Below are 71257 nucleotides of genomic sequence, written 5' to 3'. Positions count from 1 at the left end.
ACACACCAGGACAGGACCACGCTTCCCACGGCAGGCAGCAGCAGCCTGCAGCAACAAGGCCACATTCATCCCCTGATCCTCAGACAAACACCAAGCGCACATGGCAGACAGAGTTCCCTTTCTGCCGCAGCAACATGCCAACGGTGGGCAACTGGCAAAGAGGGGAGCAGCAGAAGCGAAGCTCTTTTCTTCCCAAAAATGTCTAAAATGGCCTCACAAACCAAAATTATACAATAATTATCCTCTGCCTCGAGCTGAACACAAAAAGGTTATTCACTACAAAGCCCTAGCAACCATCTTACCCTTAAAGAAAAGGAAAGCAGACTGCCAAAGCAGTAATGAAATGACACACAACTGTTAATTTCACGTCTGTTTCTCAGAAGTCTGTAATAATAACCAGTAATTCCTTATAAAGCATCCATTCTTGTTCCTTAATTTCCACCTAGGGATATTAAAAGGCTTAACCATTCCCTAGCTGTATCTTGCAGGAGATAACATCCACTTTATTCCTAAAATAAATACACATAATTCTTTTTTAAGGAAAATCGCCAACTTTATAGACAATCTACAGAAGTGCTGTGATGACTCCGAAGGGATCAGCAGGACTGGTAATGATGTCTGGGCACACAAATGAATCTCTCTAGTGGCTCCACCTGACTTGAGTTCCTTGGCCTCAGCACAGAGCTTTGGAAGGTCACCTTGTGTACTCAGAACCGTTCTGAACAGAAACAAATGAGAATTGCCCCAAAGTAGACAAAGTGGGGTCGTTTTGTTCTGCACTTAGCTGAAAGTGCTCAGTTTCATCACACCACTTGTGTGTCTTTACAGAGGACACCAAGCAGACAGAGATCTGAAAACAAAGGCAGGCAGGATCAGGAATTGTTCCTCTAATTGCACTGAAACATTGTGATACTGCATAAGAAAAAGGAACTGTTCCAGAAGCAGAGGTGCCCCACAGCTCCTGCCATCAGCCCCCTGGGAGGAGAACTGCCTCAGAACGTGGATCCTGCGGGCTGGCTCAGGCCTGACATCCACAGGCCTGCGGGTCCCACCCAGCCACCAGCTGCTTGTATCTACACAGGAATAAAACGGGTTACAAAGCTGCTTGTGGAGTCTAACAAACAAGTGCATCCACATACGGTTCTTGCTGGATGAGGCCAGACACAAGCACACAAACATGGCTCTGTCTGACCAGGCAGACCCTTCAGCCAGCAGCCACAAGTACCCCCACTGCTCAGAGCGCATCCACACAAAGCATCCTGCACCCTGGGCACTGCTGCAACCCTCAATTGCAAACGCTGCTTCTTTAGCACAAAGGCAGAGATCTCCATCTTCAGATCTGCAGGGCCTCACAGGACTCGGTCAGAATAGTGCCTGCAAAGCTCAGCTCCTACCTGAATTCCACGTGCAAGGCACTGCCAGTGCACTAGAGCCTGGATCTCAGGTGCAGCAAGCCAAACTTGCCTCTGCAGTTACTCTGACCCACGCTGCTGGGCCAAGCATCAGCTGGTGAGCCTGCCTTGGTCCCCAGTGCCAGCTCTGGGCTGTACATGTCAAAGCTCAACCTGCACACAATACCAGAAGCACTTCCCATTACTGAATGCTGTAATAAGGAGCTCAATGAGTGTTTTGTAGAGCACTGAGCGACCTGGGGCTGTTCAGCCTTGAGAAAAGAAGACTGAGAGGGAATCTGATTAATGTTTATAAATATCTTAGGTGTGGGAAACAGGAGGACATGGCCAACCTCTTTTCAGCGGTCTGTGGGGACGGGACAAGGGGACATGGGCACAAACTGAAGCACAGCAAGCTCCACACACAATATGTGAAAGAACTTCCTTGCATTGAGGTGACAGAGCACTGCAATGGGCTGCACAGGGAAGTGGGGGGCCTCCCTCTCTGGAGATATTCCAGACCCATCTGCACACCGACCTGCTGCAGGGAGCTGCTGAGCAGGGGGTTGGGCTCCGTGAGCTCCAGAGGTCCCTTCCAACCCCTGCAGTTCTGTGACTGTGATTTTATTTTTACTCAAATGTGAAAGAGTTGCAGTAAAAAAAAATGTGGGTGGGCTATGCATGCACACGTGACATTGCTCCTACTGCACTAATGAACTACTGCGTGTATTAAAATTAATTTCATTCTGCCTATGATATATCTGGTTTGATTCTCAAAGCGGGAAAATTCAGACGTGCAATTTGTTGAAACAGAATCCAGAACTTCAGAGATTCGCTTCAAACCAATCAGGCATTTGTTTTACTTACATAGCACCCTTCAGAAGAGTGATCTGAAGGCCCTCTCTACAAGGGAAAAACACCTCAACACAATCCCAGGAGGGCCACTGCTGCTGACTGTGCCTTAAGATTGCATTTGTATGGCAAAAAGGTTCCTAAATCAGTGCCCGTTTTTCAATCAGTTTTGCTTTATATGCCAAAGGCCCCAGTCATGGGAAGCAGGTGTTTCTTTGAGAGCTCGTTCACACGGCGTGCCTGTTGGCCACGGCCCAGCACGCTTCAGGACAGAAACACCGCTCCCGTGCTGCAGGCAGGCTCCTCTGTTATCCTATCTCTGCATTTCAGGAAAGTGGAAAGTGGAAGTGGCAGTGGAAAGGAAATCGGTTTAACCTTTGTTTGCATTGTGCACGCACCCGTTCAGCTCAGGTCTGAGTACCTACGTAAGGCGGCCTCAGCACCGAGGCCCACACGGAGCTGTATGTAAAATACCTGCACAACTGTATGTAAAATACCTGCACAACTCTATGTAAAATACCTGCACAACTCTATGTAAAATACCTGCACATCGGACTGAAAAGCCAAGCAGGGCTCTGAAGCAGCGCCTCAGGAAATGCAGCTCTCTGCTGACTTGTGCCAGCAAGCCCTGGATGTTCCATTATTTATATACAGCTTCAGAGGAGCAGAGCAGCGCGCACTAGATAAAAATGTGCTGCAGAAATAAGAGTCAGACCCCAAAAGGTACAGTCAACAAACCCAAAGGAGCACATAAATCCATACAATACGTATGCAGGAGGATATCAGGCATTCTGAATTGGAAAGTGGCTAGAAGTACATTCACTTTTTTTTCAAGAATTGTTTCTAGAAAACAACAGCAACTCTGCTTGGACAGCTACTCCAAGTCCAAGGAAAGGCTCAGAACAAAGAGAGAGGCACAAAGCCAGCACAATGACAGTGTGAGCATGGGGAGGACTGGGAACCTGGGGAAGCTGAAGGAGGTCTGATGGCACACAGGGACAGAACATGCATCAGCACCTCAGGGAAGCTGCAGTGGATCAGGAATCTGATGGCAAAGCAACACAAAATACACTCCACAGGACATGCCCAGGCGGAGCGGGCCCTGGCATGGCTGGTGGATGCTCTGCTTTCAATTTTGAACTACAGACATACCCAGCAGTGACTCTAGAGTTTAAAGCTGTGCCTTAAAGTGGTACTTGAAAACTAAAGCAGTAGCACAAACCTTTAATTTATGCAGTATTCAGGATTCACATCCCATTTTTTTGTGTTCCATGTGGTTTTGTCTCCTCTCTGTGTAGTTTTCATTAGGAAGTGCTTGCATTTGGTTCAAGATACAATTTAGCCTTTGCCTTCCTATTCTTCACTACTTAAAGACATTTCCCAACACTGAACCTGGACGGAGAAGAAGATCCTTAACAGATACAATGCAACATGTAGATTTATTCTGCTACAGGCTGTGTTTCCATGTTCTAAATAAAAGCCTGTGTGCTGTTCAGACAGACCTGATTAAAGGAAGCCTGATGTGCACAAGCATGACGCACTCAGTACACTCACCAGCCTGATGGTGTCCCTCCCCCAGAACGAGTGGGAGACATGCACGACTGATGACCATACCCAAAGTGCTGCTCATTCCAAGCACCCCATTGCAGACGAAGGCCCTGGTCCAGCTTTACTGCCACTGCCTCAAGGTGCTAACCTCACACCTCCACTCTGCACAACACCTTTGTTACACTGTGATCCTCCAGCAGCTTGCTTCTGCGCGAAGCATGCAGTTCTGCTGGAACTGAAGAAAACCCAATCTAGCAATAGCAGCGCCTACAGAAGGACAAAGACACAGCAGAACTGCAGAGCACATTATGTGTACAGTACTTATGTTTATACAACAATGCGTGTACTTAAGGGGTGAAAAGCAGGATGAGTTATGCAGTTTAACTCTCCGGTCCCTTGCTCATATTGCCCAGTGTTAGGTGCACAGCAGTCCTAAGGGCTCCACAATACCTTTGCTCACTGGTTCCATACTCTGAAACCATGTGCTGTACTGGAGGGAAAATGAAAGGATGGGCAACTTTTAGCAGTGATATGGAAGACACAACAAGCAGAGCTCGGAGGGCAGGCAGCACTAGGACCCACAACTGCAGCACACGTGGATCAGAAGCAACACCTCCCACCTTTTGCCAATGAATCCTAATGTAACAGCAGCAGGGACACTGCTCTCCATAGACACCGTGACACCACCTGTAAGGTGACTGGTCTAATCCCTCCAGAAAAGGACGTCTCCAAGCTGGTATTAAGTTTCTGCCGAAATATTTACCACCTAGTTTGGGAAAGAAAACATATACATATGGTTCTGAGCCATTTTTCTCCCCTAGGAAAATGAGCCAATTCCTATGTTACAACATGTTTCCCATGGAGTTACTGTTACTGCACCTACTTCTTGGAAACAGAAGTACGGAGGTACAAAGCTAGAGGAGGTAGAAGCCAAGAAGCAGCCCTCCTCCTCCTCCTCCTCCTCCTCCATTCTACAGCAGGAGTTCCTCCTGACATTTCTGTGGGAATGATGCTCAGCAAGCCAGATTGGGAACATGCCAGGTCAGGGGATGGGAAAATCTGCTGCATGGTTTCACCTTCACTTACCAGGTTGCCAAAATGGCAGTCAATTGGCCAGGTAGATGTTAAAGCTCATTCAGGGAGCAACATTCCCTTCCACCTGTCAAGGAAGGTGACCAGGAACCTGAGAGGAGGTACAGAAAACCCTGTGTGTGTGCAGGGCTCCTTGTCTCAAACTGGAAGTCTGTGCTCTGTAGGCTGAACGTTCCTCCTGCACTTCAGTTTTACCACTGCACTGTTTATATGTCACCTCTGGCTGCTTTAAGGTATGCTGTTAAACAAAGATATATTTGGGAAATACATCCTTTTTCTAGGAAAGCTCAGCCGCCGATTACCAAAAGAAGGGGAAGCAGAGGAATGAAAATCAAGGGGCTCAGTCAGCTCAGCAGTACCTATTTTCTCACATCCAGAGGAAAATCAGACTTCCTTCCACCCACCAACGAGCAACTTGTGCCTATTTACGTACATAAAAACATATACTGGTACATCTAGGAGACCAGTGATTGCAATGGCCCCTCTGCTTGTGAAAACATTGCATACAAGATGTTCAGTCAGCATGAAAACATGTTGGGAATCCCTTTCAGAGGCCTTTAAACATAACGTGTAAAACACACTCCTCAATCCTGATACCTGCTGGGGTTTGGCATGTCTGAAAACACCAACAGTGAGTGTGGGGATGCAAATCAACGCACTGGAGCTGGAGAACACAATGCGTGTCCCTCCTGTTAACAAAGTTACTGCAGAGCCTGTAAGTGGCCAAAACCAGAACGTGACCGACTCAGCCCATCACCAACGGACGCAGCCCCTGAAAGTCCCCGTTCGTTGTTTTTGGAGGATATTTTCTCCACACGCTGACTGATGAGCCATTAAAATTCCTGAGGCCATACCAAAAAGAAGCTCTGCCAAAAGCTTCCCAATTAACTAGCAATTAATAAACAAGCTTTAAAGCACGAGGTTGCTCATGCCATCCCACAGAAAATATTCCTTGCCTGCTATTTCTCACCGGAGACATTTTCTGACAGAACATTCTATCTCTGCCAGGGATTGCAAAGCAGAAGGCTGCAATTCTCCAGAAGAATGAAGTCTATACTTGCTCACTCTCAAAATAATCAGGCTGATTCAACTTTAATCTTGAAGTCTGTTTGCTGGCCCAGCTGACAACAGATGTAGTAACAGAAATGACACCGTTAGCGGTACAGAGTCGTGCAGCAATCGGAATGGGGTAACAACAGCACTCAAACACACACTGGGAATGTGCAATTTCTAACAAGAGGCCTTTGGAAAAAGAGAAGGTTCACTTCGGCCTTGCACCACCAACACCCTGCGGTGCTCCGGCCGCGCCCGCAGGGCAGTGAAGTCCTGACTCCCGCAGCAGCATTTCTCTGCATCGATGATTCTGCTCACGGCCTTTGAAGAAATGCTACTTCAGAGCTGACCTCTACGAGGACAAGTGAGACTGTAAGCAGCACACACAGTTCTGCCTTCCTCTTTCCCAGTTATAATAGCTGCTTACAGAGGGCTGACCAGGGATATTCTTTCTTTAACCAGAGGACAGACTGAAGGTCTGAGCTGGATTCCTCATCTGCTGCGGGGTTTGCACAAATGTGGGCTGTGGGGTGCTCAGGGCCAACCCATCTTTACAAAACAGACATTAACCTGCACAGCAAACCCCAGCACAAAGGCTAAAACAGAAAACCCCATCAAAAAGGGGCAAATGCAACTCCACATTCCTCAGAGGACAAAGGATTGTTGTGGTTTCTGAAGTAAAATATAGCTTATAACAAACAGCACCAAATTATATGCTTTGTCTGGCAAAAATAGTTGCAGACCGGAGGCAATTACTAGCCCATATCTAGGAGCCCGACAATGTGGGAGCTCCTCCAGCTGTATGTACATTGACATGTACACACTGTAAATGTATTTCTTTAATTCTAAACACTGTGCCTTGTATTATCATCATTACTTATGCTTTAAAATCAACTTACTGATTCTGTGCTTTCTTCTTTTCTGAACGCTAAGCGCGGTGCAATGAAAGTCCCAGTAAGTAGTTTTGCCTTAGCTAGCAGAATCTGATTGTAAAATGTCTTACAACAAAGTGCTGCTGCTCAATTTTGCATTCATCTTCACCATTTCTGAACTCACTCTATGCTCATCTGTATTTGCATTTCAGATTTCATGCAAGAGGATCCATCTTTAGAACACAGCAAACAAGTCCTGATCCTCTAAGAATAAAATCAATTCCCAGATGGTGGGAACAAAAAAGGAAAAAGAAACCAGCTCTTCACACGAAGGTCTTGCTCTGAAAAGATTCCCCCCAGGCAGCATGGAGGCCTGCAAAAACAGTGATAATCTGTCTTTCCCAAAACCACTGCTCCCAGCTTTGTTCCAGCTCGGACAACGTAACTTAGGAAAAAGAAAACTGTAGAACCAATCTGAATTGGAATGGAAGCCTTCAGTGAGCCAGGTGAGGTTTGCTGCCATTCTGGGACATTTCAGACTGCTTTGCTGACTCTTTACAAGCAGAAGCTGCAGCTGTTTGAGAGGTGCTGCTGATTGCCTTGAGCAAGGCCATGGCTCTCACAGCAGCCATCCTAGGACACATTCAATACATGTCATTCCACAGGGACTGACCGGGCTGGGACCTTCCCATTTCCATAGCTCTCAGCTGGATTTTGCAGTTTTCATTCCTAAAATAACCTGCACTAAAGGAGAAATGCAGACTTTGAGAATCATTTGATACCGCTCGCTCAGGGGCATGCTGGAAATACGTCGCCACACAAGAATTCTAAAAGCATATTAGAGAAGCAGAGGTTCCCTCTCAGGGCATATTCCTGATTACATGCACTGCGGGACGGTCATTTCTATCTCTGACTTGTATGTACAACACAGTCGCGGTTCTCTTCCTGACGCTGAGCTATCATGAATCACACTCACACAAAAAGCAAGAAAAAGTTATAATGCAGAACACAGAGTGACATGTAAATCCAGAGATTCATGGGTGGGATAAAGCAAGCTGGAACAGCAACCTCAGGCATGCTGTTTATATAAGGAAAACGCAGCTTTCAATCACGTGGGTAACACCAGTTGGCTTTCATCTGTTAGCTCTTAGTCTTTGTCATCTGCCCAGCACAACTGCTACATTAGCAGGGAAGTCAGCAGTGAGAAATCACTCCTGAAGCAACACAGACAGTGAGGGGAAGGGGGAAGGGGGGGTCAAAAAGGAAGAAAGCAAACTAGCTGGAGATTCAATTAAAAAAGAAAGAAAGCAAGAAAGCCACACAAAGTGAATGAACCTTAAATGGACAGTTCTACAGCTTTGATGGATCTGAGTCTGAGATCACTTAAACCATCCCTAAAGCCAGCCTGATTTCAGTGGGAAAAGGAGCACGGGCCATTTTTCAGCACCGTAACATATTAAGACATCGTTCATACGCACACCCCGAGCAGATGTTGCTCCCAGATCCGATCCCTGCTGCCTGTGCACTATAGATTATGGGCCAGATTTACAACCGTATTTGGGGACTTAAGCACATTACTACACGTCACGTGGCATCTGCAGAAACACCAAACAAGGTTACACCTCTGATGTAGGTTATGTTCCAATAGCTGGTGGAGATTCTCATCAAGTTGTGTCTTTAGCTTCTTCCGGGCAACGACTGCTTCACTTTCATACACTTTAAGAATCCATGTGCACCATGGGCACCAAAATAAAGATCTCAGTGAGAGAAACATCTATAGCTACGCTGGAAGATGTTCGTGTTCCTCTCAAACCTGATACTCTCAGGCAATGTTCCCTGTCTTTCTAATTAATGGTTTCCAACATTCTTTTTTTTCCTGTTGCAATAAGAGATTGCATGAACAGCTAGAAAGTCATTAGAATAAGCCTCGCAGCCTGACCTCAACAAACAAGGAAATTCCAAATTACAGGAGACCACTGAGCTCTGGAAACCTGACAATATTAAGAACAGTGAGGGTGAACTAAGGGCAGAGTCAAGGCTGTAAGTACAAACTCTTCCTATTAGCATCTGTTTTGTCCTCTTGCTTTTTTTGTCCCCATCAGCATGAGGAAAGAAATGTTCGTATGTGAGAGTGACAGAGCAATGCGTTGTGTGCACGCCGTGACGTGCAGAAGGGCACTGCAGGAACACTGTTGTCATTAGAAATCAAACCTGCTGAAATACTGACAGAGCTCCTTTCTGTGTAGCAACAGAATGAACCTGAGCTTGGCAACACGCACAGTTGTTTCGCTGCTTATAGCCCACAGACCTGATGCTGCACTTTATCAATGAACTTGATGAGGGGACTGAGGGCACCCTTAGTAAGTTTGCAGACGACACCAAGTTGGGAAGGAATTATGATCTGACAGAGGGAAGTAAGGCACTTCAGAGGGACTCGGACAGCTGGATCGAGGGGCCAAGGTAAACTGTGTGAGTTTCAACAGGGCCAAGTGTCAGGTCCTGCATTTTGGTCACAACAACCCCAGGTTACACTACAGACATGAGGAGTGGCTGGAAAGCTGCCTGATAGAAAGGGATGTTGGTGTGCTGATGGACAGTTAGCTGCACATGAGCCAGCAGTGTGCCCAGGTGGCCAAGAAGGCCGATGGCATCCTGGCCTGACCAGGAATGGTGTGGTGAGCAGGACTAGGGAAGTCATCCTGCCCCTGTACTCAGCACTGGTGAGGCCTCACCTTGAGTACTGCATTCAGTTTGGGGCACCTCAGTACAGGAAGGACACTGAGCTGTGGAGCAGGTCCAAAGAAGGGCAGCAAGGCTGGGGAAGGGCTTGGAGAATATGGCCTATGAGGAGTGACTGCAGGAACTGGGGCTGCGTGGTCTGGGGAAGAGGAGGTGCGGGGAGACCTCCGTGCTCTCTTCAAACACCTGAAAGGTGATGGCAGTGAGAGCGGGGTTGGCCTCTTCTCACTGGTGACAGTGACAGGACCAGGGGACGTGGCCTCAAGTTGCACCAGGGGAGGTTTAGGTTGGATATCAGGAAAAACTTGACAGAAAGGGTCGTTAAGCACTGTAACAGGCTCCGCAGGGAGGTGGTGTTTAAAATCCGTTTGGATGTGGTGCTCAGGGCCACGAGGTAGCGGTGGGTTGTTAAGAGTTGGGGCGGTGCGGTTTGGCTGAGGTCGGACTCGATGACTTTGAGGGTCTTTTCCAACCTGAGCAGCCGCCCATCTCCTCAGGGCAGTGTGGAGGACCCAGAGGGGCTCTCCATTCACCGCACGAAGCACCGCCATCTCCTCAGCACCGCTCCCGCCCCGCCCGGCAGCACCGCCGCTCTCCCCTCTCCACCCCCCGCCTCCCTCCCCTCAGCGCCGGGGCGGCCCCGCCGCGCTCCCCGCTCCCCCCCCGCCCCGGCTCTCCCCGCACTCACCCCCACAGTCGCGTTCCTCCCCGAGAAATGGCCTCCGCAGGTAGCTCCTCCCCGGCGCTGCCACACGGAGCGCGGCGGCCGCCTCCTCCTCCTCCCCTCCTTCCCTTCTCTTGCCCCCCCCTCCGGGGGCGGCCTCAGGTGCCTCGCACGTAAGGAATGGAGAAACAGCTCAAGGAACATGGAGATGTGGCACTGAGGGACGTGGACTGTGGGGTCGGACTGGGGGATCTGAGCGGTCTTCTCCAACCTTCACGCTTCTTTGATCACCAGAGCTCCCTCCCAGTGTAGCCCAGAAGCTGGGTGAAGTAGACAGTGCCTTTAAGCCGATAACTGCTCGGAACCGATGGTGAACTCACTGCCCAGCGAGCTCTTCCCCTGCCCTCTCATCCTCGCCCTCAGGTCATTGTGGTTGCTCCAAAACCCGCTTGCCAGCTCTGCCAGCAGCAGATCTTGTTCTGCTTTTGTCAGTACTGTTGCAAAGCCGTTCCCCATCAGGTGCTTTTTAAAGGTGTGTGTAGATACACACGGCGATCAAGTCACCCCTTAACCTTCTTTTCAATTAAGCTGAGTAAGTTAAGCTCCTTAAACCTTACATCATTAATGCTTGTTTTCCAGGAGCTGGATCATTTCTGTGGCCCTTCTTTGAACCTGCCTTAGCATTTCCACATCCTCCTCTACGCAAAGAGTTGAAAAGCGTAGTGTCTTCTCACTTCTCTCTCCATTTCTATGCAGCAATAGAGAAGGGGACACTGCTCCGTACCCATTCTCAGGCATTCAAGGACCATCACAAACTTGTTTTTGGGGGAGGAAGGTATTACAGAGAATGTATTATATGGAATATTATATTCCCACAAAACACTTTTTTCTAGCCTTGTTGTCCATAAATTAAAATCATTAAGCTGTGCTTTAGTGTTTTGGAGCAACTGTCATAATTATGAACACTTCTTGGATTTCAGATAGTCCACGGTATCACCTTTAAAGGGAGAAAAAATGGGAAGGGTGTGTGTTTTCCAAACACTGTTCTGCCATGACTCGCAGCATGCAGACTGCAGAAGGCTCTCAGTGATGCAACAAGGCTGAACTTGGCCCTCGGGGAATGACTTTAGCAGTTGGCTTAGGCTATCTGATATGGAAAATATTCTCAAGTGTTGGCATGTCACAGTTCTTCAAATATGAAGTCACTGAAAATGCCTACGTAAACAGAGCGTCTGAAAGAGAGAATCACAGCTTCTGGCTCCAGAGTCTCTTCCCTTTCTTAAATAATCACTGAGCCTCCAGTGTCCCATTTTCCCCTCTTCTCCCCCTCCCGCCCCTTCCCAAGCTTTACTCTTTGCAAACAAAGCCTACTTCTGTTTTACAGTTGGAAATGCCATCAGGGACCAGTGCCTGTGCTGAGTACCTCTCTGAACACGTTTCTTATCCAGATGTGGAAGGTAATGAGCTGCAGAAATAGAATTAGGTATTCTCAGCATAGGGTCTAAATGGCGTATTTACAATTAGCCAGCATGACTTTCCTTTTGTGAAAACAGGTCTTTCCCTTTTCAATTCTGAAAAAGTCATTACTAATTTATATATATATCAATATGAATCCTGCTGAAAACACAACTCTTTCTTCTCAGCTATTGAAGATGTATGACATAAGTAGCATCAGTGGAATTCTGCCTGTATTATCTTCCTGTTGTGTTACAAAAGGTAAAGCATGAGGTCACCCTTCACATCTCACTTCACATTGCTTTCATTTCCTGAGATTGCCAACAAGCAATCCATTTATGCCATGCAGAGAGAGCTGTTTCTTTTGTCTGCTGCGGTTTGGCTGACGTAGTATCGGTGTTACATTGGGCTTCCACGTGGGTGACATTGCCTTCTATTGCTTGAGAACGTTGAAAATACGAATGTGCATTTTTATGTGCAGTTTTAAAAGCAAAACTCGTGGCACTTGAGATACTGTCAGACTGCACGTGAGTGTTGCATACGGTGGAAGAGTGCGCTGAGCTTTCCACAGGGAAGAAGCTGCAGGAATGTCATTAATGAGACAGAATCAAGGTTTTGGGGGTTTTAGATCACATTTGCTCTCTCTTTGAACATCAGTAACTATTTGCCATAACAATCCCTTTCTGACATTATTTTTTTAGTTACTGGCAAGTCCATATGATATTTCGAATACCAAACTCTTTTTTATCTCTGATTTGCATGGCTGTTCATTTCTCTTTCTTCTCTGACATATGCTAAGTCATTAAGGCAGCGGAAGTAGTTCACGATGACAGCTAACTAACACCATCTCTCTCGATTCCTTTTATCATTGGTGATATGGATTTCTGAAATACATTCTCAGAACATCTCTCACACCTAAGAAACTTTGATTTTGACATCCTTTCAGATACCTTGGATTCTTTCAGAAGAACGTTGTCATGGTACTCTCTTAGAGCTGGCCTTGTGCTCCATGGCTTATGTGTTTTACTCTTAGCACTTGTGATTCATCTCCTAATTCTCTGTGCATACAGCTTGCATTCTCTCCTCTAATGGAACACATTTGTTTTTACAGGCCAGCCAGATCACCAGAAATCTGTGTGCTGTTCCTTGGCTCATGCCACCATGGCTTTATCTCATTGCCTCTCCTTTGTTTGTTAGCTGAACACAAGTGATGCAGCTTCAGGATACGTTCATATGGTAACATGATGTAGTGAGGAGCAAACAAATCCTCAGGTGTGCAGGGAGCAAAGCAGGCATAGGTGAGTTCCAAATACTTACAGCAGCACTAAGGTGATGAGACTTTTCAAAGGGAGAGATCATGTTTGGGTACTGACAACTTTAAAATCCACAAATTTAATCAGATATCATGCAATCTGTACAGACAAAGTCATTATATGAAGCCATGGAGTTGACAGAGTATTTCTGCATGGCTCAAACAACTGTCCAGAAGCAATCTGGTGGGTACTTTCTCTCTCTCCTCTCCCACACTGTTCCCCGCAGGTAGGACCATGGTTTTGTTCTGCATACACTGGGTCTCCCAGTCACTGTACTCACCTTGTGGTGTCACCCTTACATGTTAAGACAAGATCTGGCTTTCAGTGAGAGCTGGCACAGAGCACGTTCCTTTCACAATGGGAATTAAACCAAACTACAGAAATCTTTATGTTGGCAGAACTATACGTATTTTTAAAACAATACTCGTGTCCAGTCTCAGCTGACAAATACCAGGATGTGTTTGTCACGAAAGAGGAACTGAGGAAGGAAGGAATGAAGAGGAATGAATGAAGAAAGGAATGAAGAGGAAAGTGGGGTTATCCCATAAAGCCAGAAAACAGTTCTAAAGCAAGTGATGTGCATGGATCTGTTCTCCTCCCTTGCTCCCTGCATTACTGTGGTGAGGCTGAGGGCTTCTGCTATGTACTAATCCCAGCATGCTTCGATTATTTTATTAATGACTTGATGAACCATCATGGGCTCCAGAGAAGAGTACTATTTTTGCCTATAGTACCCTGGATTCTGACAATATCTGAAAATTACTGAATTTTCTTGTGTTTATATTCCTAGTTTCCTGTCTATGAATCTAGTGCTCTGCTGGATCCCAGTGCCACTCATTTCTTGCTAAGAAACAGTGTGAGCTTATTTAAGGCAGTCGTCAATTTTGCAACTACCGCTTTTGCACTCAGTCAGACAAATCTTTAATTGTCACCTGTTGCAAGACATGTTTGAACAGAAGCTCTCTAAGAGAAAAAAAAAAAATACCCACATCCTTGATTTGTGTGCAGCTTTTGGTTACCTGCTGTGAGATACAGAGCACAGAACTAGCAGAAGTCCATCAGCAGGGCTGGATATTTGCGGGAGATGCCATGCAAGATGGACTGAGAGTCTCAGACTGCTCAGACACACCAGAAAGCAATACAGAGAGCCAAGAGGTGCCTGCATCATGTGTTTTAGGTTATTTCTAAACAAGGAAGCATTTATTCCATTATCTTATAGCATTCATGAGGAAAAAAAAAGTCATACAACAACATTTCCATCAGCATCTTTGTTCTGCCTTTATCTTCTGTGGGGGTTAATATTTTAATACTTTAATATATGTATTTCAAATGTATCCTTAATTATTTATAGTTACATTTGCTCACCACACGGGCACACGTGGGTTTTCTGCTCCCAGCCTTGGAATATTGCTCCATTTCAGTAGCACTTACAAGCTTTTATAAGGATTAGGCCCCAGTAGCCCACTTGCTGTTTAAATACAGTGAAAGACTGTGACTGCTCCTAATTGCTTACTAAGCAACGATAGCTATTCAGGAGAGCATCTGGAGCCTCTTCTGCTCCGTGCATCATCAAAATAATTCGCAGCTAAATTCCAAATGCTAGTCTTCATTACTAGTAATTATGTAACAGGCAGAGATCACATAATGCATTTTGGAGCCAAGCTGAAATCTGTGAAGATGGCAGTTATATCATCTGTTGATTTGCAGATCGGGCCACTTTGATACAGAGTCACTGAAGGTAAATTTAGAGCTCTGCGAAGCTGTTCACACAGTCACTCCTTCGACTTGGAACAACACAACGGACTTTTAAACTAACTAAAATGGGACAACTAAAGCAACAAGGAATCCTCCAGAAAGACTGCTAGGACATGACATGGCTATCCTGAGATAAATCTATCTGTTTGCAGCTGCTGTCCAGTCCTCAATAATTTAAAAGCCTAAAGGGGAGGAGGGAACACTGAGCGGGGTAGGAGCTTTTGTTAGAAACAGCACTGTGTGCAATCTGTCTCCAGTGTGTAAATTAAGGCCGTTTCTTTGGCAGGCAAGCCTACTCGCTCATGCAGGTGCAAACTGTCGTATTTATGGGCAAGGCTGTGAAGCTACTACTTCCATTTTTGAGCTGGTATACCTGTTAGCACCAACTTCATGTCAGCTGTTGGCTGTGTACAAACACCTGACCTGCAGTGCTTGCAGCCAGGCTCCAACTGCACCATATCTGCCAGAGGAGTAAACACGGGGTGCAGGAATTAGCACCCCCTGAACACTTTGGATCGAATGTAAGCATTTCCCTTCACTTCAGAAAACGCTTCGCTCTGATGAGGCTAGACCTCTCACTAAGTGCCACACAGGCAAACTTTGTAATGCACTTTTGATTAGAGACATAGAGAGAAAAACACTTTTTCTTTTGGTCGTTTCTCTTAGGATAGTCCCATGAGTCCTGCTCATGATCCAGAGGCTCATAAAATAAATATGCATCACACAAACATAGGTCTGTAAGACCCAGACGATGATTATCCGTTTTCTAAGTTGAACTGTGATTTTTGATGGAAACTGTGGCTTTTAACTTGTGGAATAGGTTTTTCTAGGCCCTTGCTTTAGATTCTGGTATGCAGCAGTTCAGCTTTACCGGCCACTCGGACGGCTTTATTCACAGTACAGTGCATAGCAGCAAGGCACTGCTGCCTTTACCCCCTCTATTTCACTGGGCCAAACACTCAAGGAGTATAGGGACTGCTAGATGATGCTGGTATTGGCCAGGGGTTCCTTTAATTGTGTGAGAAGGCTTGAGCAGGCCAAGATGATATCTACAGCCATTCCACTTGCCCAATCTAACAAAGACAGCATTAAAACAGGAAAGTCAAATGAAAAATACACAGCTGTGCAATTAGACTGATCATCAAGACAACTGTGCAGTTGCACGGCAAGACTACTTGCGCTGATGGCAGCTTTCCTGCACTCTTTTGGAATAACTGGAAAACAAAAGACAGCAATTTTTGTTGTCTGTGATGGGTTTTCCTCACAAGTAAGGAAAGGGGAATAGAAAGCTCTATGAGAAGGGTCAGCTTCCCCATTTTAGAGACTTTTATCTTAGCAATGAGCATTCTTGAACACAACGCTAAGTTCCAATAAATGATTGCAGTGTTTTCTGTTTATATTTACCAAGATTACTGCATTACCAGGTCAGATAGTTATTCCCATTAGTGGTGAGCTTAGTCACTTAATGGATTAACTCTTATCATGTGATTTACCTCATAAGGAATACAAGTGCTGAACAGTCAGACATGAGATCATCTCATCCAGGTGCACAACATAGAAAAATCTCTTTCGTTGCAGGCAGATAATGTGTTTTGCTCCTGAGGCAAGTCTGAAACTACAGAACAGAACAGAGAACAAGCTACAGAGAAACAAAAACTCTACGCAAGGATAAAACAGAGTGGGAAAACCCAAAGTCCTGTGTTTGCTACAGGCAGCTCTGGCCATCCAGCACGCCACTCAGACTGAATTGTGCTCTAACAGAACCAACAGAGCAAAGGATTCCATCTTACAGAACCTGCCTTAAAAATCCAAAGAACCACAAACGTGAGAACTAATTTAAGAAGAAATATTGAAACTAACATCTACATTTTTCATCTATTTCTGCACACACTGCATCTTTCAGTTCCTCAGAGGACTCAGGTTTTTGTGTCTGACAAAGCTGTGCTTCCACAACACAGTGAGGAAACATCACTCACCTGAAACCCCGAATGCTGAATAAAACAAGGAGACACACCAGACATGGTGTAAAAATACTTGTGTTACATCTGGATTAGCATCATTGAGTCCAAGGGATGGGCTGTGATGATGCAGTTGTGATGCAGAGCTCCCCAGATTATCTTTGTTATCCACTCTGTAGTTGTTCAGCATCATTTGACCGGAACTGAAGTTCCTGATAGCTTCAGAATGGGGTGAGTCTTACTAGGACAGAGGGAGTGGCCTCAAGTTGTGCCAGGGGAGATTCAGGTTGGACATTAGGAAATACTTCTCCAAAAGAGGGGTCAGGCACTGGAATGGGCTGCACAGGGAGGTGGGGGAGTCACCAACCCCGGAGGTGTTCAAGAGACACTGTGTTGAGGGACATGGTGAAGTGAGAACTACTGGTGATAGACTGATGGTTGGAATGAATGATCTCGAAGGTCTTTTCCAACCTTGGTGATTCTATGATCTATATAAGTTTGAAAATGTTTTTGCTTGAAATTATTCTTAGAGTAAGGCACAGATAACTCAGGTATTCTTCTATTTGTGTGGTTTTAGTAAAGTTCAGTCATCCACAGGCACCAGTTGCAACACTACTGGAAACCCGACTCTGGAGTACCCTACCTGTTCATCCATGATACAGCAGCTGGGACAAATGTCAATGGACATGAAGGAAAACACTTCTCCCTAAGCCAGAACTCCCACTTGTTGTGTCCACCTGTAGAAGGATCAGCTAGAGCATGCCATGTCTGATCACCAGACTCACCAGATACCCTCTTTCCTAAGGCCATTGTAAAAACACAACCCACTGCTGCCATCGTCACGCCATTTCCTGGATATCTTTAATCTGCTGAGATCTGGATATCTGTGCTTATTGCTATTCATAGTTGTTGTGGTTTTGTGTTTTTTGATGCCGGTATTCCACATCAGAGCATCATGCAGCAGTTAAGGAGTTAATGCTGGGGGAGCAGCAGAGGGGAGGGGCGGAGCTCCGCACCGGATGCAGGCGGCGCTCGGTCTGGGCGCGTTGCTCTGGGCTGCCGTGGAGGCTCAGCACGTGTGCTTCCCCTGCGGGTCCTCCTTAGCGTAAGCTCATAGCTTTTGGTTTGAAACTTTTTCTCTCTCTTCCAATTGTTCAATTTTATTAGATTTAGTAAAAGTTACCGTTCCTTCTCAGATCGTGCCGTTGTTTTCTTGTAGACCCATCTCTTCCCGCCGTTTCCCCCTCCCCCTCCCGGAGCGCGGCTCTGCTCGGGCGGCCGCGCGGCCACTGACGCAGTTTCTTTTTCTCTCCCCTCTCCCTTCTCGGTTTCCTTTGGGTCACTGTCACGGACAACACCGTGACAATTATTGGTGGAGAATGCGGGCAGTGCAGTATTGGCTCTCCATTGTAAATCTGGTGCAGAGTGGACTAAGGTTTTTCATGTACCTTACAGCATGCTGGCGTCTTTTTAAGCTCCTCGCGTTCAGCACCGGAGTAGTGTGGATATACAGCTACTTTAGTGTGCTGAGGGGGTTACATGCCTCCTACCTAAACACCCTGGCTAACGTGACAGATTATGTGGCATTTGGAACGGTTTCCAATTACTCTTTTCAGGTCTTTACCTATATTCAGGATGTCAGCCCGGCAGTTGTGGCAACTGTGTTATCTGTTTTTCTGCATGCACTCTCTGCAATAGTAATTTACATCATGTGGAGGGAGCGTTCCTCAAAACCAGAGAGTGTTGAATGGCAGGGAAGGTGGAAAAAATTAGGAAAGAAATTAGAAGCGTGGGGACCCCCGGTGTTATGCAATTTTGATCTTGAGCACCTGTGGGACCCTGAGAAATTCAGTGAGTGTTTAGGTAAGGAGTCATGGGACTCAGGACGATCTGAGAAGGAATGTATTGTTTGGGGTCTGGCTTGTGCTTATCGAGCTATAATTGATATTTTGGAGAGAAATGGTTTCCAAACCAAGGTCCAAAGCAAAAATGAGAACCTTGAAGTTAGACCTGACCAATCACAGGAAGCACCGGTATCAGTGTCGGTTGCCCCTGTGGAAGGCCAGAAATGGACACGGCCATCTTCGCGCCTAGAACGGAAAGAAGAAGAAGCAGAGAAAAAAAAGGAAGATCCAGGCGAGGGGCCCTCCTCAGCACCACCACCACCACCACCACCTAAAAAGGCCACTAAGAAAAGTGAGAGACATGGAGAAGACAGCGATGATGATGGAGTCACTGTTACCACTACTCGTCGGCCCCTAAAGATGACTGAAATACAAGGTTCAAGAAAGGAGTTTGTACGGCGCTCGGGTGAATCTATTGTCACCTGGTTGCTGCGGTGTTGGGACAGCGGTGCCAGCAGCGTGTCCCTAGATGGCAGTGAAGCCCGCCAACTGGCAAGCATTGCCCGAGACCCAGCTATCGACAGAGGAATTGGCAGATGTCTGAATGGAGTCGCTACCCTCTGGGAACGAGTACTAGTGGCTGTAAAGGATAGATACCCTTACAAAGATGATCTGGAGCCTAAGGTGGAAAGATGGAACACCGTGGAGAAAGGCATCCAATTTTTGAGAGAAACAGCCATAGTAGAGATGCTGTATGATCCCAATTTTGTCCCTAACAATCCACACCAGGACCGTGATCCTGATAGAGTAAGGTGCACACCTGATGTATATCGCAAGCTCTCAAAAACAGCACCAGAGAGGTACGCAAGTACACTGGTAGCAATGTTCCATAGATTCGAGGGTCAAGACAGGAGACTCCCAGTTTATGAATTGACTATTACACTCCAAAACTTTGAACAGCAGTTTCCACCATCACGTGCTTCCATTGCAGCTATAGTAGCAGAAGAAGTAGGTGAGATTAAGGAGACACAGAAAACTATACTGGACGAACTGTCATTACTGATGAATAGGGATGAACCTGTGTCAGTATTGGAAACACCTGATGAAGACGAGCATGACCCAAAGAATCTGATGAAGCAATTGATCAAACTGTTGAAAGTCTCGGCCACGAAAGGCAACCGCCCCTCTGCACGAGCAAATGACGGCAGTAACATCATGTCACGTGTGGCCATGTGGAGCTTCTTACGAGAAAACGGAGAGGACATGAGGAAGTGGCATAAAAAACCCACTCCTGTACTGCGAGCACGGGTGAGAGAACTACAGCAGAGATCAGCCACCAATGAAATTGCTCCCGTCACTGCAGGTAACCAATAGAGGGGCCCTGCCCTCAGCCAGGGGAGGGAAAGGGATAACAGAGTGTATTGGACTGTGTGGATTAGATGGCCTGGCACATTAGAGCCACAAAGATATAAGGCACTGGTGGACACTGGTGCACAGTGCACTCTGATGCCCTCGAGTTATAAAGGGACAGAGTTGATTCATATTTCTGGAGTGACTGGGGGTTCTCAGGAACTGTCTGTGTTGGAGGCAGAAATAAGCCTCACCGGTAAAACCTGGCAGAAGCATCCCATAGTGACTGGACAGGGGGCTCCATGCATACTCGGTATTGACTATCTCAGAAGGGGACATTTCAAGGATCCCAAGGGGTACCGATGGGCTTTTGGAATAGCTGCTGTAGATGCAGACAACATTCAGCAGCTGTCTGTTTTACCTGGCCTGTCAGAAGATCCGTCTGTTGTGGGGGTACTGAAAGTGAAAGAGCAGCAGGTACCTATCGCTACAAAAACAGTGCACAGACGGCAGTACCGCACCAACAGGGATTCCTTGCTCCCCATTCATAACTTGATCCGTCAGCTAGAGAGCCAGGGAGTGATCAGCAAGACTCACTCACCTTTTAACAGCCCCATATGGCCGGTGCGTAAAGCCAGTGGAGAATGGAGGCTGACGGTAGATTACCGTGGCCTGAATGAAGTCACACCCCCACTGAGTGCTGCTGTGCCAGATATGTTGGAGCTGCAGTATGAACTGGAGTCAAAAGCAGCCAAGTGGTATGCCACTATAGACATTGCCAATGCATTCTTTTCTATTCCTTTGGCCACAGAGTGCAGACCACAGTTTGCTTTCACCTGGAGGGGCGTTCAGTACACCTGGAACCGTTTGCCCCAGGGGTGGAAGCACAGCCCAACCATCTGCCATGGGCTGATTCAAACCACACTGGAACAGGGTGGGGCACCTGAGCACCTCCAGTATATTGATGACATTGTTGTGTGGGGTGATACAGCAGAGGAAGTTTTTAAAAAGGGAGAGCAAATAATCCGAATTCTTCTGGGTGCTGGTTTTGCTATTAAACGGAACAAAGTGAAGGGACCTGCCCAAGAAATTCAATTCCTTGGAGTAAAATGGCAAGATGGACGTCGTCACATTCCAGGAGATGTGATTGACAAAATCACCAGTATGTCACCACCCACCAGCAAGAAAGAGACACAGTCTTTTCTGGGTGTAGTAGGTTTTTGGAGGATGCACATCCCAAACTACAGCCTCATAGTAAGCCCCCTCTATCAAGTGACTCGGAAAAAGAATAATTTTGCATGGGGTCCTGAACAGCAGCAGGCCTTTGAGCAAATCAAGCAGGAGATAGCCCGTGCTGTGGCCCTGGGGCCAGTTCGGTTGGGACAGGATGTGAAAAACATCCTCTACACTGCTGCTGGAGAGAAAGGTCCCACTTGGAGTCTGTGGCAAAGAGCCTCTGGGGAGACCCGAGGCCGACCCCTTGGATTTTGGAGCAGAGCGTACAGGGGTTCAGAGGAGTGCTACACTCCAACTGAGAAGGAGATTTTGGCCGCATACGAGGGGGTTCGGGCTGCCTCTGAAGTAATTGGTACTGAGACACAGCTCCTCCTGGCACCTCGACTGCCAGTGCTGAATTGGATGTTCAAAGGAAAGGTTCCCCCCACCCATCATGCTACCGATGCCACCTGGAGTAAGTGGATTGCACTGATTACACAACGAGCTCGGATGGGGAACCTCAACCGTCCAGGAATCCTGGAGGTGATCATGGACTGGCCTGAAGGCAAGAAATTTGGAACATCCCCATCAGAGGAGATACCACGTGCTAAAGAGGCCCCACCATATAACGAACTACTAGAGAATGAAAAGACGTATGCCCTCTTCACTGATGGATCGTGTCGTATCGTTGGGAAGCATCGCAGATGGAAGGCTGCTGTGTGGAGCCCCACACGACGAGTTGCAGAGGCCACCGAAGGAGAAGGAGAGTCAAGCCAATTTGCGGAGGTAAAGGCTGTCCAGCTGGCCTTAGATGTGGCTGAACGGGAGAGGTGGCCCATGCTATATCTTTATACTGACTCTTGGATGGTGGCAAATGCTTTATGGGGGTGGTTGCAGCAGTGGGAACAGGACAACTGGCAACGGAAGGGTAAACCTATTTGGGCTGCTGAACTGTGGAAAGACATTGCTGCCCGAACAAAAAGGTTGGGTGTAAAGGTGCGCCATGTAGATGCTCATGTGCCCAAGAATAGAGCTACTGAAGAGCAGAAAAATAACCATCAGGTAGATCGAGCTGCCAGAATTGAGGTGTCTCAGATCGATTTGGACTGGCAGAACAAAGGAGAGCTGTTTTTAGCTCGGTGGGCCCATGAGACCTCTGGCCATCAAGGAAGGGATGCGACCTATAAGTGGGCTAGAGACCGAGGGGTGGACTTAACTATGGATGCCGTTGCACAGGTTATCCATGACTGTGACACATGTGCCATAATTAAACAGGCCAAGAGGATGAAACCCCTCTGGCAGGAAGGGCGATGGGAAAAGTATAAATATGGGGAGGCGTGGCAGGTTGATTATATCACCTTGCCACGAACTCGCGATGGTAAGCGTTACGTGCTCACCATGGTGGAGGCGACCACTGGGTGGCTTGAGACATACGCAGTACCCCATGCTACCGCCCGAAACACCATCTTAGGGCTCGAGAGACAAGTCCTATGGAGACATGGCACTCCAGAGAGAATTGAGTCCGATAATGGGACTCATTTCAAAAATTCTCTTGTGGATATCTGGGCCAAAGAACACGGCATTGAATGGATTTACCATATCCCCTACCATGCACCAGCTGCTGGTAAGATCGAGCGCTACAACGGGTTGTTAAAAACCATGTTGAGAGCAATGGGTGGCGGGACATTCAAGCACTGGGAGAAGCATCTAGCAGAAGCCACCTGGCTGGTCAACACTAGGGGATCAGTCAACCGAGAGGGTCCTACACAGTCCAGCTCCCTACAGACCATAGAGGGAGATAAGGTCCCTGTGGTACATGTGAGGAGCATGTTGGGAAAAGCGGTGTGGGTCCTTCCAGCCTCTGGAAAGGGCAAACCCCTCCGTGGAACCATTTTTGCGCAGGGACCTGGGTGCACCTGGTGGGTAATGGATAAAAATGGGGACGTCCAGTGTGTCCCACAAGGGAATTTGATGCTGGGGGAATGCAGTCTGTAATTAAGTGTGTATGTATGTATATATATATATGTTTCTATGTAACTATGTTTCTATGTAACTTATGTTATTACTGTTTGGTTACGTATAGATGTGTGTTAAGCATGATGTGATGATGTGGAATAAGGGGTGGAATGTTGTGGTTTTGTGTTTTTTGATGCCGGTATTCCACATCAGAGCATCATGCAGCAGTTAAGGAGTTAATGCTGGGGGAGCAGCAGAGGGGAGGGGCGGAGCTCCGCACCGGATGCAGGCGGCGCTCGGTCTGGGCGCGTTGCTCTGGGCTGCCGTGGAGGCTCAGCACGTGTGCTTCCCCTGCGGGTCCTCCTTAGCGTAAGCTCATAGCTTTTGGTTTGAAACTTTTTCTCTCTCTTCCAATTGTTCAATTTTATTAGATTTAGTAAAAGTTACCGTTCCTTCTCAGATCGTGCCGTTGTTTTCTTGTAGACCCATCTCTTCCCGCCGTTTCCCCCTCCCCCTCCCGGAGCGCGGCTCTGCTCGGGCGGCCGCGCGGCCACTGACGCAGTTTCTTTTTCTCTCCCCTCTCCCTTCTCGGTTTCCTTTGGGTCACTGTCACGGACAACACCGTGACAATAGTCTGTTTTCCATTTGCTGTCATCTCCATAAGGAGATTCTCAGAGTTGAAATGTATTAAACATGAAAATTTGGTGCTGTGTCTCTCATCAGAGTAGGATATTTCTCAAAACAGACGTGGCTCATCACAGAGGTTAATCTGTTTTCCAAAACACTGTTTGGTGGTTTCGCTGAACTCTTGTCTAAATCCAGAATACCCCCAAAATTGTGTTACATTTTAGACATTAGAAAAACAGTTGAAGTATATTAACATAAGGAGTTGGGTTTTTTGTTTGATTTGTTGGGGAAATCACCACTTTATTTATTGATTTACCAGCTAGCAATCTAAAAGCCAAGGAATTGTAAATCCTCCAGCCAAGTTCCCAGAAAAGTTAAATACTGGCTATGCCCAGATGTATCTCAAGCACTAAGGACAGTTTGATTTCTCATTTGTGATGAAACCCCTCTCAAGAGCAACAAACATCACATATTCCCCCAGCCCGCATGTCTGGATAATGGAGTTTCGGGGTGAAATTTCAATGAGCCAGAAACAGGGAGGAAATCTCCGTTCCAGCCTGCTTCACTGGGGGCTGCAGTGACCACCAATCCCTGAACGACTTTTTCAGCCCCCAGCAGTAGAATTCCAGTTCTCCTAAAGCACAAATGAGCAGTCTAAGTGCTAAACTAATTAGCAAAAAGTTGGGATGTTGCCTCCATGCTTCCTGTGTTGCAGGGTAATGCGTGGACATAGTTCTCAGGGAGGGCTGAAGGGTGTGAGTCGGTGTTTCAGATATGGAAAAATTCTGTCTTCTGCAGTGTGAAATCAAGTCTACAGAGTAAACATTCTCTTGTGGGATCGAGTCCGTTCTCAAATCAGGTCATTACATGTAGGTCAGAGCCATTCCCTAACATGCACACTATTGGCAAATGCAGAGGATATTACTTTAACTTGGCTGCACTCTGACTTTCCCATTCTACAAAGCGAAGTGATCTTCCTAGAACTTGGCAACCATTAGAACAGGCACAGGGTGAATGTTTTGGCTGGACGTGCATGCCTCTCCCATATGCTTCCTCCTCTAAGTAACATTACTTTTGCAATAGTTGCATTCAGGTTTTGATGCTTATACCTAATACTAGTTTGAATGCAGTGCTCAGTTACCAACCTCACTTCTGTTTTGGTTCTTATGCTGCCATCATCAGTGTACTGTGTGAACAAATTAAACTATAATTTATGGCTTTCCCTCCCTCATATTTCCAGTGAGAGAATTACACATGGCAATGCTTTGATTTTACTGTTTTTGTTCCCTTCTCCCCAAAAGCTGTAGTGCTACATCCTCGTGGTAGAGAAGCTCAAGTCAAAAAAGTGTATCCAAGTGTTGGAGAGGAGGTCAGCAAAGGGTTTGTCCTGGGCTCTAGCTTTCTGGAAGTTCATTCTACCATCTCAGATGTTTCTCTGGCTAACATCTCCATCAGGCAGTAATGCAGTTCGATAGATTTATAGAGCAAGAGTTGAAGCCAAGGACCTGACATCCTCATTATACACATTTTAGGAGGTTCCACTTCTGCCTATTGCTTGGCTGGTCACGTGGATGAACGCTAATTACCAGCTGGAGCCTGTCTTCCAGTTAAACTTCATCTGAAAGGAATGTTAGTATGTGCTCTCCCAGTCTGCTCCACAGCAAGTGGAGACTACAGAGCTGTTACAAAAGTTGAACCCCACGCCTGAACAAAATGCATCTGCAGATGCACCCTGCCTTCTCAGTGGCATAAGATGCACTTGATAGGACTTGTTTTGTTGGTTTGCTTTTGTGTATCACAGAAATGAGACAACTATTCAATCAAGACTTTTTCTTGCCACTGGCCAGTCTCCTAATTTAGTCTAATTTAGAGCCCTGGGTGTCTCCCAGGTGAAGAGGTGTTGCCATTATTCATCCAGATACAGGGCAGACTGAGGCCCTCTGCCCATACTTTGCATCACGTTGAGGAAAACACTGTTCACAATGCAAACTGTTTGCTAAACCCCAATCATCTGTTCCTACAGCTCAATTGGAAATCTTTTTCTCAGCCCTGATCACACTGCATACAAGAAAGGGATACATAGCAACTTTGTTCTCATGCTGAAAATTGAGATATTTAATGCACGTAGAATATAATTCTACAATTTTAATAAAATACAAATTCCATAAAGAGGTCACTAATCTCTACAAAACCTCTTTTTCATCCAGGAAGAGAGATTCTCAAGGAAGAGGTAAGGAAATCTTCACATGTACTGTCTTGTTGAGTCCCATGGTGTAAGAGCTGAGGAAGCATTCAGTGTAACCGAGCTCTTTCAGCTCTACAGAAACAAGCAGGCTCAGCCTCAGTGGTACTGCATCTGCTGGATCCAGCCCTCATGTTGATACAGCATGATGTTTTCTCAGTACCTTACAGGAAAGGGTGGTGAGCTGAGCAAATTCACAGTTATTTTATGATTACAATAGAATGGAGGACAGTGGTCCAATAGTGACCTGATGACAGACAAGTTTCACAGGAGCCTGACCAGGCAGCCCTGACACACATGGGTGTTTTATTTCAGTCTGCCAGAGGACATTCATGCCAACAAATATATTTGGCTTCTACATATTTCAGGTATTACATTACATGACCATTCTCTGACATCCACGCAGCTTTTAAAGGGAAAAAGTTTACCCTACAGATATTTCTATTTATCTAACTTTGAAACTGTTTTGTGAGCATTCAGTTTGTTAGCGTAACTTAATTGTTATTTCCAAAAGAAACATTTCTGTTTGCTTAATAAAGGCTTTGTAAAATTTTGGTAGTTATTGAGATAATTCAGTAGCCTCACTCAAAATGAATGCATCTGCACATTATCACTTCTTTAATATTTTTCAATTCCATTTGATCGCATTTATCAAGGCACTTGTTCTGCTTCAAAAGTGAAATGAAACCATTTTGCTCGTTGTTAACTGAAAGTATTTATACATTTAAACCAAAGAACACCTGAATTTAATCTTTCACTCATCCTCATGCTTGCTTCCGTGGCTTTCTGATACAGGCAATGTGTATACTTCCACTCGATCAGGTGGAAAGAATAGCTTTCTAATTTCAGAATAGAGGCTAATGGAGATCAAGAGTTATTTGTGAGCAATAGCTCCCTCTAGTTTTTACTCTGATCTGCTTGGTGCCAACAGGGAGTTGAAACTAAACACAAAGGTTTATCTTGGTGGTTCATTTTCACACTGTGAAATAGAGTGTTTTGTCATTTTTATCCTAAATTCAAAGCCAAATAGCATAAAAATGGTGGAACTAAGTATATTAAAATGGACTGTGAGATTAGAAGATTATGCACGCTATGGTCTCAGCTTAAATAAACATAAAACTATCCAAGTAAAAAGAAAGGAAATTGCAGTTCCCCTGAGAAAACAGCCTAAATCATTTTAAAGCTGAGTAACACGGATCATTTTCTGATCTGGAGATGTAGAACATAATTTCATAGTATTTGTCTTCATTGACTAATGCTTACACCCCCAGCACATGTAGCCTTCAGGAATTTTTCATTCCTTCTCTTCATTTGTACCACACACTGCAGTAAATTACACTGATTGTTCAAACCTGAAGCTGTATTGTCTAAAGCTTGGAAAGGGTATCCAGTCTGGACATGGCACCCAGAGCTTGGCAGGAGACCTCCAGCCCCACGCTAGTAGAGCCTGTGAACATCTGAACTTTCCTGGGATGCTCCAGAAGAAGTAGGATGTACTGAAGATCTGCCCTGCTACCAAAACACCAGTCATATGGTTCTCCATCAGCTGGCACACAAACTGAAATAAAGATAAGCTCTTTGTTGAAGTGCAAAACCAGTGACTGAAAGCTGAAGTGGCAAAACTAAAACGCGAAGAGAACGTGCAGAGTTTTTATGATAGGCACTTAATCCTTGAAAAGTTGTTAACAGTGTGGTGAACGCATCATCCTCCAGAGTAATTAGTTTAGCATGAGAAGTTACTGTGTTCTGATCTTGCGGCAAGCAATTTTTAAAGACCAGAATTAATCTGGGAGTGAATCACAGAATTGAAGGAGTTGAAAGGGGTCTCTAGAGATCATCGAGTCCAACCCCCAGTGGTGAATGGATATGTATCAGTATGAAATGCTAACATCCCCACCACGAAGGTCGCTCCTGTCCTCCAGAACACAGAGGGCAGAATTGTTTTGTGGCATAGGAGCGTACAAAGCGCTTCAGAATGGAGCGACTGTGGCATGGCTTGAATGGCTCACATTGTGGTTCCCGTGATGGTATTAACATGCAAAAGGTCATAAGTTGAAATAGGACTTGCAGGGTCACAATCTGTTAACTGGAAACATTCACTGCCGCCTGTTGTGGTTCTACTTTTTCTAGGATGACAGAATCACAGCTTTTGGTTTTATTCTCATAATGACAACTTCCCAGAGTGGTATTATCTGTAAAACAGAATGATAAAGATTTCTGAAGGGAGGCCCTGATTGGTACAGTGGACATTCCCCTACCCCAAAATAGGATTCAATGAAGTACAAACTAACATTTCAAGAATATTCTGTGTTATCTGGAAACGTTTTTCTTTATCAAGTGTTATACAGCTCTGGGAGAGGCCAAGGAAGAGCAGGAGAAAGGGGCTTCCCAACTGCACATTGTTTCCCTCCTACTATCCACACAGTTTGTTTTCTAGAGTCCTGGAAGCAAACATGGGTCTGCCATCAACAATTCTGGGACCACACAAGCCCTTACATTTCCTATTGAAGGCAATGGATCTGTCAAGCAGAAGCTGAAACAACATAGCTTCTAAGTATTTGAGGAAACTGTATTTGACCCAAATGAAGGCACCTCAGATTAGTGCTGGGGATTTGGAAGTGTCCCCCAACATATTCTGAAATTTGTCCCATCTCAGAAATAGCAATGGGGTGGATGCTGTGCGATTTCATCACTCCTCTATTACTGCAGTGAATCTCCTCTGTGTTCTTCATACAGACAAATGGGTTTAGTAACAGAACCTTGGAAGTAGAGCTCACATTTACATTTTTAGGTCATTTTTAAACTGTCACACGGTGGAAAGTTTAAGGAGGAATTACACTGTAACTATAAATTTTGTCTTTGAGAAGTGAAGGAAATGGTTTAGCAGTGTTATTCAGGGCACCTGAAAATAATTTTCGAACAAGGAATGACAGAATATGCAGCTATGCCTTTCAGGTCACTGTCAAACATGGAACCAAAGGGCAGAGATGAAGCACGTCTCCTAATTGCCCTGCTCCTCAGCGTGCAGGCAAAGCTCCGCCGTCGTACTCACAAGGCTTTTAATGACTTTGTATTTCATGCAATTTCAAATTTGGTTGAAATAATGGCAATTTAAAATGAGTTATTTGGGTTTAAAATATCAACGAGTGAAGTTACTTCTTGTTATTGCTGTTCATTGTATCAAAGCAGCAAATAAAGCCTCCGTAATTTCAATAGCAGACATCGAACAAGTTCTGACCCAACAATGTGTATGAGTAAACTCTGAGAAAACGATACGAAGTTTGCCAGGATGAGCTAATCAGAGCATTGTTTCACCAAAGTCAGTCAGCACGGCCGCCAGCAGGCTGCTTTTTAAAGTGATATGCCATTCTGAAGCACAAAGCTTCAAATATTTACAGAACAGACTGCTCACTAAATATGACAGCAGAGGGGCAGCTTGTCCCTTCTGGGTAGGGATGGGGGTGGCACAACTTTATCTCTGCAGAGAGAACCCAGACCTATGCAGTTCTGCAGGAACTGCTGTCATTACGAGTTTCTATCATTGCAGAAGGACTTTGCATCAACACAAAGGATTTTGATGCTGTTCTTGACATGTGTGGATCTCTGCACAATTAAGAATACTATTCAGGACTCACAGATGTAAATTGTGGTGCTGCATTCTTGGTTGGTTTTGTTTCTCTTCCAAGGCTTAGTGCAGGGGAATAGAACAGGTCCATTTCTAAGTCCAATTTGCTGCACAGTGGTGGCAATCCCTTATTGAAAACCAACACAATTCAGCAAAGATAAATGTTTTAAAATTAAGGTTAAGCCCATTCAAGTGTGCACTCGTAGGTTTGAGGTAATGCCACTGACATCACTGCTGTTTCACATCTCCAAGTCAATCTAGAGCAGAAAATAGGCCTCTGGTATTTGGGGAAAAAGTAGAGTCAAAATTAACTGGTGCCCTGATCTTGTAACCGTGTAAGGACAAAATCTTATTTCCACTCAGAGCTTTGCTTACATCAGTGTGGAGTCTGAGGAGTGAAGGGCTGCGTTTACTCCAGCAGCCATGGCAGGGGAGGGAAAAAAAAGCAATAGAGAGCAGCACTACTGTGTCGTATCTATACACATGCAACTCACTGCTTCTCTCCAGGGAACACGACTCAAGCTTTCCTCTAATTTATCAGCAACCTGAAGTTCAAAGAAAAGTTTATCCTCCGGGTCCCCCCATCCCAGCCACCTTCCTGGCTCTTCTGTCTGTACCACCTCAGACCGAGGATGCGTTCTCTCAATTCCACACCACATTCCTAATGTGTATTTTCTTCATCTTTTATTTCTCCCTTACATCCTTAGCACGTGTGCAGGCACCCCAGCCATGACCATTTGACACACTTACCTATCCTTCCCAATGTGGGTTTTACTGTCCCCACCATTTCAGTGTGTTTATATTCACAGCACCTCGGGCTCATTGGTTTCTGTTTGAGTGAGGAGCTATGGATGGCATAAGAAGTGGTCTTTTGTAGGATAAGTTTTAGTCGAGCCCGAAACTGAATGCAGACCTCTTATCTGATTACAGATTACACTTTCCATTCAAGACTTGTTTGAGGCTCAGGAAGCTCTGCTTTGCTGGGGCCATGGGCAATGAGGCAGTTGTGCAAAACAGCACAGCAATTTCTCATTCTTTGATGTCACCCCCTTGGAATGACCACTTTCATCTGCTTCAGACTGTGAACATGGTTTTGGAGAACAAAATACTCCAGCTTCTCAAAATTAATGGTATTGTTAGGCTCCCAGTTTATTTATCTTTAAATTATGCCCTGGTGGTAGATTTGACACGTTTGTCACCTTGGATCTTAGTGTATAGTAGATCAGGAATAGCACAAGGAAAACCAAATATAATGGGAAGTGTCTGCTGTATCATGTCTTAATGAGCTCTTAAGTTGCTCCTAAGTTTGTTAAAACCTGCACAGTGTCACAGTGACATCAGTTTGCTGCCACAGCACAGAGAAGGACATAACCACAGTAAAATATGCAATAGCAGCCAAACAGAGAGCACAAGCACTTTTCAAATTGCATGGCAATTGAAAAGAAGCACATTCAAGTGCACTCATGTAGTAGGAGAAAACATGATGAAGAAGCCCCCAGGAAATTTAAAAACTAGCTGTACAAATGAGCAAACAGCACAAGCTGTCCAAATACCTCCTTGAGATGGAAAGCAAGCACACAACAGAAAAGGGAAGAACTGCAGGGGGAATCCCACGGGCCCTACACCAGTGAGGCTATGGAGTCTGCTGGGGTAGCTCCATCAGACAGCTTGCTTTCTCTGCCTGTAAGTTTTCAGTCTCTCCTGCCAGTTTAAGGTACCACTGCATGAGTGTTTGGGAACTGTTGAATCATGAACTGAACCACTGATTGATCACTCGAGTCAGCCACGGGAGCACAAAGGCAATTCACCTGTGTGACCAGAAGGGATGGAGCCTGGCTCCACCTCTCCTTGGCCTCGTTTAAGGGCTGACTGTCAGTGGAGAAGGGTCTCTTTCTGGAAATAACTCCCTCTGGAGTTTTTCCACTGTGAGCCTGTGACACAGGTGAGCGTTCCATCTCTTTCTGATTATTCCCTTCCACTGACATCTGGACTTCCATACTATTCGAACTGTGTACTTGGTTGACCATACATCTATATAAATACTATTTGAGCTATTAACTATACATCTGTTAACTACACAATGAGGCAGTTCCACAAGGAAACAGAAGGTATTGCCCGTTGCTGTCAGCACTCCATCACAAACACTGCAGACAGGTTTTACAGGTGTGGGTGCACTGTGTCACTTGGCAAAAATGCCATCAAGAGTTTATCGCGGGTGCAAATTCCTTTCTTTGTGAGATGTCAGATGGGGCCATTCAGAGGTCCTCATCTTCACTCAACACTGACTCCCATGCTACTTCTCAATGGCATTCATTGCTCAGCTTTGCTCAGTTTCCTGTGCCTCTGTTGCTACAGCATTCTAGTTAAGTTATTCTTAAAAGGGTCTCATTCCTTATATTATTACAACCTGTATTCAGAGCTGAGCTTTTCTCAAACGTCTTTGCACAAAGATTTCTGGCTACATCATTGACTCCTATCCAACTCCTGCAAAGTTTCAGTTGCAGAGTACAGAAGACAGGCACCTCAGCCCTGGTCAGGAAGCACAGCTAGCGCCTGCAGTGACACATTTGGGGCAGTAATAGCATTTCCAACACACGTTTTCCTGCTTTTGCAACGATTAACAAATCCTTCTTCCCTTTGTCTGCTTTGAGCTGTGAGCACCTCTCAACACCTCCTCAGCTCTGTATGATCTGGAGAATGAACACAGCTTGAGATAATCACACAGCCAACCAACAACAAGATTTGCAGTCATCTCAAGAGATCTAACAGATTCCCTAATGTCTCATGTGACTTTTTTTTCTTTGCAGATAATAACTGGAAGCTCTAGAATGAAACTTTTTTTTTGTTACCATAACATATGGTTTTGTGTACCAGTGTTAAAAGGCAGAGGGCTGTGTTACAGGGTGCCCTTGAGTATTAGAGCAAACAGCAGACCTCCCCCAGAGCACACCACAAAAAAAAATCAGCTCAGCTTCCAACCAGGGCACATCAAACTCACTAAAAACATCACATCACTGTGTAATATGCAAAGGATTGAAAATCTAATCTTTTGCACTGCACAAGGAAAAGCCCCAAGACAAGCTGGTGGTGCAGTTCCTGTTGCTCGTATAGAGGTACTTTCATCTTAACCTACATATTCAATGAAGCAAGAGCTAGGTGGGTCAGAACACGTTCCAATATTAATTGGCTTTCTGCTGCCATTGCATTATTTAGTGGTATTTATTAGCTTTTGTCACGTGTCCTACCAGACGAGCAGTATTGATTTATCTGTCTACACGCCAGCAAAACTCAGGAATAAATTCAGATAGCTAACAAGAAACATAGTACAATTGAGATCACCCATAACTGACTCTGCCATAACATCAATAGCAGGATAATATGTTTAAGCTTAAAGTGCTAAATGCTACCTAGGAGTAAAATGGGGTTTTGAATGCTTGGTTTTTGTCCTTGTTCTGAACTCAGATGTCAGCGTACCATGAAATTATGCAAGAAAATAAAATGAAATCACACTTGAGAACAGAAAGCAATCTCAGGAAAGGAGTGTAACACGGTCCCCAACTCAGTCTGCAGGTAAAGTCTCAGCAGCCTGGAGCTCAGTTTCTCTGCACACACTAGGTTCAGATCATAGGTCAGCATCCAGCAGGCATAATCTCTTATACACCATACAGACTTACTTTCTACTTCAGGAAGTTTCAGTTCTTCACTACCTTCTGACAACACAGCTTTCTGGAGAACACTATTGGTGACCTGATGTTACTCTGGTGTAAACTTCATCCTGCCTTGGCAACGCAAGCATCAAGGAGCACTCATCAAGTTTGTAGGGTGAATACTCCAAAAGAATAGTACCAACACAGAATAATGAAGGCAGATGGTATACTTTTGTATGGCTTATCCAGATAATATAAAGACAACATTTAAATAAGTAAAGGCTCAACCTGTCACTGACAATTGAGGCTTGCCTGGAACTCCACAGGGAAGGGATCTCCAACAAGAGATCCTTCCCCAGTTGTGGTCAGCCCTTAAATGGGGTCTGGGAGAGGTGGAGCCAGACTCCACCCCTTCTGGTCACACAGGTGCATTGCCTTCAGCTGTGCTCCTATGGCTGACTCAGTGCTCATCTCAGGTGATCAGTCAGTGGTTCAGGCCGTGATTCAACAGTTCCCATACAAAGTTCTTCTACATCTTTAACCTCTAGGTCCTTTTAGCTCATTTTTGTTTCAGACAAGGTTCTCTCTCACTCCCTGCGTTGCTCCTGCTTTATGGGACTGCTTGCCACTCACTTTCCAGGTAGTGCCTTGTTTGGGAACTAACAGCAGCACAACAAACACCACAGCAGCACAGAAGCAGCAAAGCGGCTGCAGGCCGCATCAAAAGAAGCTTAAGCAACGTGGAAGGTGAGCATATGCAATTAATATATGTGCATTTTTTTTTAATCACCACTTGGCTTAATATTTGTCTTGTTTTCTAAAGTAAGTTTTCTCTGCATTTGGAAGCATGCTGAAGGTAATAGCCAGTCCATCTCCTTCCTCATCATCCACAGCAGCTGTGACTTCTGCTGCGCTCTACAGAAGGCACTGAATGCCACAGCATGATGAGATGGTGTTTGCAGAGTGAAACTTCTACAAGTCACATATTCCTAAACGTTAATAGATAACTCTGAAGCTTAAACCAAGTCTTCTTCAGCTTAAACCAAGCTTTATTGACACCAAGTGGATCTGGGTTTGTTTTTTTTTTTGTTACAGAGGTGGAAAAAAAATAACAAAAAGAGATTCCTCATTGTGACAGCATCCACCACGATCCACAAGCGTGCTCTTTGAGCACTGTGTATGTGGCTCATGGCACAGCCATAAGACTTGCCCTTTCATTCCTTCCTGAGGCTTGCCTTTGGGACACAGCCCACGTAACCAGCACTGAGACCTTTCAACTCAGCTTCTTTATTTATACCAGTCATAACCAGTAGTTCAAGTTCCAAGAGGCACAGCTTTGTTTGTCAAAGTTATTTTTAATTGTTTGCTTGTCCTATTTTCTACTTGTGGTCTGAATACTGCCATTTCTTTGACTGCAGAGATGTTCAAATAAAGGCAGAACGGGGGAGCAATAGGTCTCCCCGCTGCTCGTTGTAATCAACAAGCTGCTTGCACTGTCTCAAGAAACTGCTTCAGCAATTAGATTCAGAGATGCCATCAAAATAACATTCCAGTTCTCAGCTCCACTGGAAATAACCCGACTGTCTGTGTTTTGGAGTTTGTCACCTATCCCAGGGGACGTGGCAGACAGCTCGGCAGGAGCTTCAGAACTCAGAACTTTTTTATTTGGAAGTTGAGGAACTTCAGAGCTCAGGGACAAAATGGACATCTAGAGGGTTTTCCTATCTTGCCCTGGAAGGCTGCAGATATTCAGATCACTCCCACTGTTTCAACAGGAAGGCCCCTTCTCTTGGGTTTCCTCACCTGCATTTTTATTAGTACCTGTTTAGGCAAAGGAAACCACGGTTAACAGAAGGGAAAAGGAAGGAAAAAAAACAACCACAAAAGAGAAACACAGAAACATTCTGCTGCTGGCATTAATTAGAAGAGTCTGGTGTTCTGAGACAGCGTTATCTGTGTGCACAGGCAGCCAAAGTGAAGGACAGAGAGAACTCCATGTGGTTGAAGTCTGCACGTGTGAAGTGATAAATTCACAAATGGCTTTTCTTACCGTTATTATTTTCAGATTTTTATTTCTGCAATATTAGTAGATCTGAAGCCCCAACGTTTTCCTCATTTAGAATTCTGTTTATCAACCAGGAGCCCAATCTGCTCATCAGTTCTCATGCAAAAAGAACTAGATGGTAATCAGTAAACACTTAACATGCTTTCATCCATCGGCCATAAATAGAAAAGCACTAAAATGCATTGTTATATAACAGCACGATTCCTATTTAAGGAAAACTCATTCCAGTTAACCAAGCAAGAAATGAACTTCCCCTACACCACCACAAACCTAGAAAGCTTTCTAGAAAGCACATCACTTCAGACAAATATTTAAAAGTTCATAAGTTCATAAGTTCATAAGTTCATAAGGTTGGAAAGGACCTATAAGATCATCTAGTCCAACCATCCTCCTATCACTATCTCTACCCAACTACTAAATTAAGTCCTTAAGCACCTCATCTAAACGCTTCTTGAACAGCGCTAGGGATGGTGCCTCAACCACCTCCCTAGGCAGGCCATTCCAGTGCCTGACCACTCTTTCAGAAAAGAAATGCTTCCTGAGGTCTAATCTAAATCTTCCCTGGCGCAACTTGTGGCCATTCCCTCTCGTCCTGTCATTACTTATCAGGGAGAAGAGGCCTACCCCCTCCTCACCACAACCCCCCTTCAGGAAGTGGTAGAGTGCTATAAGGTCTCCTCTGAGCCTCCTCTTCTCCAGACTAAACAATCCCAGCTCCCTCAGCCGCTCCTCATAAGACTTGTGCTCCAGGCCCCTCACCAGTTTTGTTGCCCTTCTCTGAACACGCTCCAGGGCCTCAATGTCCTTCTTGTAGTGAGGGGCCCAAAACTGAACACAGTACTCGAGGTGCGGCCGCACCAGAGCTGAGTACAGGGGGATGATCACCTCCCTGCTCCTGCTGGCTACACTATTTCTAATACAGGCCAGGATGCTGTTGGCCTTCTTAGCCACCTGTGCACACTGCCGGCTCATGTTGAGCCGAGCATCAACCAACACCCCCAGGTCCTTTTCCTCTCTACATTCTTCAAGCCATTCTGCCCCAAGCCTATAGCATTGCATGGGGTTATTGTGGCCAAAGTGCAGGACCCGGCACTTGGTCTTATTGAACCTCATCCCATTTTGCTCAGCCCAGCTGTTCAGCCTATCCAAATCCCTCTGAAGGGCCTCCCTACCCTCAGGCAGTTTGACACATCCTCCCAGCTTTGTGTCATCTGCAAACTTACTGAGGGTACACTCAATTCCCTCGTCTAGGTCATCAATAAAGATATTAAACAAGATGGGCCCCAAAACTGACCCTTGGGGGACACCACTCGTTACAGGACGCCAGCTGGACTTAACTCCATTAACCACTACCCTCTGGGCACGGCCCTCCAGCCAGTTCTCCACCCAGAGAAGAGTGAACCTGTCCACACCACGGGCTGCCAGTTTCCTTAGGAGAATACTGTGGGAGACCGTGTCAAAGGCCTTGCTGAAGTCCAGGTAGACTACATCAACAGCCTTTCCCTCATCTACCTGTCTGGTCACCCAGTCATAGAAGGAGATGAGGTTGGACAAGCACGACCTGCCCCTGGTGAACCCGTGCTGGCTGGGTCTGATCCCTTTATTGCCATGCACGTGTCGTGTGATCTCCCTCAATATCATCTGTTCCATAACTTTCCCTGATACCGAGGTCAGGCTGACAGGCCTGTAGTTCCCCGGGTCTTCCTTACGGCCTTTCTTGAAGATGGGAGTCACATCGGCAAGCCTCCAATCTTGTGGGACCTCTCCAGATAACCAGGAATGCTGATAGATGGCAGAAAGTGGCTCGGCAATCACCTCTGCTAGCTCCCTCAGCACCCTTGGGTGGATCCCATCTGGCCCCTGTGCATTCTGTGCTAATAGAAGGGAGGGCATTCTTCACAAGCATAGTTCCTCGCGTACCCCATAGGCAGCACTCAGACACACTAACTCTCCTCAGAGAACAGTGGCCGTACAATACCCAGCAGTGCATCACATTTGGATTGCACAAAAGCAGAAGGGGGATTTGGAGTCTGGAAGGTATTTCCTTTTTGCATTTATCAGCTTTAAGGTACGTATTGACTCTGGATGTTGGATAGCATACTTTCAGGTCATCAGGCGATAGAAGTTCTTAGCAAAACATCTCAAAATCTGAGAATATTAGTGGAAAGATACTGCCCATTGATCAATGAGAGGCTTTACCAAGAAGAGGACTTTCATTATTATTATTATTTCTTCACAGCCTGCTGGTGGAGCACTCAGACAAGCACAATCAGTGCTTTACCTGTCGAGCTGCTGGAAGTTTTCCCACAGATCCACTGCTGAAGCCACGTGGCTGTGCAGGAAGCCTGGAGTTTGTTCACCATGGAAAGAATGGCTAAAAGAACAGCTCCACACCAAAATGAAGGCAGTGAGGGAGAGGAACCCACAGGATACAGCACATTCTGCTGAGGTGCCTTACCACATTTACTTCCTAGCAGATCCCACTATACTAATAGAGTTATACCCTATTTAAACATACTAAAGGGTGAGTTTACCTCATAGCTTAATCATCACTGTAGTATTTTTCTTCAGCACAAACATTCTGGGTGAATTAACTGTAGACATTAACATTCTTGACGAGGCCATTGGTACACAGTAAGCAGATCACTGAGACCTAGAGGAGTTCTCCTGTGCTTGGTTTGAGTTGGTTTGACTGAAAGAGGAACTTGACATCAAGTTCTGAAAGATTTTACAAGCCAATCTAAAGCAATTACCCATATCAGAGGAACTTATAGAGATCATAAACCACACATGTGAGACCAGCCTGTATGAGAAATGTTTGAGAGATGAACCCACAAAGTGGGAGAGATGTGTGAAGTGTCAGAAGGATTCAGGTGGGGAAGGGAGGATGAATATTGGCAGAATGCATCATAACATTCAGGAAGGCAAGTCCCAGCTGAAGTCCCTTGATATGACTCCTGGATGAGCTTTCTTTGACTTCACCCTCACTTCTGTCAGCACCCATTTGGTTTTGCAAGCACTGTTCCTGTTGTGCCATTTCCATCCCAAGTGGACATTATAAGCTGAGCTTAAAGCAGCAAGTATGCATTTTCACAATGCAGACCATATCTTTATGGAGAGATTGAAGGTAATCACAGCACATTTTTGTCACAGCACATCCTTTTGAAGCACATTCTGCACCATTGCTTAAGCACTCAGATGTATTCTGGCATCCGAAGCTCCCAAACGAGCAGCATAATTTTCAACTCCTTGCAAGTGAGCACAAACAACATGTAAAAAGCCACCAGCAGATAATAACCTGAAAATTAACCTCTAGAAAGGATATAAGCACGTCTATGATACACACACACACCCTAACCCAGTGTGGATTGTGTGAAATGCTGATCCCATATGTGGGAAGATAATAGCTTATGCCAGCTTTGTTTCTTCAGCCTTTAGAGGCAGATGATGTATCAGTGAAATCCTGGCTCCTTGGTTCCCTGCCAGGCCTTGTGCATTTACACCCCTGGCTCACTTCCAGCCTGGGGAAGTGAGTCACATTTCCCAAACCTTCCCTGAATCATGTCCTCATAAGAATTGAATCTTCCCCTTAATGCCACAAGCTGAGTGCAAGGGAGTGATCTGCTCCCAGAGTTTCTGGAGAGTCTGGGGGTCAGCAAGGGACAGCATGTGAAGCAAGGGAAGAACCAAGTGAGGCAGCGCCCTAGGCAAGATTACCATGTCACAGGCTGAGGTTTTGCTGCTGGCTACTGAAGTGCATGGAGAGGGTTTTCTGTTTGATTTTAAGGCCATCTGTGTGCACAGAGCAGAGGTTTCAGTCTTTAACATTTCTCATCCCGCATCATGCTTTAGATGAAAACTGAAAAGGTAAGACTATTTAAAAGGGAAGAGTACATCCACTTGTCGGATGGCACTCAGATGATTGCTGTTGTCTTAAATTAGGAGGGAAGATGACAAGTGAACACTTCTGGGCAGCTCCTCAACTCTGCTGGAACCGAGATGGCCTTACACGAACCACTGTGTGCTGCCATACAGAAGTGCATCTCACAGCTCCTGAAGCTGTAGTCCATAAAAGCAAGAGATCACTCTTTAAAAGCAAATTCTGAGTTGGTTTTGCAGCAGGTAGATTATGCATTTTGAAGCTAAAAGCTGAATTTTTGGTCTCCTTGCAGGTGCCAATGGAGGGCTGTGCAGATCCCTGAGCAGTACAGATAGAGCCCAATCACTGATATGGACAATCGTAATGTGACTGCATATTACAGACATCACCCGAAGTCACAGGGTACAAACTGCCTCTCTCCAGATCAGAGTCCACAATCCCATTTCAGTGTTGCTGCCTTGCAGTATTTCCTGCGTGCAATGAAGTATCAGCATCAATGGAAACCTGCTACACTGCAAGGAAGAGATACACTTGCTTATGCAGATTTTGAGAAACGCAGAGAGGCTTAATTCATCACCAGATCAGCTTGTATAATCCCAGAGCATTTCACAGAACTGCCCGATGTCCAGAAGCTTTGCATAGAGGATTACAGGTAATCAAGGGCGACGAAGGAAAAATTCTTGTTTGTTATGTAGGGGCATTACAGGAAGGAACAGACGGATGGAGAGCAACCAGAGTCTTCATTGTGGTTCACAACATTACATAAGATGAGAAATACAGTGAGCAAAGTGACACAAGAATCAGACGTCTCCCTGCCAGGCTCCCACCCCCCTCCATTTTTTCTTTTATTTAAATGAACACACAATTTTAAAGCCAGAAGTACAGGAATATGAACCTGAGAGCTTCCTAGTTTGATGGTAGCCAAGAATACCCTATCTTCTGAGGAGTTAATTGCAAGATGCATTGATTTTATTAGAAGGTGATGCCATAGCATGAAGGAAAGAGATCAACACGCTCAGCAGCCAAAGACCGCCTCCTTGGTAAGACTTCAAAACACTCCTCTTGAATTTTAATGCACAAATTCTGTTACTTCATTGTTACCAATGAGTTTCCACGATCCTAGGGAGCTCAAGTCAGACAGAACCCCACTATGCAAGCTGGAAGTAAATAAGATCTTGTAACACAGCCTTTGAGCAAGTCACAATAGAAGCTGCCTTCTGCAGAAGACTTACAAATGCCTCAGCTCACTTCCTGAGCACTGCCAGGAGCATTGCCCAGCCTGCTCAGCCCCAGTGCTTCCAGCAGCCAGCAAACCAGCTCGCTGTGTGCCATGCTCAGTGTGGAAGCTTGCAGATCCTTTGCAGCATGAGAAACCCTGCCCATGTCAGGCTCTCCTTGGATCATCCAGCTTGTCGTACTTGCATGTTCTGTGCAAGGAGAAAATGCAAGTTTTGTTTTCCCCTTCATGCATTTAAGAGGGAAAAAAAACCCAACCCTGCAGGAGTCCAGAGTGCTTAGAGTAATAAAACTGCAGGTTGCACTCCTTTCTTGAGATGGATTCTATCATACCATACCACTGCACTGCTAAAATATTATCTATGGTGCCTACCTAGTGATGCCAGAAGCTTCTAAAACACATGGACAGATGCCCTTGTCTGTGCTCCTACCCATCTAAATAATTCACCGTACCAGAGTCCTTCCTATCCACTAGGAGATGTGCAATCTGGTAGAAAACTGCCTCTCAAATTATCTGCACTAAACAGACTCTATTTCCCCTGTCTGCCTGCCTTAGAGCTTTCCTTGTCATTCTTTTAAGTAAATTACTTCCAAGGATGCTTTGACGTCAAGTGTTGACCAGCAAGATGTTTTGTAGATGACTGATTTGCAGCTATGCTGTAAAATACATATGGGAGCCTCACGTCTTGGGCTGAGACTGTCAGCCAGTCACCAGAAGCCTAAAGGAGAACGCTGTGGCCTGACATCTCCAAAAGGAGTACAGAAATGGAAGGGAAAAGGGTAAGAAAAGATGTAGCAGTGAACAAGCAGTTTGAAGAGGATTTATAGGTGTGCTAGACCACGTAGTGCTATAGCACACAGATCCAGCAAGCACGTTCTGGAAGCACACACACACACAGTTATCCCTTCCCCTCCTCTCTGCTGCTTCCCTGCAATGCACTGCAGCACACACTGCTCTCTGACATCTCCAATCAGTGGAGCACAGCCGTCCCTGGCTTGTAACGAGGGCTGCACCTCCACACCAGCAGTACTGCACCGTGGATTTACAGGGGAAATAATGCTCAGTCTCTATAGTTCTTCTCACCACCAGCAGCTGGCGCTTTAATGGCAGATGCAAAACGCAAACGAAACACTTGAATGTAAAGAGCAAAGCAAAGTGCTTTCGCTCTGTGGGTGGATTAGGTTCGCTGTGGAAAAAAAAGCACTCAATCAGATCCCAGGGAGTGGAAATCTGGAGAGGCAAAAATCAATTGCCCCTGGTGGAATGCTACCAGGATGCTGTGTTGTAGTCGATGATGGTACAAACAGTGTGGAACCTCCAATGAATGCCTACAAGTGGGTGAGATGTTTAGCTGTGTTTTACTGAAAACTGACTCTTTTTGAGGCAGTGCCACGCTTCCTGAAGCAGGGTGAACTACCTGGTCCTGCACCTGATGCAACACCAGCATTTTTCTTAGAGATCTCCCACCTAAGAATGCAGGAAAATCGCTCCTTGTCTTTCAGACTAGTGATGGTTATCTCCATTATGGTTGATCTGAATTAAAAAAAGAAAGCAGCAGCCTCCTCCCAAAAACCACACACACCACAGCTCTGGATAACACACCCGCAGTTTTAACTGTGCTGTCTTTCTCCCTTTTAATTCTCTGTTGCTTGTGTCCAGGCAGCAGTTAGGTTTCCTTTCTTCCCAGTGAGCTTTACTGATCTTTGCTGATGTTTTCTGGAATAGCCCCATCTCTCTGCTGGGCCTCACAGGGCCCATTTTGGCCTTGAGCACACAGTGCTGTGCTTCAGACCCTAAATGCTGATTTTCTGTTACCTGCATTCAAACCTTCATTGTTTTCTCTCCTACAGGATATCCTCCCAGTGAAGCCAGCAGCTCTGCACTTACCAGGCTGGGACTCAAAGAGCTGATAACTCCCTCAGTACAAAAAAGCAGTGAAAATAACAGCACTTTCAGTTACCTTGCAGCTGTGCTTCATCCTCATTGCTTTCTTCTGAGCACTGCAGCACAGCTTGCCACCCTTCTTTGATCCTCAAGCTCTTCAACCAACAAACTATTTGCAAAGAGAGCTTTCCAGAAACCACCCACTAACTTCTATTATGTACCTCCTTACAGGTGTAGCCTGTTGTCACACCTAATCCTCCTCAACATCCTGATGCAAGGGAATTGATTTCCTAACTATAACAGATGCTTCCTTCAAGTAAGCCTCTAAACCCATGCAAAGGGTTTACCTGGCTGCAGGAAACACTGCGGCCATCATCTCAGGAGGTCAATCCTAATGCCATCATTTCAGCAAGCAGAGCAAAAAGAGAAAGTGCTGCTGCCATTTGTTAACAGGCACTGGGTGAGCATGATGGATGCACCAAAGTAAAGTGCATTTCCCTTGAGGTGTGCTTGCTATGAATTGCAGAGCTCCTGATGAAACTCTGGTTAATTGTCGGACAAACCCCATGTGAAACTGCACCTCACAGAGCTCTCTGCAATCACATTTGGGGATGTATTTAAGTCTGCAGAACATCGCTTCACCAGACTGCTGTGGATGTCATAGACCTGAGCTAAGAAAAGTTCCCCCAAGCGATCCTGTGGCTGCTTGTGGCTTGTCTGAAGTCTCTCATCAGTCATGGTCAGCAGTGATTCTCAGCCCTGACTTTCTGGAGGTTGGGTGGGATTTTAATTAGAACCCACTCTCTGGGATCTGGATCCTTGGGATTCCTTTCTAGTCTTGCCATTTTGAAATGTCCACTCTCAAATAATATAGACTGAGTGATAAGAATAACTTTTGGCCTTTTTTTTTTTTAATGTTTTATGGCATGGCTACCCTTACAATTAGTGAACATTCCTGGCTTCATTATGAGCATTAAGAACAAGATGAGACAAAACAAGGCAGAAAACCCCAAACCAAAGGACTGAGCGCCTTCAGTTTTCTCCTGACAAATCCTTCAATCAGAAGAGAGAACAAAAAGTGAAACCACTTCCAGATGCAGTGCATGAACTGCCTGCCCTGGTGCCACAGGACCCGGTGCTCCCACAGCATTCCCTTTGTGCACAAAGACCTTTGGGGGATGGTTGGATGGAAGATCTTAGAGCTCTTTTCCAACCTTGGTGGTTTGCAATTCCATGATTTGTTTTGAACCTCTAGGCACAGCACGTCAACGAGAGTCCTCCAAGATCCCTGGCAAAACCAAAGGCAAGTGTTTCAGTTTCTGAAAGTTTGGGTTCAGGTGTGAGATACCAAATGACACCACGAGCAAAAGAGTGGTGCAGAATCTGCGGCTGTGGAGCAGCAGGACAGAATTACAGCTGGAACGATGCTGGCTTCCGAGCAACCTCAATTATCTGTTAATGACTCAGCATTACATGGTCAAATGTGCTCTAAATTAGTCCAACTCCCTCTCCTGTAATAGAAGCCAAGCTCATCTGATGCGGGACATTTTACTGCAGCTGGGTAAATACTTCAAAAATGCATAAATAAAGAAATAAATAAATAAAATTAATGACTGTTATTTACCCAAAATGGTCAGGAATGGAAGCAACAGATTTGGTGCCAAACGATACAGCACTGCAGTGGTCAGAGGTTCCGGATAGCTGTGTTAAATCGTTCCTACAGAAGCCCGTCAGCAACAGGCACACTTGAAAGAGAATCCGCTTGCAAACAAACACTTCAGAGGGAATACAGAATGAAAGCAGAGCCCCGTGGGAGCAGTTGGGTGAAGCTGTTAGAACATTTATTGGTTAGACATTCAAATATTTTGGTACAGAATCACGCCGGTTCCCTTCTGAAGGGCGCGTGCTTTCCAGTGGCTGACTCAGCCCACCTGATGTTAATAGGTGATGGCAGGACAATAAACGAGCGGTCCCGAAGGGGCACGATGTGCTGCATCACTGGCTGACAATTAATACGCATTCAACGCTATTTTTTTCAAACACTGACCATGCATGCTCCTCTGCTGTAGGGCTGCTCGCATCATTTAACTCTCCCTCCCACGCAGGTCCGTGCTGATGCCATTGGGATGAGGAGCAGGCAGTGAGATGTGTCCGCCCGGGGCTATGGGAGACCTTTGGGTTTGAAAAGCTGCTCCCTCCACTCTTAAATTCAAAGGGATGATAGAGGCTTTCCTGTAATCATGTCGTCATGGAGAGACAAAGGAGCTTTAGCTGAAGTGACAATGCAGACTGGCGTCAGCTCTTCTCCTTTAAAGCCTCAGGTTGGACTTGGAAATGAAAGATACCAAATCCAGAGGCCAAGCTCTCTGCCCCGTGTGACTCAGGAGAGTGTGTTAACTCCTGGTCTTAAGTTAGCTCTGAGACTCGGAGCATAATTAGCACAAGACTAATTTTAATTAGTTTAATTTGATTAAATCCATCTGAAGCTCTTGGTGTGGGATTAATCACGCTTTAAACAAACAAAAAAAGAATCAGAAAGTAGAAAACTAAGCAACAGCCTTCGAATTCCTTAATGCTATTGGTGGTGTTGAAATAGATAGGGTTGGTGCGTTCATAGTCATTTCAAAAATTCAGTATAGCATAGTTAAGTGGAGGAGGATCTAATGGCAACCCAGACAGCCATGTCTAATTAGAAGTCATTCCGATAATGACAATAAACTGGAGCTTTAATGCATCTTCAGCATCCAAATTTAGCAGACGAGGTGGCCGAGTGGTTAAGGCGATGGACTGCTAATCCATTGTGCTCTGCACGCGTGGGTTCGAATCCCATCCTCGTCGGTGGCAATCCTCTCCTGCTGGGAGCACAGAGCAATGCTCTGTTCAGTGGTGCCCAGTGCCATGGTGAAAGGTGATGGGCACTAACTGGAGCACGGGAGGTTTTGCAGAACAGCTCTTTACTCTCCAGGAGTTGTGGACGTGCATCTCTACCTTGGAGATGTCCAAAATCTGCCATGATTGGTGGGACCAGAAGGGGTTTTACCCATCCACTCCAACTCTGTGCTTCTGTCATTTCCTCACTTATCCAATTTTTGAGTGGTTTCCATGCCTTCATTTTCTTAACAAGCGTTCTCTTCACTTTTTCTAGCTTTATTAAGTAGTGCATTAGAAAGATCAGTATTAAAATGGGAAAGCCTTATTGATCTTGGTGGCCTTTCTCCTAGTGCTGAACACAGCCAGGAGTGGGGGGTGGAGGAAGGAAGATGGGCTTTGGAGCTTAAAGCACTTTTACAAAACTCCTGTTTAATTGTCCTCATCAAATATGCAGCATCTCATGTATTGGCAAGAGGGACTCAGTTATGAGAGAAACACATTAAACATCAAAAAGTGGGAGGAAAATATCAGAAAACACAGCTTCTGGAAATTAGGACAATTTGCATGATATCAAGTGTAAGTATATTTCATTGAAGCTGCCTACAAAGAGTAAAAGGAAAAAAAAAAAACACAGCACACATATTCAGTGGGCTCTAATTCTTTCAGAGTCCGATGCAGTACAACTCTGATTCGCCATCCACGTGGTGTGTTAGCACTCCTCCTGCTGATTTGGAGGTTTTAATGAGACTTTAAAGTGCATTTATAAGCAATTCAAGAACTTCTATGAGCTGCTTTGGAACATCCAAGATGAAGGTTGGTGTCTCACTGGTTAAAGAGTTGCTCCTTTAATAAAGCTTTTGTTCTTGTTCTATGTGGGATTTCAGGTGGCCAGCCCTACCACTAAAAAACAAACCCTTTTCCAGTCCTATGGCACTCCCAAGCTGATGGCAATCTACCCTTGAGTATTTTCTCATTATTTCTTTGTTAATGAACTTACTGGAGCTTATTTGCCTGTTGACCATTACTCGCAGTCACCTGGTCAGGCGTGGAAATCATTGCATGCTCACACAGCTGAAAGTAATTCAGGTTCTGTTTGTACTCCTTGTGACTGCAGAACAACTGCCTCCAGGTTGTCCAACCACAACCTTGGGTTGACCTCTACGATACGCTCTCCATTGCGAAGTATTTTATCCGTTTTCCATTCCAAAGATATTTTGCTTCGTTTCGACTCCGATGGTGTCACGACTACTTGACCAAAGCAAACTTTGCACTTGGATAAGTTGTGGAGCCAATGGTTATTGGCTGAGAGCAGATTAGCTGCTCAGTTCTGATGAACTCTTGTTCCTCGGCCAACGCGAAGGACTCGTGTTTCCCTCAGAGGCCAAAATAAAATGGAAATAAAAGGGGAGGGAGCTCTCTGGAAAATCATTGATTAATCTTGGCATGGTAACATTCCCCAGAGATGTGAAATTGCCATTCTCAGCCACTTTGCTGCCCTTGGAAGTCCCGTTCCAATGTCACTGTCCAGGATGAGCAAACAGAAGAACGAGACATGCATTTTTAATCCCTGTCTGGCGGTGGGTGACGGGCGGCCGCTGTGCTGTGGCTCAGATTGCTGAGGAGGGGACAGTGAGGGATGGAATTGTTATACTGCTGCTGGGGAAAGCTTTCTCTGAATCCCAGAGTTTCATTTACGGGAAAAACACATCCTATACCAGGATTTGAAGAGTAGCAATGCCCGGGAACAGTGCTAAATGCCAAATGAGTTATTTCAGCCCCGAGGAAGGCTCCAGACCTCCATGTTTACAGCACAGCCCGTATTCTCATAGCAAATCTCTCACAGTCAGAGCAGCTTTAAGTTCTTTGTTGGATCGGTTTCCACTTCCCTGGGGCTGTGCCAGAGGAGGGCTCTCCCAGTTCTGTCAGCCGGGGCTGCAGTGACACCTAGGAACTGCTCCGTTCATTACAGCCGAGGTTTTCTACTTGGGCTGCTCTGTGCCTGGCATACTGATGCTACTGGGAACCCCTCACCCGCAGCAAGGTTTGCCTTCTGCACTACCAGGGCGTGGAGCTGCAGCAGACCGGTTCAGCTCCTGTAAGACCCGAGAATTAAACAATCATTCAAACACTGCAGACCTGACAATTGCATCCAAAGCAAAAAGAAAGCACATTTTCAGCTGTGCTTTTCCATACGTAACAGCTGCAGTAGTTACGGAAGTCGGCGGCTTTTGCAGGATTTAAAACCAGTGTCCCAAAAAGGTTTTCCACACATTAAAACATCCCAACGGCACTGTGAGAGATGCAAAGTTCCCATTTTGGGGAAAAAGATGCTGAGCACTTCACTGACTTGCACAGCATTTACACTGATGTGCAAGGAGAGGCCGAGCTAACCCTCGCCAGTTTCCCATAGTAATTAAACTGTGTACCCCTAAAGATGGCTTCAAAGAGTGCATCTGCACTGAATGCTGGGGAAACTTTCTCTTCAGATCGAAGACAAAATGGAGTCCAGAGGGCACTGCAGAAGAGCAGGCCATTGGTGCAGCTCATGAGCAATCATTCCACAATTGGTCTCTGCTTCCAAGTTTTAAAGAGAGCAGACATCTCACTGCGCTGCTAATAATTTCCTTGCTGATGAAGAAACACACCCTAAAACATCCTTCTTTCTCTTGCAGACTCTGACCCTGAGAAGCCCCGCGACTTTGGAGTTCCACCAAGGCTTCACATCACCTACTCTCATCTCTGCCTTTCATGTCCTCCTTAAATTAAAGCCAAACCAGGAGCATCAGTATCACTCAGTCCTTTTTGCCATCCAAATGATGACTTTAAATGCCCAAACATTGATTGCTAATTGCTCCAGAAGACCATAGGTGGAGGTAACTGGCAGTGATGTCAACATGGCACTTCTGTTGTTCATGTCTTGCTGCCATGCCTTGTTGGAAGCAGCCGGCTGGAAGTTCTGTTTTTCTCCTTTAATCTTCATAATCCCAACCCACGGAGATGCCCGTGGTTCCTTTGCTGTGCCTCTGGAGTCACAGGCAGCTCTGACATGCTGTGCTCCCAAGGCTTCTTCTGATCGGAGCTTATACAGTGACGTTGTCCTTGCAGCCAAAAGGTCCCAAACATGCTTTTATTTTCTGTTATTTCACACATGTAACAACAACCACCAAAGCGTTGCCTTCATCTCGAGTGGGGTGAGCTTCACTGAAAGTTCTCCTATTGAACGGCCTCTTTCTTTGACAAATGGCATCACCTGAGCAGAGGGTCCTCCCTTTATTCCAAGGAGAACAAATGCAGACAGCTCCTCAGCTCTTGCCTTGAATTAGTGCAATGCTGTCATGAAAAACACTGAGCTGACTCCACCTAAAATACTGCTGTCCCTTAGAAGGGGAGATAAGGAGACCAAGGGCCTCGCTGTGCTGCAGGAGGCCTGGGTAAGCACAGCTCTGCAGAACTCGGATTCATTGGTACAAAAGTGCTGTAGGAATTCTTTTAAGCTAGAGTTGTACATGAACCCTTTGAATTCTTGCATGGTTAACACATTTCCTAACTTCTCGATTCCACATAAAGCATATTACTTCCTAAATTACATTTATTTTTATGGCGTGTGATGAGAGGGTATAATTTTGCAAGTTTTAAGGCAATGAATACCCCCTGTGCTGCACTAACCCTGTGCCATTATTGCCCAGTGATGGAAAACCGATCCGATCTGCACACGTGGCTGCACTCAGCCTGCTCCAAATCTGTTCTCATAAACTGCAATTAACTGTGGGAAGCAGGGGGCAGTTACTGAACACGAGCCATGCATGCTGTATGCACTGCAGCACGCAGCAATTCCTCACAGATTTGCCATTGCCCCCAAGCAGAGCTCCTCACTGAGCAGACCCTGAGCTCCCAGGGCACCACATTCCTCCTCTACCCAACAGAGACTGAGAACTCCTCTGTCAAACTCACATCCACATCCTGAGAGTGAGGAAAAAAAGCTCTCACGGTTGGTTTTGTACATGCAGGTTGAAATGCTGTCAGGTCCCCTGCTTGCAACCCGCACACATGCAGACCCCATCTCCCAAAAGCTGCAGCTGTGGAGTGCTTTCCTTCTCCTGAGCATTGCATCCTGAATTCTGAGCCCTCTTTGCAAACAGTGAGTTTGGGTTTTCCCTCCCAGAATGGAAGAAAAATACAAAATAAAATAAAGGGAAGAAAAAAGATGGGGAAGGAAATTTTATTTCCAAGCTTCTAAAAGGATCTTACAAACCACAGAGAGTAAAAAATTGCAAAACTATATATATATATTATATATATATATATATATATATATAATATGTAATTGACAGGGTCCTTTTAAGCAATTCTTCACATTATTCTAATGGTGATAGGAGATACCACGTGACCGTATATGCTTTTTCCTGTAATCCTGATGGCTGCTGACAGCTGGCAAAGTTATTCCCATACAAAATTTCCCCTATATTGTACAGATTTCTTTGCTCGAAGGTAAAGGAGGAGGAAATAGAACAAGATTAATCAAGGAGAAAAAAATTAAAAAAAAAAGAAAGGAATGGAAATATGGAAATAATCTCCTTAAAGAAGCGATCCCGGGAAGGGCCACATGCAGGCATCGGTGCAGCACTCGTAGCTGAGCCCAACCCCGAGCTCAGCACCGCTGCATCCCACCCACCCCAACCTCAGCCCTTCTCCCTTTGGGATTTCTGAGCTCTGCTCATGGCAGGAGACCACAGAGGACCCCCTCAGCCACTCCTGCTCCCACCCGACCCCGTGCAGCGGCTCTCAGCGGCACAGAATGGGGATGGGGACGGACTGGTGCTCAGCTTTCCTGGATCTGGCACTACATCAGGAACAAAACCAACAGCTCCACACCAGGAAGGACCTCAGGAAATAAAAGCCACAACCGAGGAACAGAGCTGGGGCAGAGCCGGGGCCCCTCCTGCCCAGAAACATCACGGTGGTGTTTGGACATTGCCAGAAAGTAAACAGAAAAAAATAAAGTGATCCCTTCTTCCCCACCCCAACCCCCGACAGTTCCTCTAACACTTAATATCCAGCTTAAGTGAAATCAACAGTTGAAAATCCATATAGGTGTCAGAACGGAGAGCACAGCACTCTGCGGACCCCGCTGACCTCACAGCACCAACCTCAAGGGGATGGGAAAATGTCCCCACGTGGGGGTTCTGCTGCCTTCTTCCAGAGCTGTGGGGGTTCTCTTGGGTCCCATTCCCAGCAGGGACACCCCCTCCCCTCCCCTTCTGGGCATCCTGTGGGGCTCTGCAGGAGCTCAGCCCCATGGCACAGCCCCGCAGTGCCTTCCTCCTCCTCACCTACACCTGGCATGTGGAACGCAACCACACACACCCCAGCTGGCTGTGTGAAAGATGTATATATTCAGCACTCAGTACAGCATAGCAAAAAAATAAAAAAAAAATTAAAAAAAAAATCCATCGTTTCCATTAGGAAAGAAAAAACAAAACAACAACAACAAAAAAAAAACAACAACCAAACAAACCCAAACCTCCAAAATTACCACCAAAAAAATAAAGCCAAATCGGTCCCCACCCTACATCCCTAACGCTCATCCTCAGGGCCTCAATGAGCCCAAGCTACCCCAGGCCATCCCTGTCCCACACAGTGAGTGTGTAGCACTGGGGTGGCCCTGAGCCCTTTGTGCTCCTTCCTCTGCACACTTTGCAGTTGGGAAATGGGGCCACAGCCAGCACTGCTACAATGGGAAGGATGCATGGGGCTCCCAGGTCTCCCACCTGCTCGTGGTGTGGGGTGCTCCTGTGGTAACTGGGATGGAGGGCAGCGAGAGGGACAGGACGGCACTGCCAGCCCAGGGGGAGCACAGCGGGGAGAGAGGCTGCAGCATCAAGCATGGGAACATCGAGGTTACGGGGGGGACCACAACACCTCTGCTGCTGGAGGGGGAGGTGAGGGTGAGGAGGGTGGAGAGAAGACTGTGGGAAGGGGAGGTAGATTGGCTTTGGAGACCTCTTGCCCAGGAGGGTGTGCTCCCAGACACTCACTTGTTGTCTGGGGAGGGGGAGAGCCCCTAAGGGGCCCTGACCACCCAAGTGTACCTCCTCCCCAGGGGAAGGTGTCTCGGAGCCCAGCCAGGGAAAGCTCTCCAAGTGAGGGCAGCTTTCCTCTGAACCTCTGAGCCCTGAAACCGCCTCCACAGCTGCTACAGGAGAGCTCCCAGCAGCCGGGGGCAAGCCTGGGGGTACGGCAGCGACCCCAACCCCAGCCCCACTCGCCCCAGGGACCGCCTGCGTGCTGATCCCGGTCCCCCCCCTCCCCGTTCCCCCTGCCGTTAGTCCTGCTGCTCATTCATCTCCATGTCCGACACCAGGATGTTCTTCTCGGCCGCTTCGCTGGGGTTGGAGGTGGTGCGGCTGTAGCGGGCGCTCTCGAAGGCCCCGCGCTCCGAGCTCCTCCGCCGCTTGTACAGGAAGATGGCGATGCCCAACAGCGCGCTCAGCGCCAGCGTCGACAGCACCACCACCGCGATGGCCGTCGTGTTCTCCGGCAGAGCTGCGGGGAGGGGAAAGTCCAGTGAAATACTATTTCCCCATGTCCTGCCCAAGCACCAGCCTGGCCCTGGAGGAGCTTCAGCTGGGGGTGGGTGGATAGAATGGGGCAGGGAGGGACAGAAACGGGGCACTGTGGGGACACCGTGCCTATGGCAGTGCCCTGGGAGAGGGGGAGCCTCTCTGGGTCACTCCTGATGGGTGTTGACATCGGGCATTTGACATCTGGGCTGGATCTATAGCATCCCATCAGATGTGGCACATCCAGGAGTCCAGCAAAGAGCTCACAGATATACTCCTCCATAGAGGAAGACTGAGAACTGCCTGGGGATGGGGTTGGCCTTAAGCTGAACCAGGGGAGGGTCTGGCTGGATCTTAGGAAAAATTCCTCCACTGAAAGAGTGGTGATGCTGCCCAGGGGGGTGGCAGAGTCATTGACCCTGGTGGTGCTGAAGAACTGTGGAGATGTGGTACTTGGGGATACTGTGGGCATGGTAAGAATGGGTTGGGGTTGGACGGGAATCTTAGAGGTCTTTTGCAACCTGTATAATTCTATGGTTTCCCACCCAAATCCACCATTTTTCTGTTATTCACACAACCTGTGCTGCAGCTTGGCCTGGCAGGGCCAGTTCCAGCTCCTGGTGCCACTCACCTGCCCTGGAGAAGCTGCTCTCCTCCACTGCAATGGCAACAAAGACTTATAAGCAAACGACCACAGCTCCCTCCTCACTCCCCACATACCCCACTGCAACACAATTGCCCCCAGACAGGGCCAACCCTGCCAGCAGGACACAGCTCTGCCCCATAACACCTTGCCCAGACCCCCCACCCCCCCCACACAAGGTCCCTACCTCGGGGGATCTTGCAGATGACCCCCATGGTGACGTTGGTGCAGGAGCCCAGCCGCCAGACTCCATTGCTGCTCTGGATCCAGTAGCAGCTGTTCTGGCTCAGCATGCTGGGCCCTGTGTCATGCTGGCCCCAGTTGGAGTAGTTCACAGCTGTGTTGTCATGCCAAACCAAGGTGCCTCCTGGAAGTGAAAGAAGTGGGTCTGGGGATGCCAGCAGTGATGCACTGCCTTTATCCTGGTGCTGAAAGCAGGGGGAGGTGTCACGGGGCAATGGGAAGGATCCCCGAGGCCGGGGAGGACACACGTGGCACATCTAACACAGCCTGAGACATCAGGCCTCTTAGTCACACCATGGCCTGAGTTCCCCACGCTGGTGCCACCACCAAGGGCTCCTCTGCTCACCACAGAGCTGCTGGGAATTCATGGTGTTACCCAGGGAGGGCTTCTTCATGCCCTGTACCTTTGGGGTTGAAGGTCATGCCCAGCCAGGCTCCCTTGGATGTGCCCTCGTATGCCTGGAGGTGCTCCCACACAAACACGTTCTCCATCTCGTCCCGAATGGACAACACCGTGCCACCAACTGTGGAAGAAAGTGAGCCCAGAGCTGAGGATGGAGCTCAGGAGCAGCAGCAAAAAGGGAGGACGAAGCTGAGGAACCTCTGATGGCCATGAACCATGAGATACATGGGGAACATGGAGGTTGTAGTGAGCTGGGGGTTGGCTTCTTCACTCTTATAATTAGCGATAGGACAAGAGTGGTCAGGCACTGGAAGGGGGTGCCCAGGGAGGTGGTGGAGTCACCAACCCTGGAGGTGTTTGAAGAACACTTAGATGCTGCGTTGAGGGACATGGTTTAGAGACAGCTACTGGTGATAGGTGGACGGCTGGACTGGACGATCTTGTAGGTCTTTTCCAACCTTGGTGATTCTATGATTCTATGAACCCAACACAAAGCAGCACTGAGGAGAAACGATGGCTGGACCATGGGAACAGGGACAGGGGCTCCATTTGAGGGTGTTCTGCTGTACCCAGAGGCAACACGGGGACCCATCCTCTTCCATCCTCTTCCCATCCCCTCCCACAGCCCCCCCATACCTTTCTGGCACCTCCGCATTGCATCTTTCTGCCCCAGGGTGATCTCCATATGGAACGTGTAGCAGTGGTCCCTGAAGGGGATCCAGGATGAGTCCTCCAGTGACTTGGGGCAGCTGCCACTGTAGCTCCACTTGTGCGTGCGGGGGGCACCTGGTGGGGGGACACAGTGCATTCGGATGGAGGACAGGAGTTGTCAGGGCACCTATCCCCATGGGGACAGAGCTCCTAAAGGTCCCTGATGGGATCCCATCTCCAACCCAACGTCACACCCACTGCTGGGGTACGTGGACCCCCCAGGTCAGCTGCCACGCACCTGACTGGAGCTGGCAGATGCCACCCTGCAGCTTGGTGTCACAGCCAGCCGTGCGCCAGCTCCCATCCACATCCATGTAGGCACAGCCAGCAGCCTGCTGGGGCTCCCCATCCTGCCAGTTGGCGTAGAACAGGTTCTCCTCCATCAACCACGAGTAGCTCCGGCCGCCCTGCAGAACCAAGGGGAAAGGCTGGGGGACAGCTGCTACCCCTCCCGGGACCCCGACCCCAGGTGCCTATCCCATATCCTCACCTCGTTGTTGGCCAACCCGATCCAGAGTGGGGTCTGTAGGCTGCTGATGGCCTGGGTGAGGAAGGCCTGGCTGTAGGGGTCGGGGATGGAGGCGAGGGTGGCGTTGACGGTTTCGCACAGCAGAAGGGCCTCGTGCCACCTGAGGGGCTTCTGCAGGATGCGGTAAGTGCTGTTGTGGTAAAAGAGGGTGCCGGTGGGCGAGGGGGGGTACGGCGTCCGCACGGGGCTCAGGGATGGGTCTGGGGGAGCAAAGAGACACGGTCAGGGGATGCTCATGCGTGCCGGGGGTCACCTCCTTGCCTGACCCCACTGAGCTGGGGGGTCCCCATGGCAGTGCTATGCATGGCACACATGCAGCCAGCTGCAGAAGGCACGTCCCCAGGGGCTGCTCAGTGACAAGGTGCCAGCCCCACCTCAAAGTTGGACACACATCCCTGTGGGGCCCACCAGACCAGGTGGATGTGCACAGGGTCAGCAGTGCCCCAAGAAAGAATGGGGCCAATTGCTCCCCACAGTTTGTCCATCTGGACTTTCCCCTTGACCCAAAGCTGATCCCATTGCTCCCCATTGTTAAAACTCAAATAGTGTGTACACCTCCACCTCTGCTCAAGGGGGCTTTGTCACCCCAGCCCCTACCTATGCTCTGCTGGCAGATGTAGCCATGCTTCTCCTCCACGCAGCTCCGGTCATCCCAGCGCCCCGTGAAGTGGGGAGGCGAGCCGTGCCACACCACCACACAGTTGGTCTGCAGGACCAAGCCACAGAATCAGAACGGCCCCCAGCATGCGTCCCACCACCCATAACTCCCACCCCATGGTGCCTACGAACTGCAGGACCTGATCCTGCTCTGCCCTCAGAGAGTCACCCCTACAACCTTCAGCCCTGCAGCCTTCAGCCCAACCCTGTGGTGGGACCCCATGCTGAAACCTTCTCAGGGTGGTGGGTACCCCAACCCCTCTCCCTCCCAGGGCCAGGGGATGCTCTGGGGCAGTGGGGTCTCACCGGCTTGTCACCAGGGCTGGAGGAGCTGCACTCTGAGGGCTCCCCAGGTGCCCAGCTGACGTGCCGCAGCGGCTCACCGTCCACCCACTGGAACTCCCTCTTGGCATCGTGGAGGCCAATCCAGAGGTCGAAGGAGATGTTCAGCAGCATGGTTGTGATGAAAGCTGTGAGGGACGGACAGACGCTGAGGGCCACCCCCAGCAGCCCTGGGGCTGGCGCTGGTGGTGGCCAGGAGGTGACATACCCTGCTCCAGAGGGCTGGAGATGGTGGCCAGCACGGCGCCCTGGCTCTCGCAGGCCTGCTTTGCCTCTGGCCACTTTAAGATGTCAGCTTTGTCGTGGCCATTGAAGCTGAAACACTGCATGAGGAGCAGGAGCACAGGGTGGTATGGGGGTGCTCCTGCCCCACAGCCATCACTCCCAGCCCCCAAACCCCATCCTCTCCCTGCCCTCAGCCCAGCCCCATCCTGCCCGATTTGACCCCTCACCTTGCTGAGGAATGGGACCCAGCCACGAGGACAGCCCCCACTCGTGGGAGCGGGTGGTGGCAGGATGGATGGCTTCACAGCGGTGGCATTGCTCCGCTTGCAGATGTAGGGCAGCGCAGTCAGGCACTTCTGATCTCCCCAGTCCTCTGCAGGGACAAGAAGGTCAAAAACATCCCCCCATCAGCGCAGCCTGCAGCCCTTGGTCCTTCCGGAGCCCAGCACTGCAGGATGCAGCCCCTCACCTCTGCTGGCTGTCATATAGACACACTTCTTGTCCTTGTTGATGGGACGGGGTTTGCCTGGTGCCCAGGAGACAAAGTTGAGGAGGGACCCATCAGACCACCTGGGAAAGCACAAGGCAACAGTGAACCGTACGAGCTGGCTGCAGTGGGACCAAACTGGGCCAAACGTGGCCGAACTGGGACTGTGCAGCAGCACTTCCCTCTCCTTGGTGAGGAACCAGCAGCCTTCACCCCAGCATCTCAGAAGCACCATGCTGGGATGGGCACAGCCTGAGGCCGGTGTGAGCTGCAGTGCTCTGCAGTCTGGGGACAGCATCACGGGGACACACAGGGGCACTGGGGGTTTTGGTCCCCACAACTTACTTGAACCTGCCATCGTTCTCGTAGGTGTGCAGCCCAATCCACCAGTGCTGCTCCTGGCCCCTGGAGAACTGCAGGACCACAGAGGGGACATCAGTGTCTGTTCCAGTGGTGGACACCCCACCACCACCACCCACGGCAAAGCATGCAGAGCTGAGCTGTCCCCAGACAAGGCCATGGAAGGAGGGGATGCAGTGGGCACAGAGCAGCCCTGAAAAGCAGCATCCAGATGGGGGCACCTCCTACCTTCTTCAGGTTCTGGCCCAGGAAGCGCAGCTCAGTCTCGCTGTGCACTGACACCAGCTCTGCCTGGAACCAGCTGCAGATGCGCTGTGCTTGCACCCACGTCGAGTGGTGCTCGAAGAACTTGTACTCAGCCTCTTGGTACTTCACCCACTCTTTGCTGCCTGCAAGCAGGGACCCAGCATCACACCGCAGCTGGGCCACTCCTGCATCCCCACCCGTCTTCCCCACAAGGGTTTGGCTGTTGAGCTGCTCCCTGCAGGGGTCAGCATCCATACGGGGGCCTGAGCCTGCCCTGCTATGGCTACTGAGGAGGGACCACAACGGAGCTGAGCGCTGGTGAGGGGCTGGAGCTGCGGACACCACCCCATCAGCCCACACAAGGTCTGTCCTCTCCCAGCTGGTTGCTAGTGCCCAAACAGGATTGTATAACCAGCTAGACACACGGCCCCAAACACACCTTGGGTTGTGATCTCCGGCTCCTTCACATCAGCTCCTGGAGAAGGAAAGGGGAAGCCGTGAGCACCTGCTTATCTGCCATCCCCCTCTCTGCTGATAAGCCCAGCGTGGAAGCTGAGTGGTGCCTGGGGTAGCAGTGCCCTGTGGTACCTTTGGGCAGTTTGCAGATCCAGTCCAGCTGGGCTTCACACTGCATCGGCATCCACTGCAGGGAGGCCAGGTCCAGCACCGCGCAGTTCCGGATGTCATCATCATCGTAGTTGCTGCGGTCAAAGTTGTGGTAGAAGAACTGGGGGCCGAGACAGATAGGAAGGGTTGGGGCTCTCGGGCTGGATGTCCACCCCAAATGCCCATAATACATCCCCAGATCCCCCAGTAAAAGCTGCCTGCAGTGCTGCAGCTCCCCGGCTCAGATCTGTGCGGTGGGAGCCGGGTGCTCAGTACCGGACTCACCCCCAGCCCATCACTCCACCGCCAGCTCCGCTCCCCCGCAGGGTCACGCCGGTTGAGGCCGATCCAGAACCAGTGCTGCTCGTGGATCTCCGGCTCTGACTCCCTATGGGAAGAGGTAAGAACACAGCCAGCCTCCAATCTGGAGGCTTTTCTATTTGTGCTTTCACAGCCGGCTCCCTCACCCAAAAATCTTGTTGAGGGTGTTAGCCACGAAGTGCTCCTCCTCGTAGCTGCCCAGGCTGAGCAGCTGGGCCCCCAACTCCCGGCAGAACTCCTGCGCTGCGATCCACGTCTTCTTCTCTTGCAGTTTATCAAAGTTAAACACCTGGGGATGGAGAAAGGGGGAAGGGCTCAGCCCTGGGATCCCACTCGGATACCCCTAACCTGGTGTGGGGAAGCAGAGCATCATTTCCTCTCTGCAAGCAGCAGCATCCCAACTGCCAGTCCCCAGAGCTGGGTTCAGGATGCATTTTTCTTGCACTGATGTACACCCGCAGGATGGGGGCAGGGCTGGGGCTCACCAAAGCTCTATACCTTGTAGCAGTGCCGCAGCTTGGGGTCCGTGCTCCATCCCAGCGGGCAGGTACCAGTCAGGCTGGGTGTAGGGTACACGCTGGGCAGCTCAGGGTTCACCGGTGTGCCCAGATTCTGCCGGCAGATGTACTTGGCCTTGAAGGTGCTGCAGTTCTTCACCTCCCACAGCCCCATGGAGCTGCCGGTGGCCAGGGCCACGCAGCCACCCTTATTGTAACCTGCAGCCGGCCTCAGGGTCAGGCTGTGGCCGTGCCAATCCCTTCCCTGGGCAGAACCAGTGGGGATGGGGACGTCCCGTCCCACCCACTGCCGCCCCCTTACCGGGCTGGTCGCGGTTCCAGTGGGTGTACATGACCTCGTCGCCGCTCAGCCAGCGGAAAGCGCCCGTCTCATTGATGTCCTGCAGGGCTGTCCAGAAGTACTCTCCATCCCAGCCATAGATGAGGCTGCTGACATACGCCTGCTCGAACCTGGAGGGAAGAAGCTGTGAGCTGAGCCCCCCCTTGCCTTGATCCCATCCCATGCTGCTCATTTTCAGGGTGCAGTGCTGACCTGTTGGTGATGGTGACCAGCGTGGAGCCATAGTCAGAGCACATCTTGCGGGCGTCGCTGTAGGTGACGCGGTCCTCACCCAGCCAGAAGCAGGAGGGGCTGTGCCACTTCCAGCCCTGGGGACATGACACAGATTGGTCACGGTGCTCCAGATGTGGCCTTCCCACAAGGAGCACTTTCCTCGCCCTTCTGGCCACACTTCATGCAGTGCACCCTGGGGTCCCATTGCTTTCTTAGCCACCACGGCACACTGCTGGCTCATGGTCAGCCCGCTGGCCACCAGGATCCTCAGGTCCTTCTCCACAGAGCTCTTTTTCAGCAGCTCAGCCCCCAACCTGTACCAATTCCTCCCCAGGTGTAGGACTCTGCACATCCCTCTGTAGCACCTCATAAGGTTCCTCTCAGCCCAACTCTCTACTTGAGTCCACACCAAAACTGTCCCATCCACGGGGGCTGAGACCCCGCTGTGGGGTGGGGACATGGGATGGGAGCCACGTCCCCTGCTGCCACCTCCAGCTTTTCCTGGGAGGTCTCTGACCCCAAGCCGACCCGGCATGACCGAGCTCAAGCAATCCTGCAGTCCCAGAGGATGAGGCTGCAAGGAAAACAAACAGCCAGGCAGCTTCAAAGCAGCACATATCATTCTCCCTGCCAGCATCCAGCCCCGCCGGGGTGTGGGGAGGGGAGCATTATCCTGCTTTTGTGTCATGGAACTGAATGCAGAGCAAGTCTCACTGCAGCCTGCTTTAATCACCCACATGTTGATGTTGGAGGAGCCAGACACACAACAGTGCCTGTGTGCTGCCAGAGCAGGGAGCGGGCAGCAGCACGGTGAGGGACGTGCACGTGATGTGATGTCAAAGGCTGGGAAGGATGAGAGGGCTCAGCCTCCACCTAGAGACCTTCCTGGCACCATCCCCATCTCACTGGGCTCCTGCATGGAGCAGTTTTGCTGCAGCATTTTGCTACATCAAGGCTCAAGGTAAAGCAGGGGAAAAAACAATGAAATTCTGTGCTGGAAACTCAAGCCAGAGCAAGGGGGAGGACCTTGGATGATGAAAGCATGAGTTCTGTCCCAATTTCTTCTCATAGCCTCGTGCCAATACAGAAGCCCAGGACTATGCAGTCCCCTGGGCACAGCCTGGAGCTCTAGATGGGGCAAGGGGATGTTCAAGGCTGCAGTTTGCAAATCCATCCTATATCTTCAGGGCACTGAAGTATTAGCCAAGAGACTGCAGCCCCTTGGCACAGGGCCCCCACACCTGCCTGCTTCCCACTCACCTTTCGGCACCCGTGGTCATCCTCCTCTTTCTCCTGGCTCACCCGGCCGGGCTTTTTGCAGATAGAGGGCAGGCTCTGGTTGCATGGGCTGTCATTCCACCTCCCTTCCTGGAAAGGGTGGAGAACAGCAGAACTGAGCCCAGCTGACAGCCCTAGGGAATTTCCCAGCCTGTGCACCACTGATCTTCCTTCCCTACATCAGCCCCCATGGATGCACTGGATCCCTCCCCTCCCAGCAGCTGGGATGAGCCAGGTTCAACCCAAGCAAGAGATATCCCCCCAGGCCCTTCCTCCCTGGCCAGAAGGATGCCTTGGGGTTTAGGATGTGTTCCCTGCCCCATGCTCTCACCGGTCCCCAGATGGTGACACAGTCCTCCAGGCTGTCACGGAAGTTGTTGGGCTCAAAGGGGTGCCAATAGGTGAACCTCACAGGCGTCCCGTCCGACCACTCGAAGTTCATCTGCAGCTTGAGGTCATTTAGGCCAATCCAGAGCTCTTCCACATCTGCCAAAACAGGAGGCTCAGAGCCAGGAGGCAGAACGCCCTCTGTCTGGCTGTAATCTTGCACAAACCCTCCCCGAAAAGGCTGCAAAACCCCTCCCCAAGCCCCCACCCTGAATGGGAGTTGCAGGGCTCAGCCTCGTGCAGCAGATGGGGCATGGATGCTTTCTCTCCACGGAGGGGCAAACAGAATGAAATCCACCTCCTTCTCAGTGTTTTCATCCTATTTCTGCATTAACTGAATGATATTTTCAGATGGGTCTATGCTATCTTCTCCCCATCATGTCATGATGCATCACACTGAGCATGACGGCTCCCAGACTCCAAATTAGGCTCTCCCAAATATCTCCACAACACCAAAACCCACACAATCTGACGCTGCAAGAACACAAACATGAACAGGATGCCACCAATTCCCCATGCATGCCCCACACCCATAGGCTGGACGGGCTCCCCTCACCTTGCTTGACCTGCTTGGTGACAAACTCCAACTCAGAGAGTGTGTGGATGCTGACCAGGTCCCCCCCACTCCTCAGGCAGGTCTTCTTCGCATCCTGCCAGCTCTTCTTCTCTCCCACCAGGCGGTAGCAGTTGGATTGGAAAGACTGCCAGCTGGGCTCACAGTCCACTTTCACCTCTGACCATGAGTCTGGCAGGGAAAAGCAGCTGAGGGTTCCCACACTGCTCCCCCAGCCTCTCCTCTGTGGAGGACTGCAGTCCCAGCGAGTGCTTTGTGTTTGGGACAAGAGCTCAAGGCATGGGAAAGCTACAGGGAAAGCCCTGCAAGCAATGGCAAGGTGAGAGCAATAGTAGCTTTAGAGCTCTGAGAACGAAACAAAATCCCTTCTGTTTGCACAGCATCGATGCAACAGCAGAACACAGGGACCTGGGAAAGCATCACGGACCTCCCATTTCTCCTGCTGCCTCTCTTCATGTCCAACCTGGGAGCATACTGAGCATTGAGGTAGTGCTGCTCTGCAATTTTCCAAAGCGATGCCCACCCTGGCACACTCTGATCACCTCCAGGGTAAGCAGCAGCTCCCTGCAGGGGGGGACTGGCAGGGAAGCAGGGATCCCACCCACAACCTTCCCCTGGGATTGCTCAGCCCCCACTCACCTGTCAGGAAGGGATCAGTGGTGGCATTGGGCTTCTTCTTGCAGACGTAGGGGAGGGCAATGCCACAGTCACGGTTCTGCCACCCCCCGGACGACTCGGTGCGGATCACACCACAGTTCTCCTCGCTGGGGTTGTCGGGTTGGTCTGGAAATGGGTGGAGGGGGGGAGGTGGGGAAAACAGGCTGCTGGTGGCCCACAGGGTAGGGCTGGCAGGGCACAGCTCTCCCTGCCCAGACACTACTGGAGATGGACTGATTTTGTACAATCAGAACACAAGCTGGCACACTAGGAATTATTTGTTGTGTCTCAATGCGTAAGGACCCGGAGCATCAGTATGAACTAGAAATGCCAGGTGACAGTCGATGGCTGTCCTCTACGTATACCCCCTGTATACTCTCTGGGGGTATATAAATCCCCATGAGTGCTTTGGGGTGATGCCAGAGGGCACAATGGGTGCATCCTTCTACCCTGTGACCCAAGGGTTAGAGGTGGAAGTGACAAATAATGGCAGCAGCATTCTCTACTCTCTGCCATCAAGCTGCCCATCACTGGTAGTCAGCGGCCCTTGAAACAAGGATGCTTAGCTCAGGGCACCATGGCAGCCTGGGCCACCTCTCCTACCACCTGCCTGGAGCCACATCCACTGCTCACAGCCCATCCCTTGCCCCTTTTCTCCTGCAGCACAGTGTCCCCCCCCAACAGAGCTCCCAGCTCACCGCTCTCCCAGTTGAGGTACTTGAGTGGTGAGTTGTCGGACCACTGCCAGCCCCCGTTGATGTCCAAGTCATTGAGCCCAATCCAGAGCGTGGAGCTGTACCCGGTCAGCAGCCCTGGGGTCAACACAGAGAGAGGGGCAACATCAGCCCCCCAACTCCAGCTCCATGCACAAGCCCAGCCCAAAAACCAAGCCCAACCCAAACAGTTGCCCCTGGTGTCATCAGCTTTGCCCTGGGTGGCAGGGTCACTCTGCCTCACCATTGATGTAGGTCTGCTCGTGGATCTCGGTGATGCTGAGCAGGTTGGCTCCTTGCTGCTCGCAGCTGTTCCACGCCTCCCGCCAGGACAGCGTGGACTGAAAGTTGAACTGGTAACAGCTGTTGGTGAGATGGTCCTTGTCCCAAAAGGTCTCACAGTCATTACCTATGGGAACAAGCAGTTGGCACCCAGCACGTCCCACTCCAGCTCCAGAAAACCCAAACCAAAACAACATCCCACCAAAGCCAGGTGCTGGGCAGCCACCGGGATGCTCTTGCATCCCACTGGGACAGGACAAGCCCCCCAGCACTTACTCTTTATGGGACAGAAGCCCCATCGCTCATCCTTGCCGTAGTCCTGGGTGGTGGCACACCAAAGGTGGCCGTCCTCCCGGCCTGTGCTGGTGCACTCGTGGAACCACTGGTTGTCATACTTGAAGGGGATGGTGCAGGGCTTCCCGTGTGAGTTGCCCTGGATGGTGTAGATCTCTGTGGGAGAAGAGGGTCCCCCAATGAGGATGCAGCCAGGGGGAGTCAAGGATGAAGGTTCTCCTGGTTGGGGGACCAGGGGATGCCTGGAAGTCGTGGGTTTGGCTGGGACAGTTAATTTTCTTCCCATGAGCTGTGTTTTGGATTTAGGATGAGAATAATATTGATAACACAGCGATGTTTTAGTTGTTGCTGAGCAGTGCTTACACTGAGTCAAGGACATTCCAGCTCCTCACACTGTCCTGCCAGAGGGGGGAACTGGGGGGGCACAGAACCAGGGCAGCTGACCCAGAGTGGCCACAGGGACATCCCAGACCGTATGATGTCACATGGAACAATAAAACCGGGGGAGGTGGCTGGGTGGGCTGTGGGAACTGTCTGAGCATCAGCTGGCTGGTGGTGAGCAACTGCACTGTGCATTGCTTGCTTTGTTTATTCCTTTTGCTACTGATGATTTTTTCTTTCTATTTCTCAATTTTTTTTTCTTCCTTACTAAGCTGCCTTTATTTCAACCCACGAGGTCTTACACTTCTTCATTTTTCTCCCCCATCCCACTGCAGGGTTGGGGCATAGAGCTGCACGGTGTTTAGCTCAGGACTGCTTTTGCTTATGGGCTAACACTACTGCTAATGGCTCCTGGGTGTCTGCAAGGCATCAAGACAACAGGGACAAAGAATATCATAGAATCATTAAGGTTAGAAAAGACCTCTAAGATCATCCAACCCAACCATCAACCTACCCCCACCATGCCCACTAAACCACGTCCCTGAGTGCTACTTCAGGGACGGTGACTGCACTGCTGTGCCAATACAGAACCACAGAATGAATAAGACTGGAGAAGAACACTAAGAGAAGGCAAACCCCATTTGGAATACTGCATCCAACCCTGCGACCTGATCTGGTGGGGTGCAACCAGCCCACAGCAAGGGCTGAAATTTGTGGAGGCTGCGGGGTCCTTTCCAACCCAACCACGTTGCGATGCTACGAAGCACCCAAGGTGCAAACGCTGAGCTCGGCGTGTGGCAAAGCCTTACCAGAGTAGGGCACGGAGCACAGATCCTCCTCAGTGCCATACGTCCTCCACTGTGAGCCACGAGCCTGGTCGCCCCTGTCCAGCGAGGCGTTGCCTGGGCGGGCTCCGAGATGCTGCGAGAGCTGCTCCCCGAGACCGCGGCAGCTCCAGCGCATGTTGACGGACTCGCGGTCGCACTCGTAGGTGGCCAAGGGGTGCAGGCCAGCCGTGGCATTGGCCCCGTGCCACGACACCCCCAGGCACTGCATGGCCCCCACGTTGAAGAGGCGGTTGCGTGAGACCCATTTCCACTGGTGGGCCGGGGAGCTGGCGTTGCAGCCCTTGGCGAGCCGCACCAGCGAGTCCTTCGTCTCCAGGCAGCCCTGCACGCCCACGTTGTAGATGAGGAAGACTTTGGAGTCTGGTTGGTGAGAGGGGAAGAAGCATGAGGAAAGAAAGGGTTAAAGTGCAGCTGGCAGTTGGCCTGGCATCACAGAATCGCCAAGGTTGGAAAAGACCTCCAAGATCATCCAGTCCAACCATCCAACTACCACCAGTATTTCCCACTACACTACATCCCTCAGTACAACATCCAAATACTTATTGAACACCTCCAGGAATTGGTGACTCCACCTCCCTGAGCTGGCCAACCCCACTTTGAGCTGGCCAACCCCACATTGAGCTGTGGCCAACCCCACTTTGAGCTGGCCAACCCCACTTTGAGCTGTGGCCAACCCCTCCTTATCATAGAAGCACAGAATCACCAAGGTTGGAAAAGACCTCCAAAACCATCCAGTCTAACTGTCCACCTGCCACCAATATTTCCCACTACACCATGTCTCTCTGTACAACATCTGAACAGGGATGCCCCCCAGGGACAGTGACTCCACCACTTCCCTGGTGAACCTGAGCCAGTGCCTGACCACTCTCTTAGAAAAGAGCTATTTCCTAATGTCCAATCTGGTGCAACTTGAGATCATTACCGGACATTCACTGGGAACCTCCAAAATCCCAACCTCCACCATGTCCACACTGCCCAGGTGCTCCCCACACCCACAGCTCTCATATTTTCTCAACCCCCTCCCATTGCCAAAGCTCATCACTGAGGGCATCTTCATCCCCTCTCACCCCAAAAGCTGCAGAAACCAGTAAAACCAGCAGGACTCTGCACTGGGATCTGGACTCCCAGGCCACCCTGCTTCACCCAATGACCCCAGTGAAAAGCACTGTGTTAGGAAAACAACTTCTGCCTTCTTTCCTTCCTTCTCCTTTTTTTTTTTTTTTAATTATCCCATTTCTTCTACTGCAAACATCATGAGAAGTCAGTTTGCTCACGGGCCTGGCTATATTTAGCTTTGGTTTGCCTTGGTTTTTTTGCCATTGTATGAATTTTTTTTGGTCTAAAAAGGTTCTCATTTCCTATTCATCCCAACCTTCACCCTGCCCCAGCTGTGTTGTTCCAGGTCAACAATCCCACTCAACACCGGTCACCCCTCTCATATCCAGCAAGGAAAAGGAACTGGAGGAAGGAGGAGAAAGCAACCAGAGGGCTCTGGTTGGCTCTGCAAAAAGATACTGTGCCACTTCATCCTGGCTCCAAAGCAGAAGCGTTGGAAAGGGTTCATTATCCAGTGGTGATGGCACCAGGGATGACCTGAAATAAAGATGGGTGAGAAGGGGCACGCGGTGTTGAATGCCAGGGATTGGAAAGAGAGACTCATTTCTCAGAGACATTTTTCAAATTCCAGCAAGTTTCAAACTAAGCAGAACCCTCTTGGAGGAGGGCTGCAAAACGTCCTTGCAGCTCTTTGCAAGGAGCTGAGCAGCGGCGCTTTGGGGCTGGAAAATCCCTCTCCATCACGAGCACAGGGAAGGTCAGCATCAGGGCTCCCCTCCTGCTCCTGTGTCAGCCTGCCTTTGGGAAAAGAAACACAAAAAACATCAACAGCAAGAGGAAAAAGGCGCAGGGCCAACCTGAGCAGCGGGTGTTGGGGTGCTCTGTGCCCCACTGCTGCCCGCAGTGCTGGACTGGTGCCTGCTGGGACCGGAGCCACAGCGCTGCGTGGGCTTGGAGGAAGCTGTCCAGACTCAAGGGACAGTCCTGGAGTCAGAAAGGCACAAAATATCACCAGCCTCTAAAAAGAGGAGAGCTGGAGCTTGGAAATTATAGCTTAAGAGTTTTGGGCTCGCAGGATAAAGAAAGAATGGGAAGTCACCTGCTGGGCTTTCTAGGCTGGGACATCACAGCGTGACCCCTGGGAGCTCCACGCAGTGCTACAGGGGCACACTGTGCTCGGGAGCATTAAGCACGCACTGAAAGCCCACAGAGCTCAGCAGCAGTGTGGCATTCCAGGATGCACTCTGCTATCTGCACACACACAGAGCATGGGTACATGGTCACACTCCTGCTCCCAACCCGTTATCCTGTGGGATAAAGCCAATCCTGGCAGGATCCAGTGCTGGTGGAATGATGTCATTGGGGTAAACCCTGATCCACTCAACACAGCAGCACAACTTGGGCTGAACTGAAGATTCCTGCAGAGTGTAACTTCCACCCTTTGCTCTTAAATTATCGACCAGCAGAAACTACAGAGACAAAATCTCTTCCAAGCCCATGTACAGAGCTCTAGAAATGCCAGCACTGCTCTCCACAGTGATGCTGCAGCTATGGGTGACTCCCTTCAGAGATACTCCTTGTGTTTTTGCACCATTTCTGGGCTCCAGACAGCATCGGCAGAGCTTCCCATCTGCTCTGCACTGCTGGAAACCCAACCACAGCAAACACTACAGACCTGGGGAGGAGCTGCCCACCAGCAAATGGGGGAAGAGAACTGGGAACTGCATCTATGTGATGCTCTGCCTGGACCAGCCCAAAACAAACCCCAAATCCAGCTGTGAAGGGAGATGCTACCTCTGCTCCTCACATCCTTCCAGGGGGGTCAGCCCTGAGCTCTGCATTGTCGTGCCCCACCGCAGCAGCTCTTTGATTTTATTTGGTTTTTAAAGCAAGATATTAGCCATCAGAAAGCCAGAGCTAAAAGGAAGTCAGCTCAGCCCTTTCCACAATGGCTTTGCCACCGCACGGCAGATAAGGAAAGCATCACCACCTGCAGTTTTGGGGAACATGGGCAGCACGTGGGATGAGAGGCAATGGAGGGGGTCAGTGATGGATGCTGGTTCCACGGGAGCACATAGGGCCCCTCGTGGCCCCATGGGGCTGCAGACCCCACGTAAAGGAAACAAAACCACTAACGAAACGCCTTCATTGTCTTCACAGTGCAAGGGGTGGTGGAGCAGCAATGCAGAGCATCACCCTGAGACCACACAGAGAAGCTGGAGGAGAGTTGGAAGCAGTGGCTCATCCACAATCAAATCCACGGGGATGTACCCAGCTCAGCAGGAAGGTAAGCACCGGAGAAGTGAAAACCATGCAATAAAACCTCAAGGAAACTAAGAATCCCAAACTGGTCTCATCAGATACTGGAGAGGTTTGTCCAACAGTGACAGCTCCATGTGCACACCCCCACACACACAGGTGGGGATGGAACCGTGGGCATGGGGAGAGACCTGGCCCCAAGTCCACCCATCTCCAATGCTGGAACCCCCCCTTTCTTAGAAAACCAGTCCCACAAAAGCCCAGCAGTGGCCCCCTCTCACTCTGGCACTCCCAGCAGTTTGCCCAGGTGAGGCTGCAGCCATCCCCAACATTTGTCACGGAGAAGAGCAACAGCACAGCCGTAATGAGCAAGTTTTGGCCAGAGAGAAGCCACGGAAGGAGCTGTCCAAGGGTGAAGCCCCAGGACTGGTGCTCAGAGCAGTGGGCACCTCTTGGCTCATGGAAAAAACAATGTTTGTAGGTTGGGGCCGGGTGGGACGAGCTCGTAACTTGGCTGCGATCAGCGAGGGCTACCAGCACCCTGCTCATTTTCCAAAGCCTCAGAGCGATGCTGGACCAGGTCCACGTACCACATCTCAGGCTCCCTGTGGGCAGTCAGCCCGTTCTCCTTGCCTGGGATGCAGACAAATAAACGTACAGCTGTTTTCCACTGGGGATGCTGTCTGTGGGCAGGACAAGCAGCTTATCCTGGCCATGAAGAGGGGCGAGGGAACAAGTCCCAGCAGCATAACGGGGTCTAGCTGAAAGCCATTGACATTTTCAACACTACTAGCAACATAAAGATGCACAGAATGCTCCTCCCTTCGCTCCTCCAGCACCATTCCTCTGCTATCCCTTCTGTTTTACATGAAAAATCCCATCTACGTCCCCACTGTGGCAGCACAAGGAGAAATGCAGCACTGAGCTCTCTGGGAGGGGACATAAGGAGCCTGAAAAGTGCCCTCTGTAAGCACCCAAACTGCCCCTCCTGAGCTCAGGAGTTCCCTCAAGAAGCTGCCAGTCAACCCACTCGTCATCTTCTAACCCTTAATTAATTAAAGATGGGTCCTTTAAGAAAGAGAGCATCTGTGTTGGTTTCTTATGGGCTCCGAGCAATCTTAAGAATGAGAAAAATGTAGATGCTTCACGGGCTCCACACGGCTCACGTTAATTAAAATCTTGCTCCTTGGCAGTGGTGGAGCTGGGATGGGTGGCTGGGACAGCCCTTGGGGCCACGTGGGCTGCTCCTGTGTCACTGTCCCATAAACATCAGGCACACATGGTAACCCCGGGGCTGCCAGCACTTGGAACCATACAATCTCTGAGGTTGGGAAACACCACTACTCGGAGGGGCCCTGGACACTCAGGTTGGATGTTTGGCAGAAATTCTTTACCCAGAGAGCTGCTGTTGTCCCATCCCTGGAGGTACACGAGGCTGTGGATGGGCCCTGTGCAGCCCAATCCCACCTCCCAGCTCCCACACGATCCCAATTACCTTGGAGCTGGTTTTGCTGTGCCACAAGCAGAGAGGAAAACGGGGAGGACTTCACGTGCTGCCCACTGTGTTTATTTTAAAGGCTGTAAATTCTTCCCCAGGTCCCTTCTGCCCTCTTCCCTCCCCACAAAGCCCCACAGCAGCCCCAGCCCACAGCTCCACACAGGGGAATGGTTTGAAGGGATGGAGAAGCTTTCCCAAAGTTCCATCTTTTCAGCCCATCCCGGTGTGAAGGGAGAGAAAGCGATGCCATCAACCGGGCCCATCCCCAAGACCCCCTCAGCAGAGACATGGAAGCAGAGAGCATCCTTTCCAGGGCACTTGCTTAAAGGTAAAAACGTGATTCATGCCAAAATCCAAGCAGGGATCGTTCCCCAGCTGCAAACTCAGCTCAGCACCGGGGATGCAGTGCCTGCCTGGATGGAGCTGCGAGCATCAGCAGCACCCGGGACGTGGCACCTCTGTCACTGCTGTCCCCACCCCAGCTGTCAGGATGGGGAGATGCGGAGAAACAGGGAACAGTGCGAGAGGGGGGAAATGAATGAGCACGGGGAGACCCCAGGAGAAAGAAGCAGGGAGGGAGGGAGGGGTGCAAATGGCCAACTGTGCCTGCAGGCTCTGCGGGGCTCCCTGGAGGACCGGCAAACACCGTTCCACCCCATCGCCTACGGAATAAATCGGAAGGACCGGCGCTCGCAGCAGCGAAACCTGGGCTGGGGGAGCTGAAAGCGGCCTTGTTCCTCCCGCACTCCCACCTCGGCAGCTCCCACCGACCGCAGGGACAGAGCTGCCTCTGTGCTCGGCGTCGTGCGGGCGAGGGGAACGCGCCAGCCCTGGATCCGACAGCGGCACCAAGGCCAGAAATGGCCCCGCTGCAATCCAGAGACCCCCGAGCGCTGCAGGGAGGAGCGCACAGCTTCAGGACAGATCGTTTTTGGGGGGCAAGGAGAGGTTGAACGGGGAAGTTCATCTGAGAGCGTCTCCACGGGGCAGCACACCCAGGATGGATGCTCTTCAGCTCTGTTGGGATTTCTCCCCCATCGCCTCGTCCCTCCCTACGCCGATCCCCTGAGCTGTGCCCCCACTGCTGGGCTGCACCACACAGTGACCCAAAGCTCTGGGAGGCAATGGGTCCCAGCACAGCCATGGGGAAATGCCACGGGGTGCGGGGGGGGGGGGGGGGGGAGCGGGCCGGGCAGCAGCACCTCCCCTCCTGCCATTTCCAAATCTGCTTTGGATTTGCTGATTCGATGCTAATAACACAGGGCCAAGGGCTCACGTTTGTTACCGTTCCGGCAGAAGCAGCAAATTTTGATTTTGATTTTTTTTTTTTGATTTCTCAAAAAGGGGAAATTTACCCAAGGAGCAACGAAACGTTTGCTTCCGTACTGGACTATCCTGGGGTAGAAAGTGTCTGAAAACACTGTTTCAGGCCCACGGGCATTTGGCCACATGGTGACCTCCGAGGGCTTCAACCCTCCCCCCACCGCCTTCACTGCAAAAGTGGGGAGAAAAGAGAACTGCGGAACTCCCATCGGGCCCCGATCACGCTGTGTACTTCTCTATCGGATTAATACACCGTGGGGGGGCGACAGGATTTGGGGCGAAGGGCTCCAGGAGCCCTTCAGCCCCTCCGGGACACCTCGGGGCTGCGGGGCGATGTGAGCTGCAGTCGCCCCCCCGCCCCCGGTGCCGCCCCCCCCCCACCCGGAGATGCGGCAGCGTTTCCGCCCGGCTCGCCAGGAGCTGCGTGGCGGTGCGGAGCGGGGAGCTCAATTCCGAAGGAAGAAAAAGACTAAAAAACGGCGGCGGAACGGGAGTGGAAGAAAAAGCGGCGGCGTGGGCCAAAAAAAGAAATAGAAAACCCCCCAAAACACAACCAAGCAGCCAAACAAAAAAAAAAAAATAATAATAATAAAGAAAAAAACAAAACGCAGCGGGACGAAAGGAGACCGCGGGGAGATGGAGTAAAAGAAACGGTGCTCAACGAGACTCAAAGCCAGGCGGAGGAAACAAACCACAGCGAAGCGGTTCCCACCCTCCCCGCGGTCGCGGTCCCACCTGGGTGCGGGGTGCCGAGCACCGGGCGCAGGGCGAGCAGCAGCCGCAGGGCGAGCAGCAGCTGCGGGCACAGCGGACAGCGGAGGGCGGTGCGGAGGGGCCGCGGCCCCGCGGGGCTCCCCATGCCCCGCTCCGCTCCGCCGCACTCGGGGCCTCGCTGCTCCCTCCTCGCCGGGGTAGGGAGGGGGGGGACGGGGGGACGGGGACGGCGGAGGGGCGGGAGAGAGATGGGGGAAGAGGAGGGGGAAAGAGGAGAAGGAGGAGGAGAAGGAGGAGGAGGGGGTGGGACGGTGAAAAGAAGGAGGAAAGAAAATAAAAAAGTTAAAAAAAGAAAAAATACCAAAAAAGAAAAGAAAAGAAAAAAAAGAACAACTCGAAGGGTGTGCGGGGGGAGCCGGGGACGGCCTCAGACACTGCGTCAGCGGCAGCCGTC

General features: G+C 49.1%; 1 protein-coding gene and 1 non-coding gene across 2 annotated transcripts; one reads left to right on the top strand and one right to left on the bottom strand.

The window, feature by feature from the left end:
* Positions 1-45020: 45020 nt before the first annotated feature.
* TRNAS-GCU (transfer RNA serine (anticodon GCU)) lies at positions 45021-45102 on the top strand. The gene has a single exon. It is a non-coding gene; the product is annotated as a tRNA-Ser (tRNA).
* A 5503-nt stretch (positions 45103-50605) lies between these two features.
* On the bottom strand, positions 50606-70994 carry MRC2 (mannose receptor C-type 2). The gene is made up of 30 exons (XM_065747226.1): positions 70825-70994; positions 63915-64313; positions 62707-62880; positions 62393-62557; positions 62134-62247; positions 61418-61561; positions 60761-60949; positions 60149-60303; positions 59800-59907; positions 58519-58634; positions 58288-58436; positions 57967-58184; positions 57615-57757; positions 57433-57535; positions 57130-57268; positions 56981-57016; positions 56524-56684; positions 56281-56348; positions 55918-56018; positions 55676-55821; positions 55432-55546; positions 55188-55351; positions 54822-54930; positions 54186-54424; positions 53934-54102; positions 53621-53770; positions 52986-53105; positions 52526-52705; positions 52327-52353; positions 50606-51678 (listed from the first exon to the last, which is right to left on the bottom strand). Exons 1-30 carry the CDS (start codon positions 70946-70948, stop codon positions 51458-51460), a joined length of 4446 nt encoding a protein of 1481 aa, XP_065603298.1. The 5' UTR covers positions 70949-70994; the 3' UTR covers positions 50606-51457.
* Between the last annotated feature and the right edge of the window lie 263 nt (positions 70995-71257).

The sequence above is a fragment of the Cyrtonyx montezumae genome, unplaced genomic scaffold (genome assembly GCF_038088225.1).
Source record: "Cyrtonyx montezumae isolate F1298 unplaced genomic scaffold, pur_monq_1.0 scaffold_43, whole genome shotgun sequence".
In the NCBI taxonomy this organism is placed as follows: domain Eukaryota; kingdom Metazoa; phylum Chordata; class Aves; order Galliformes; family Odontophoridae; genus Cyrtonyx; species Cyrtonyx montezumae.
This window is presented reverse-complemented; position numbering and strand designations above follow the sequence as displayed.

Coding starts and splice junctions, on each gene's coding strand:
- MRC2 (XM_065747226.1), bottom strand. CDS start 70,948: ATGGGGAGCCCCGCGGGGCCGCGGCCCCTCCGCACCGCCCTCCGCTGT. Junction 57,269..57,432: donor GGTGGAGTGATGGGCTGGGG/GTGAGTCCGGTA, acceptor CTCGGCCCCCAG/TTCTTCTACCACAACTTTGA. Junction 54,931..55,187: donor CCAGCCCTGGTGACAAGCCG/GTGAGACCCCAC, acceptor TTGGTCCTGCAG/ACCAACTGTGTGGTGGTGTG.